The sequence below is a fragment of the Diospyros lotus genome, chromosome 4 (genome assembly GCF_014633365.1).
Source record: "Diospyros lotus cultivar Yz01 chromosome 4, ASM1463336v1, whole genome shotgun sequence".
NCBI lineage: Eukaryota > Viridiplantae > Streptophyta > Magnoliopsida > Ericales > Ebenaceae > Diospyros > Diospyros lotus.
Genome location: NC_068341.1, coordinates 40,068,545 through 40,130,306, shown reverse-complemented (window position 1 = coordinate 40,130,306; position 61,762 = coordinate 40,068,545). Strand labels below are relative to the sequence as shown.

The window sequence follows — 61,762 nt, the reverse complement described above, 5'->3', positions numbered from 1 at the left end:
CACACATATTTCTCTCTCTCTCTCTATGCGAAAGCATACACACACACACATGAAAAGCATGGCCGCGGCCATGACAGCAATCGAGGAACCCAAAGTATAAAAATTAATTCAATAAGATAAATTAATTAATTTTAAATTTTTTTAAGTATAAAAAATTTAACACTTAATTATGATGATTTAAAATTTAAAATTAGTTAAATTATAATTACTTAAAATGCAGATATTTAAAATTTATTTATTTGTATTATTTCTTAATTTTTTAATTTTATTTTATTATAATAAAAAAAATAAAAAAACGTATTCCCCGACAGCAGGTTTCCCCCGACTGCCAACAGTTGGGGAACCCATCATTCCCCGGCTTAGGCCAGTCGGGTTTCCTGGGTTTCCCGACTATTGCCATGGCTGTGGCCATACTTTTCGTGTATGTATGTGTATGCCTTCACATAGAAAGAGAGAGAGCGTGTGGGGGGGGGGGTTGGCCGCCATGGCTGACCCAGCAATGGGCTGGGTCGGCCATGGCGACCACATGTATGTGTGTGTGTGTATATATGTATGTGTTTGTGTGTGTATGTGTGTGTGCGAGAGAGAAAGAGAGTGGCGAGGCGGAGGCTGGCGATCAGGGGTAATCAGAGAAGAAAGTGGGCTGTGGAAGGGGTAAAATATAAATTTTAAAATTATTATGGAATTTGACAGGGTGTGAGCTGTGAAGAGCAAAAATACGTGCTGTAAATAGAATGTCCCCAATCTCAAATTCATCCAAAGCTTTATGTAAACATATGATTAAAATCAAAATAATATTAAATATAAACAACTTATAACATCTAATGTTGTGAAAATTATTTTGATTGTTTATAAATTTAATAACTTATTTATGAGTTAAAATATAAATGATTACCTACAAAATAATATGTATAATATATACATAAAGCTCAAGTTTGGATTTGTTATATGTATTTCCCGTATCACCCCACATGGGCCAGATTCGGTCTGATCAACTGGCCCAATCACCCGAAACCAATAAGGCCCAGACGACCTCGCCAAGGAAAGTCTAGCCACCATCGAAATTCGAAACTCATAAAGCGAATATCTGGCGAGCTCCCGATAAGCTCCCAACGAGCTCCCAGTAATCAACTAACGAGCTCCCAGAAATATCCCTCATATCGCTGGACCATCCAGGTCGCTGGCCTAAAACCTCCAGCTCGCATAAGTGACGAAGCTGCTGAGAAGTCAGAGGTAGGGTCCGTTCACTTTATCTGCAATAGCCCATACTCCTCGTAATGGAGATCCCACTCCCGGTTTTGTGTAAGCGATAAGGATTGTTTGTCCTCCATTATGTAGTCATTGTATTTCTATATATTATCTGTATTGTAAAGATCCCTCAGTATAAATAAGAATCGAAGATATCATGAGGGACAGGGAGAATAATCAGATACCGCCATTCTGAGAGAATAATCAAAGTGCAGTCGTGGAGTAGGCATCGTTCTAGCCGAATCACGTAAAAATTCCAGTGTTGACTCACGTTTGAAATTTTGGGTTCTTTTCTTCTTCTTGGTACTTTGGATTTATTCATCGCGGCCCAAAACGAATCACGATCGGCTGAAATCGAACGTTGACAGGATTCAAAACAAAAATATCATCTCTAACCTTACCCCAAATCTAATATTTACATTTGGGAAGCGTTTGGTACATGAAAAATTTTAAGATTTCTGAGAATGTTTGGTTGAGAATCTATATTCTCATATTTGGTATAACTTTTTTATAAAAATAATCATGAGAAATAGGGTTCCCGAGAATAATTTTTAAACAACTTTCCCATAAAAAGATTTACATAGGGGGTTGAGAATCCAAATTTCTCATGAACCGAGAATGTTTTTAACAAATAAAAAGGCTAAAACACCACTTACCTTTTTATAACTTCATACAAACATATTATATATATGTAATATATTTATATTATTTATTATAAAATATTATATATATATTAAAATAGATATTCATACAAACATATATATTATGTATATATATACATGCGCGCATATATATACATAATGTATAAAAAATAACATTTTTTTTACTTTCTAAAGATGTTATGGGTCCTAATATTTTATATAGTAGAATGAATTTATCATTTTTAAACAAAAAATCAAATAAGGGTAATTTTAGAAAAAGAACATGAATTTTCAAGAATGTTGTATTTAAACCAAATATAGGAATGTAAGATTCCTAGAAAAGAATACTCAACATTCCTAATAACATTTAAATCTAACCAAATATAAAATTGCACAAATCCTAAGAATTAAAGATTTCCAAGAGCATTTTCAAGAATTATGAGTTCCAGAAATTTAAAAATTTTTCCCGTACAAAACACCCTCTTGGGGTTTATAGACAAGAAATTTCTTATTAGTAGTATCCTCTTGCATGTACTTAGCCTTCAACATATCCCATAATGCATTTGTTGGTGTGACTGTATGGTAGATGTTGAATAATGAATATGCTATGGTGTTCAGGATATGGCCTTTGCACATCTCATCATCGATGTCCCATTTCTGCCTCCTCCTAGTCTGAGCCACAGTCTCATTTTCAGTGTCCTTAGGCCTTGGGATGTTCAGCACATATGCCACTTGAAGGGTAATCAATAGGAACTAAACTCATTTCTACCACGTCAGGAAATTGCCACCATCAAAACGCTCCAGCTTGATGATGTTGGTAATCAATCCCTCAACGAAGTCGTGTTGTTGTAATAGAATTTAACCTTATATCCACCCTAAAATTTAACATTATTTACCTATAAAAATACTTAAAAAATCAAAGATACTATCATTTTTCTTTCTTTGTCCAATATTAACACATGGAATACCATATATCAGTCAATGGTAGTTAAGAAAAATAAGGCAAACATAAAGGATGTTTGGTTTATCGGTTTAACCACTTGTAAGTTACTCATTTAGATAGCGTTTATTAAAATGAGTAAAATAAGGTTGCATTAAGATAATTTATTTGTAAAGTTCAATATAATTTATCCGAATGGGGAATAGATAAATTTATTTGAAAAATTCAAAATAAAAAGTCACGTGACTTATTTTTAGATAAATTTAACAAACATAATGAAAAACACTTTTGTCCGATATGCTTTTCATATCCCATTTTTTTTTCCAATCTATATATTGGTTAACAAAAACTACCTTAGGTTATAAGCTACATGATTTATTTTGGGGAAATTCTATTTGTAGCCCGTAAAATTATTTTTCACAGCCCACATTTTGCCAAATTCTTCATTAATTTTAAAATTCCTATTTTACCCCCACAGCCCACTATTTCCTTCGACCACCCCCGACCATCGCCTCACCTCTTTCTTTCTCTCCCCGCACCATATACACATATACACACAAAAACACATACATATATATATACACACGGGCGGCAGCCATGGCTGCAGACCCACAGCTATTAGCCGACCCCCACACATACACACACATTCTCACTCACTCTCTCTCTCTGTGCAATGGTCGCGAGGTGGGTCGGCATCACTTGTTGACCTACCGGGAGACCCCCGCATCGCGGGGTTTAGAGGTTTCTCAAACTCCCGAACCCTGCGATGTGGGGGTTTCTCAAACCCCCGAACCTCGCGATTCGGGGGTTTGAAGGATCCCCGAACCTCTCGATGCGAGGTCCTCCTGGTGGGTCAGCCATTACTGACCCACCTTAGCAATGGTAGTGGGTTGCCGACCTACTTTGCGACCGTTGCAGAGAGAGAGAATGGGTCGGCTGCCATGATCGACGCCCCCACACACAAACACACTTATATACACACACACACACACACCAAAGTTCCATGGCCGCTGTCATGGAACCCAGCAGTCGAGGAATGCTCCCGACTACGGCTGTAATGGCCGCAGAGTGTTCCCCGACTGTTGGGTTCCATGGCCACGGTCATGGAACTTTGGTGTGTGTGTGTGTGTATAGGTGTCTGTGAGTGTTATATATATATATATATGTGTGTGTGTGTGTGTGTGCACGCGCGCGCGTGCGTGCGTGCTAGGTTGCATGGCCGAGGCCATCCCGTGTATGTATATATATATATATTTATATAGGTGTGTGAGTGTATATATATATATATATGTGTGTGTGTGTGTGTGTAAGGGTCGACCATGGGCGTCCCAGCAAGCGTGTATATATATTTATATGTATGTCAGTATGTGTTTGTGTATATATGGTGCGGGAAAGAAAGAGAGATGCGAGGCGACGACCGATGATGAATCGGATGAGAGGGTTGGCTGTGGGGGTAAAATAGGTATCTTAAAATTATTTGAAAATTTGATGGGATGTGGGCTGTGAAGAGTAATTCTTCGGGCTGCGGATATAATTTCCCTTTATTTTGTTACGCATTTATTAAAGGGGTGTCTAGCTTACCAATTTGACCGCTTATGAGTTATTTAATTAGCTTATAAGCTATGTAACTTATTTTTTGATGTATTCGACAACATTTAAGAGCTTAAACGTTCTATAACTTATAAGTTCTTCCAACAACATATGAGAAAAGCTGCCATCAACTTTTCCATTTAAACTCCTAGGAGCTTTTTCCATTAACCAATAAAATATCTAATTTACTCTCAAATAAAATATATATTTCCAACCAAACACCCTTTATCCCTATACCTTATCTATCGCCACGACCACTAGTCCCATATTCGGCCACCGTGTCTAGCTAGACCCATCTTCGTTGCTTGTGCCATTGTCATCATCTGTCATCCTCCATCTACCTGCATCACGTCATCTTCCATCGCCATCGTCCATAGCCCTAACTTGTTGCCTATAGCCCATCGTCGTCGCTATTGCCCCTGCTGCCTCGTTCGTTCACTGTATATATATAACATATATATATATATATTAATGTATATCGAATTAATATATTTAATATTTTTATTAAAATTTAGTATTTTTATAAATTTTATTTACCTCATTCAACAACATGTATATTTTCATATTTTTATCAAGTTATGATAGTTTATTAGCTCTTTTAAGCCAAAGCACATAACTACTAATTGATAGTTTAAAAGTACATTTATCTAAACACGTTATCAGCTTAAATGCTCCTAGACTTTTAAGTTTTATACAACTTAAAAACTATTGAAAAAAACAATAAGCCAAACACGTCATAAACATTTAAGAGGTAAAACACTACTAAGATTATAAACTATTTTAGCAGCTTATTCAATAAGTTCCCCCAGCCTTTTCAAATAAACCCTTAGTAGTTTATTTCGTTGACCAAATAAATGACTAATTTGCCCTAAAATAGCTTCCTAATTTCCAACCTCAACCTATCTCATTTATCCATGAAGCTCCCCCGTCATCGCCTTCTTCCAACTCCTTTGTCGCCATTCCCACTTCCATCCAGCTTCGATCATTGCCGCCTCCACTTCCTCCATCGCATTTGACCGTCGCCTCTAAATCAATCCCCATCGACCGTTGCCTCTAGCCTCCATCGTTTTCTCCTTTGTGTCTGTCACCGTCTTTCGCCACCCACGACTCTATCGTCCACCGCTTCCTCCTCTATCAGACTGTTTTATTTGTATATATATATATATATATAACATATATATATATTGTATTAATATATTTTTTTTATAATTGTATATAATTTATCAACTTGTGATAGTAACAATTTTATCAGTTGGATATCAATTTATAAATTTTTTAATTAAAAATTAATATTTTATGAATTTTATTTATATTATTCAACAATATGTTTATTTTTAGTTTTTTTTTTGTTAAATTCTAATAACTTATCTATTTTTTTAAACTAAACACATAACTATATAAAATACATTTATTCAAATACATTATCAACTTAAATGCTATTCAATTTTTAAATTTTACACAACTTATAAATAGAAAAACTTATAAGGTAGAAAGAAAAAAAAAAAGTAAGCCAAACAGCCTCATAATCACTTACACTTATCTATAACTTAGATGTTAAAGGGTATTACTCTCTCAAGTCTTAATTGTTATAGATATCGTATTGTTATAAATGAAATATAATTTTTATTTTAATAATTTTATTAATAAAATAACATAATAAATTAATGGTATATCTAATATTTTACTTTTATATTTAGTTTTGATGATCAAAATCATCCAATGATTTTATACTCTAAATCAAAGTATATGATTTGGAAACAAAAATCAATTTCAAATACCAAATAATCTATAATTTTCTATAGATGGAGATTTGCACAAATAAGTATTAAAATTTTAAAAAATCTCCTAAATATTTTTTCAAATTAGTTTTAAATCATTGGATAAATGAAGTAAAATATTTCAAAGGCAAAAGGTCATGTTGTTGATCCCAAAAAATGTTTTTTCTCTAAGTCTAAAAGATTAGCACATTCTAAACAGACATATAAAAAAATATTTTCATTTTGAAAAACTATATCCGAATATTTTGATATCTAATATCCATTGTTGTTAAAATAATTTTTCAATAAATAAAATGTATGTATTTTGAGAGTGGTAAATTTGCTAAATCCCGAGTTTGTATTAAAACCAAAATTCTATTTTTTTATGGTTATGGATTTTGATTTTTTAAATATTTTTATTAAATTAAAATATGGTGTACTTTCTTATTTACATTTATGTATTAAAGTAAATGGAAGGTAAAATATAAATTAAAGAAAATGTGGACATTTACTTTAAAGAAATGTAAATATAAATTAAAAAAATATAAATATGTTGTAATGTATTCATGCTATGGATTGTAATTTTTCTTCATCTATCAATAAAACATCTTCAATCTGTCGATTAAACCTTCAAATTAGTCAACTAAGTGCTTCATTTGTCGACTATGTGCTATGAATTTGTCGACTATGCCTTGCATCTGTCGGATTACCAGTGTTCAAGAAATTGAATCTGTCAACAGAAAGCCTTGCTTCTATCAACTGACAGTGAGCAATATTGTTTGTTATTTTTTATTAGTCTCATTCTGTCGACTAAGGTATGAATGTTGTCGACTAACAATGTGTGTGCATTTATATGATGCTTCATTAGCCTCAATTTGTCGACTAAGCTTTCAATTTTGTCGACTAACAGATAAATTCATTTTGTCGACTAAGTGTATTAGTCTGTCGACTATGTATTGTTTTGTTACTTGATCATGTCGACTATTTATTTTATTCTATCAACTAACTTTTTTCGCATAAAACTTCAAACGGCTAATTTTTTAAATTCCAACGGTCACAAACGGTTAGTCTTGGGCAAAGTTCTTGGGATGTTTATAAATACAAGTCAATGATGATCTTGTAAAACTAATGGACTGGAATGAATTGATTTGAACTTACATTTATACTCGTTTGTATTTACATTGACTGTGCTTCATTTTTCTCTCTTCAAGGCTTTGATCTAAATTTGCATTAATTTATTCAAGCTTTGTTTTGTATTTTGAGAGATCTTATAACAAAGAGATTCATCTCTTATTGTTAAAATCTTGTATTTCATAGCTTGTTGTGTTAGAAGACTTGCTCTTTGAAGCAAAGGGTTGAAATACTTAATTAGGTGCCAGAGGACTTACTTGTATGAGCAAAATGTTTGTAATTTCCTAGTATTGGACTAGAGTGTCTACTTGGTTAAATAGGAAGTTTTAGTAGATTGGTTGAAAAATCCTTAGTAAGAAACTAAGGTAGTGGACTAGGCTTGGTGAAGCCGAACCACTATATATTTTTGTGTTATTTGATCTTTATTTTTTCAAGCATTTGTTTATTCCTTAGTTGATTCACATATTTATTTTTCTTGATTTACATTATCATTTTATATGTTTTATGTTTTAAATCATTAAAACTTCAATTTGTATCAAAAAGTTTTTCAAATTCTACAAACTTTTTAAATTATTCAATTCACCCCAAGACATGGGTGTATCACATAAGATTTCAAACCTATCAATATCCACTAATTTAATTTATACTCTTTTTATCAACTATTAAAGTGAAACATTGCATAATAGTTATTTTCGAGCTTAACAATATGTCTTCACACTATTAATAATATAATGTTATGAGTTAATGATACATCTACTAATTAATTTTATTACAAGGTCATATCTAGCTGTGGCCCAATTTGTGGATTAACATTTTCATTTTGATTAACTTATATTCATCACATATGTATTGTAATTTAATGATTATATTTAATTTGTATTTTAATATTATTTTGTGATTTAATTTTTAAAATTATAAATTAAAAGTAAAATAAATTTTTTATTTAAATCCATATTCTAATTTGTATCAAATAATCGCAGGGTTTATTTTAAAAATAAACGTAACCAACTTCTAGGGCGCCGTTTCACTCCTTCAAGCTTCGCCTTCAAATCTCACCATTTTCTTCTCATCGCAGCCTCCGCCGGCGCCGGCTGACGCTTTGGACTGCCGACCCGACGCACCTCTCTATTTAGTATTTATAATCTGGTATGCTGTTCCTATACTAGCTTCTATGATTTCTATCTTGTTCGATTGGAGGTTGAAATTAATGGTAAAATTCAGCGTGATTATACGGTTGTTGAGGTTGAGATCTGTGGTTGGTTGAGGTGCCGCTCTTCTTTCTGATGCAGACCAAAAAAGGTCGGTCTGCCGGGGTGCGTGGGTGTGGTGCGTTGTGAGAGGACTAACTCTGATTTTGTGTAAGGCTTACTCGTTGTGTTGAAAAAGGGCGCGCGGGTGCCGCACGGGGTTACTGCCATTTTGTTGGATTCCTTAAAGAGCTTCTGTCTTTTGCCATTTATGTTTCATTAGTAGTTTGTTGCTTATCGCCATCTGTTAAGGGTGGTGAGTTGAGTTCAGCATTGCCGGACTTCTGGTAACCATTTGACTAGTTTTGATTTCTGTTTTTGACATGTTTTGTTTTGGCACTGCAATTATTTGTGAAATTGCCTCTATAACGTCTATACGGGACGAACTTTGTTGCGCTGCCATTATGAAATTACCTCTGGTTATAGTGCTTATGTTTTAATCTTTTGCAATTTTCTAAAGTGTATATGACTTCATGGTATGATTTTGACGGGTCAATGTTGTACTATCTTTGATCATTCCCTTTTTTGTTGTAAGCAATTATTTATGGAGTGTCTAAATATTGTTGTCTAAATATGTTGGATGTAGAACATGAATGCTTGCTTGTTCCTTATGTTCTGTATTGTTATTTTGAATTTGGCTGGAGAATGTAATTGTCATTTTGAATTTGTAGTCCTTTTATTTGTTGAATTATTGACGATGAGTCATAGGTAAGAGGGAGTAATTGAGTAAGAAAAAATTCTTGCTGTTCCTGTGGCAAGCACAATGTATAATCCTTTTTTTTTTCCGGTTAAGTACAATCATAGTTGTCAAACAGCTCCGCGTGCCTCATCACCACTGAGGCCCTGTGCCATGCTTGAGGGCTGCCTAGGCACATGCCTCATGCAAGGTGTGAGGCTCAAGGCCCATGAGGCACACAAGGCACATTCCTTGTATATACAAGCGCATTAAAACTCAATTTCTTGTCTATTTGTCATCTTAGATCTTATTTCTTGTTGATTTGATTGCATATTCTTGTATGTTGGTGAGAGGCAAACCTAGCGATGTAAGCTAGAGGTCTGCCGAATCTTCCACTCGGCTGGATCCTTTGGCAGTGATATTCACTCGTTAGAACTACTCATGTCTGTGTTCTGCTTTATTTTTGTTTTTTTCTTCTAATTTTTTTTGCAATTTACAAAAAACTAGTTCTATGCTGTAATTGTATTTCGATGTGTGTTCTACTCTTAATTTTTTTTCTTTCTTCTAATTTCTGTTGCAATTTAGAAAAAACTAATTGTTCTTCTGTAACTTTTGTGCTGTGTGTTCTGTTATAATTTTTTTTTCTTTCCTTTATTTGCAAAAGAATTTAGAAGAAATTATTTGTTTTCCTGTAATGATTTTTTGTAGTGTGTTCTGCTATAATTTTTTATTTCCTCTAATATCTTTTGCAGTTAGAAGAAACTAATTGCAAAAGAAACTAATTATTTTTTTTGCAATAATATTAGTTGTTATTATAGAGTTGGTCAGTTGTCATTTATGATTTTATGAGTTTACATCTACCTCTTTATACATATTGAAAAGAATAGTATATAAGTATTTTATAAGCATTTTGAATAAATGTCCGCCTCATGTGCCTCAGGCTCGTGCTTCACCTCGCGCCTAGGCCACAATCACTAATTTGCACCCCAATGCACCTTTGTATTCAATTTTTCTCTTGTTTCATTACTGTAAAAAATTAATAGAAAAATATTTTGATCTATTTTTCAGAGAAACTGAGATACCTGACCCATCCGCATCAGGGGTGGGGTTGGGGGTCAATTTATAGGCCCACCAGGGTATGGGGCAGGGATGGGGTGGGGGTGGGGGGTCAGGGGTGGAGATGGCTTGCCTGTCCTGCTGCCATTCTTGGCAGGCCCTATGGTAAACTACCGACCTAACATTGGATATCACAATGTCACACCCCTGCTTGTATATCTCTTGTATGACAGGCTTAGGCCACCAAATCTACAGAGGATCAGATGTGTGGCATGTTTCTCAATTTTTCCTATTGTCTTCAACCTTCTCATCAATTATTTCTTGCAGCTTCTGACGGCAATTGCCTTCTCTGCTTCCTTCTTGCTTTATATTTCTTCTTCCTTCAAGTTTGCTGTCTTTTTGTCTTTGGTGAATCAGTTGTACAGCACATTCATTTGCAATTCAAGAATCGATCTTGCTTTCTATGCTGTTCAATCGCCTCTGAAGGCTTGGCTGCTGGAAGGGCACAGTAACTGCATCTCAATTGGGGTAATTTTGCTTAAATGCTCCATTTATAAGCTTGCTTTGAAGCTGTTCTGTGTGTGATTCTTTCCAAACTGTGCTGGTATTCCAGATTATCTCATGCAATGTCTATTAGGATTTATTGGGTGGGTTTCTTTGTGCTTGAATTAAAATCTAGCTTGTTCTATTTGGATTTATTATGCGAGTGATAGTACTGTCAGTTTGATTCTTTATTTTTAGCAAGACTGTAAATGTTAAATAGTTTTTCCCTTTTTGTATTGTGAGTTGACCTATGTTCTTTGCGCTGAGAGTTTGGAAATGACCCAGTTCAGTTATGTTCAAGCATGTTGAAATTTTTGGAAACTTAGCTTATGGACTACGGAAGATAAAAGATGTTTCTTTACTTAACAAATGCACAACCAACAAAGTGAACAAGGTTGAGGCCACGTCATGCTTTGATGTTTTTTGAATGGTGCCGTTATGCTGAACCAAACAAATACTTCTCAAATGGGCTAACTGAATCTTCATATGTGACTCCAATTTGGTGGATACACACTAGCTTGTCAACTTGCTGCTCATATATCAGGAAGAAGAAGGTTGGCATGGCTTTATTACAGCCAAGAATGTGTCGAATTCCTACACCATAAAACTAAAGAAATTTTGTCTCCAAGAAAGTTTTCCCTCTGCTACAAGGTCTTCCCTATATATAAATAAGAGAAACGAGGTTATGCTGTTATTTCAGTGAAAGAAATCAGGTTATTCTTTTAGTTAATTATGTTGATAAATGACTTGTTCAATTAGTTGCGTTTGAGGATTTCTGGGTTACCACACTGCACAACAAGACATTATTTTCTGAAATTATGTATCTAATTCTATTTGGACATTGTTGCCTATTTTCTTTGTTTCTTTCATACAGCAGATGAACAACTCCCCCAAATAAATAAATAAATAAATCTATATAATAAAATAAAACGGTTTTTGAAAGTGTCTAAAATACATTTTGATTCTTATGACTGAGATGAATTTTGATCTTTAATCAATGGTTGAGATGAAATACCAACATACCCACCCCCCAAACAAAAAATTACCCCATCGTCCCTCACTGCGTCTCTCTCCCTCTCTCTTTTTCTCTCACAGATCCAGCCACCCACTCCCAAGGCATGGCCCATGAGGCAAACCCTTAGGGTGCATGAAAAATTAACTATTTAGGGCCCAAACCTCCCTTTGTAAGGGCCCACTTCCCAGGCCCAGCCGCCCCTCCCCTCCTGCAAAGCTTCGCCCTGCCCTTCTCCCTCTCTCGCTTTCGCTGCTTCCCTTGCTCCGTCCGTCACTCCTGGCTTCGGCTTCGTTTGGCAAAGCGGTTTGACCGCTTATAAGCTGTATCAATAGCTTTTATGCTGTTAAGAAAAGCTGGTGAGGTGTTTGGATACACCTCACCAGCGTTTAAGCTAAATAGCTTAAACGCCATTGGTATAGCGTTTTGCAAAAGCTATTGGGAGATAGCTTTTGCAAAAAGCTGTTTATTTAAAAGCTGAGTTGACCAAGTAATTTACCATTTTACCCCATCTTTTCACTGATTTTCAGCCATACCCTTCATCTTCTACCTCTGCCTTCCGCCGCCTTCTTCTTCAGCACTTCTGGCTGCCATCGTCAGCCATTGCAGTCACCCCCACCCACTGCTTCCCGTCAACAGTCGCCCCATCGGCAACGAAAGCTGCCCTCGCCCCAACCGCTGCTCCTATCGTCGCAGGCCGTCCTTCGCCCCACCGCTGCTCCCATCGTCGCAGGCCACTGTCGGCCGTGGCAGGCCGTCCGTCTCTCCATCGGCCGCTACCCGTCGCCGTCCTGCTTCGCCTCCCCTCCTCCCCGTCCCCGTTGCTGTCTGTGCGATGTATATATATATGTATGTGTATATATGTATATATAATAGCAAACATTTATATATATAATGATATTATATATATATTATTGTTATATAATATGTATAATAATATTGTATTAATATAATTTTTAATAATTATATATAATTTATTAACATTTAATAATAAAATTTTACACCATTCAAATAACATGTCTATTTTTGTCTTTTTATCAAGTTATAATAGCTTATCAGCTATTTCAAACCAAACACGTAATTATTAATTGATAGCTTAAAAGCATATTTATCCAAACACATTATCAGCTTAAACGCTATCTAATTTAAACGCTATTACATGATTTAAACACTACCCAGCTTAAACGCTGTTAAGAAAAAGCCTAGCCAAACTAAGCCTTCGCGTTCGCCCTCGCCGTCGGTGGCTCTCCCTCGCTCTCGCCTCTCGCTGCGCCGTCGGACCGTTGCTCGCTGCCTCTCTCTCCTCTCGCTGCTCCGTCGCCGGTCGCCAGTCGCCCTTCGCTCTCTCGCTTGCCCTGGCCGGCTCGCCTCGCCCTCGTGGCCGGTGGTGGTGGCTCGCTCTCCGTTGCTCACTGCCTCTCTCTCGCCCTCGCCGGCTAGATCTGCATCTGCTTCAAGCCTTCAAATTTCAGATCTGCTTTAGCCTTCAAGTTCAAGCCTTCAAATTTCAGCGGTTAGCCCCAAAATCTCAGGTACGGCACTGCCCACTCCTTCACTCACTATCTCTCTTTCTCTCCCTCTCTCTTTCTCTCTCTCACAGACCCCACCCTTCTCAATCTCTTCTCCCTCACCTTTCCTTCAAGGTAATCATTTCTTGCTTCGATATCTCATCAGTATGTGTTTCTGGAAATCATTTTCTTGATCTTTGATGTTGTCAACGAGCTGTGTTTCGTTTGGATATGTGTTGTTGTGGATGATTTATGAATTGTAATAATCTTCTTGGCTGAATCGATTTATGTCCTTGGAGCTGAAGTGTTTTGATTTGCAATATTATATAATATGCTTGTTTATTTGAGTTTTGTAGAGCGTATAATATAAATAAAATTATTACAAGTTTTTCATAAATTTCAACATAATACATATAAATTGTAATTGTATTTTAATCTTAATATTATTTACACTGTGATTTTAGGCATAGGTATACGCTAGTAAATAAATAAAAGCCTTATGTGTTGGATAGGTCTAAACTTGACCTGCAGCTGATCCGCCCATGCCAAGCTAGTCCAGTCTAAAGGGAGCAGAAATGTGTTGATCATGCTAACTCACTACCTGTTTTCAACCTGCCCATCCAGGCCAGCCCTGCCTGTTCAAGCCTATTTTTATTGCACAAAATGAAGTCTGCTAAATCAGCAGTTACAGAATGACTTGTTTCTTCTCAGGACCGGGATCAACTATCAAAGGCTTCCAGCTGTGTTGTTGCTGTTACTTCTGCTGCTGTTATGTATTCCAACTCCCTTCAAACTCTGAATGTTTACTGGGGAGGCCACTGCCTGTCTTCTAGGAGCCTTAACAAAAGCCTTAAAAAGAACGCACCAAATTTTGTTTCTGCTTGTAAACGAGAATTGCATCAGGATCTTTCCGGTGCATCTTCTGAGGTACTGTTAAATATCTCCACTGAAATTATTGTTTTCTTGAGGTTTTTGTCATGCATCAATACACTGACTGTTCTTGGGAAGCATATGCCAATAGTTTTTGATATTTTGAATATAAATGGTGTCAAGTTTTTTTCTTTGCTGTACAGGGTTCACTGCCTTATGGTGGTTTCTTTTCATGTATACTCTTACTTATCAAATAAAAATAAGTAGGAAATAAATAGACTAATAAAACAAAGAATAAGAGATTCTAAGTTTTCTAATAGACAAAATTTTGGTCTATGGAATCCATTGCAAGCGTTGATTAATTTGATCAATAGACAGTGTGATTGGTAAATGTCAAATGCAATTTATAGATTTGAATTTATTCATAGGACGCAATCACAATTGCAGTTATCTATTACTGATAATGGGGTGCAATAGTCAATAAATCTAGTTTCTGACATTGGTAGGGGTTATACATGTGATTATCTCACCATAGAGATTTGGAGACCATGACTGCCAAAAGAACATGGTGATGTGTGGTTTCTAGTAAAAGAACCATGTACATCCATGCTCTATGTTTACCATTATCACGTACTTAGGCTATAAGGCTTCTACAATAAAAGGGAATTAGCATAGCTGATGGAGTGTTGTACTAGCTATAGCATTACAAGTTGTACTCGGAGATTGGTAACCGTTTTTGGCGCCAATCTTTTGCTGAGGTGATGTATAAAAAGAACTGACCCAGCCATTTCAAATCATTGAATGAATTGATGTGAACTGAATTCCCGCCTCCTATTCGCTCTCTCTCTCGATCCTTCCCCCTTAATTCTCAAATTCCCTAACCTTCGTCCCTTCACTTTCCCCGCCAAATTCCCTTCTAAAATAGCTGAGAATTCCCCCATTAGATCTAGGATCTGACAATCATGAATTGACTTTTGAACTAAAATGTTGCCAGCCTGCTGCTTGCTTATATTTAGATTGATGTCATCGATTAGTTTCCAGACTTCATGCATCCTGCTCACACTAAACTGATGTCTATGCCTGGATTTACAAATTATTCTGAGTAATCTAGACTCATATATATTGTATACTTTGGCTGAACGATTGTGGTATTGATGGAATTATGACCATGTGCACGAATGCAGAATCTTTTTCCCTGGGGCCAATTCATGTTGCTGGTTTATTTTTTTCTGAAAGCACCACCTGAACAAATGTGTATCGTGTTATTTTGAATTGGATGCTCAAAATCCCTTTTGATATGGGATTAAGCTATATATATGTTTTCTTTTTTATATATATATATAGCTGTATATATAATATTATTGTGGAATTAATAGAATATATATTTGTTTTCTTATATCACTTTTAAAAAATATGTATAATGTTAGGTTCTGGTTGATGGTCACATGATGATTTGTGGCTAGTTTTGCACTATTTTCATATTACACCAAACAGTGTGGAAATGCTGGCATTTATCATTTTTTCCATGATTCAATCTCCCTCTCATGGTATTGAATGAGTCAGTGTTGGGTCTTTGCCATGTACATTGGGGGAATTGTTGAATCTCTGTCAACTAAAGAAAAGAGATCAAAACAACTGAGCTCAGTTGGATATCTCGAGGATATCTCTTGAAGTGCCAATAATTGCTGATTAAGTTGGTTTAAATGATGACACGAGTTACATCTGGAGTTCACAAATATATATATCATGTTCTGTTATCAGACATTCAAAAGCAACAATTATTGTACTTTGGCTTAAACGAGTGATTTTATTTGTTTAATTCTCAGAAAAGGAAAATTTTCTATTAGTTTCAATGACTTTTACTTGTGTGTGAGTATTTTCTACCTTGGAAATAAATTTATGGTTTGAGTTTGCCCATTTATGGTGTTAATCTTCTTCTTGTTGTACTTGTTCCAATGGTGCTGCACAGCTTTGGCAGGATTGTGGTATTTCAATATCCAAGCATTGCCCACTTTGCAAAGAGGGCTGATTATATACATTATTGGAATCAAATTAACGCATTTATGCCCCATTGCTCTTATCACTTTCATTCTTTTGTATCCTGTCTTTTGTCCTTATTCCAAATGATGGAAGTATGTCTAACAAGTTATTCTAGGTTGATAATCTGCTAGACACCGTGAAATGGGATGACAAAGGTTTGGCAGTTGCAATAGCTCAAAATATTGACTCAGGAGCCATCTTAATGCAAGGGTTCGCAAATAGAGATGCACTGGAAAAAACCATTTCCTCTCGTAAAGCAACATTTTACAGCAGGTCACGGTCAACATTATGGACAAAGGGGGAGACCTCCAAGAATTTCATTAATGTTCATGACATTTTTCTTGATTGTGACCGGGACTCTGTAAGTTCTGATGACTTCCGCAACTGCCATTATGTATATATCCCATCTCGATTACTCCTTAATTGGACCCATTTGTCAGATAATATATCTTGGGATGCCTGATGGCCCTACTTGCCACACGGGAGCAGAAACTTGTTATTACACCTCAGCTTTTGATTTCCAGAAGAATTCGGAGGTCCATATTCTATAACTTAGCATCTTTTACTACCCCCCTGAACACGTCTAGCTATTTTTCAGGTTTGTCTTTACTGGATTTTGATAGTAGTTTGGTTATGATAGGCCAAGGAAAGCAGGTTGGCTTTGACAACTCTGTTCTCATTGGAATCTGTGATTTCCAAGCGGAAAGCAGAGCTTTCAGGACGAGAAAATGAGAAACCGTCGTGGACAGAACGGTTGTTGACTGACGACAAGTTATTGTGCTCGAAAATTCGGTAACATCTGTGATATGATATTGGACTTTGTTAGATCTTCTTCATATATTTTTAGGCTAAATACACATTTTTGCTCGTACACTTACCTTTTTTTTCATTTAGATACTTGAATTTTTCGTTATTTCAATTATATTTATGAACTATATAATTTCAAATTAATTTAATTTTTATATTTTGACTTTTTTTTTTTATGTAGATACTTAAATTTTTTATTGTTTTAATTACACATTTAAATTATGCATTTTCAAGTTAATATAACTTATTTTCAAAAGTAATATTTTGTATAATTGGTGTATCTAACATTTGTATTGATTAGACACACCGCAAAATACACAAATACAGAAGTGTTAAAATAAATGTCACTTCAAAGTATTCAAATAATATTTTTTTTAGAATTTTCTCTAATTTTTTATTGATATTTTAATGTTTTATTCTTTAATTATATTTGGAAAAATTAGTATTATATAATTATTTTTTTAATTTATAAGTTTGCAAAATATATTTAAAACAATGATTTATAAAAGAAATAATATTTGGACACTTTAAAGTAATATTTAATGTAACACTTTTGTATTTGTGTATTTTGCCGAGTGTTTAATCTGTGTAAGTGTTAGATGCACTAATTACACATAATATTACTCTTGAGAAATGGTTAAATTGAATCAAAAATGTATAATTTAAGAGTATAATTAAAATAACGAAAAGTTCGTGTGCCTATATGAAAAAATGTCAAAGCACAAGGGTTAAATTGATTTGAAATTGCATAGTTCAAGAGTGTAATTGAAATAACGAAAAGTTTAAATGTTTAAATGAAAAAAATATGTTAAGCACTTGGGCAAAAAATATATATTGGACCTAATTTTTTACATTTTGAACATGGTTTACGCCTATGTTTAGCCATCCTGGCTGCAAAAATTTAGAATTTCTTGTCATTTGCAGGGAAGAGGCAGACGAGTTATGCCGAACACTGGAGGAGGAGGAGGAGTCGTCACGGACAGCCTCAGAAATGGCGGACGTGCTTTATCATGCCATGGTTCTGCTGTCTCGCAGGGGTGTTAAAGCAGAGGAGGTCTTGCAAGTGCTTAGAAATCGATTTTCACAATCAGGCATTGAGGAGAAGAGAAGTCGGTAACCACCACAACAATAAGCATTGAGCAAATAGTTGTCACAAATTTGTCTCATTTTTGTAAGCATATGATATATATTCGTAATTTACAAAACTATTAATCGTCTGATTAGACATCTTATTTGTGGCACAAACCCGTAATAGTGATTCCATGGGGTTTTGTTCATCAAAAAATGTAGGCACAAGGCAGAAACGTACCCCTCGTGATGTAGGACAACAATAATTCTGCTCACATTCTCATCTCTCTTGGTCACATTTTCAACATTTTTACAATTGTCACTGCAGCTATATAACTAGTTGTGTTTTTAGGTGTGTTTTGTAACGTGTATTTAAGTTGTGTTTTTAGGTGTATTTTATAGAATTTTTTACATTTACAATTATCTAAACATTTGTCTAAAAAAGTTGCCATTGATGTGGTGAAACAAATAGAAAATAATTGATTTAGAGTTGAAACAATTCAAACAACTACGAAAACAAACCAAAGTTGAGTTGATACAATCTTTAACTCTTTAAAAAATATTAAATGTTAATAACACACAAGTAATAATTTTGATTGATAAAAAAATAGTTTAAACTACAACAATACAACTTTATATAGGATATTGGAGATAGGATAAATACAGCCTATCATAGGGTTATAACACAAGACAATAAAGTTTTCCCAGTTCGGTAGCCACCTTTGACAAAGGACGGGTAGGCAGTTGTAAATTAATACAGCTAGACAACCTTTTTAGACAAATATTTAGGCAGCAGTAAACACAACTGAAATATAACTAATTATATAGTTGGAGTAGCAATTTGTAAAAAAGTTGAAAATGTGACTAAAAGGGATGAAAATGTGAGCTAGATTAGTGTTGTGTTACATCACCTCAACTTGGGGCTTGTAACCGTTTGTGCCCCTGACTTGAATGGGAATCTATTATGCCTCTCAAGTTTTAATTTTAAATCGAACATGCACCTCTAGTTTAGTCAGCACCGTGCATGAGTTACACACGCACTTGAGGTGCGTGAAGGCAACACCCATCTTTTTCTCCTTCCTCATTCCCAACGTCGGTGACCTCTTGCTTTTCTCATCTCTCACTGTTGACGACTGCTTACATTCCTCATTGTTGTCAACCGCTCATATTCTTTGTCACCGCCGACTGACCCCTCACTTTCCTTTTCACCGACCGACCTCTGCCTTTCCCCTTCATCGATCGACCTCTCCCCTACCTTGTCGCCGCTGCTAACTTCTTGCCTTTCTCGTTGTCGTTGACTGACCCCTTACTTTCCTCTTCGTCCACTGGCTTATCTTTTACCTCGTTGCTAGCGTTAACCTCTTGCTTTCCTTACCATTGCCGACTAACCCCTCACATTCTCCTTCACCAACTGACTTCTCCCCAACCTCGTCCCAACCGCTACTACTGAATTGATGACGACTCAACCTAATCTGTGTTTATGAATCAACGATGGCATTGACCTCTGCAAGGCCAGGGTCAAGGTTGTGAGCTCTAACCTTCACCGTGTCGTTCGTCGTTAGCCCTATCTCTTTTCTTGTAGCATCAAAACATGTGACACCTTTTTATTGGCCTAGTCAATGTAGGACCCATGTTAGATCCAGCGTGTGTTTCAAATGCAATACTTGTTGGATCTAAATGTGATTATTATAAAATTAAAATTGTGGATCAGGGACATTTTTACACCTTCGTCAAAAATATATCACAAAATCTAAGATTTGACTTTTACTCGTAAAATCATTTGTAAATTCTATCGCAAAATTTACATTTTTGTCGGAAGGAAATTAGTGATGGGTCACAAAAATTTCTAGTGCTAATTTGCTTGCTATTCTCTTGTAGTGAGCCATAATTGGAATATGCAAGGTCTTATATTTATGTGCACCATTTAAAAAAAAAATATTCCAATCCTAATATTATAGAAAAATCATAATTTGATGATGTACGGGCATTTCAACTTGTGTATTGAATATCATAAGTTGTAGTGAAAAATTGGTTAAAATTCCAAATTAAAACAAACAAAAGCAATATAATTATATAAGACTAAAGGCATAAATATCTAAAATGTGTCTGAAGACGAAATGATAATAATTTATGATGGAAAAATAAATCTAAAAAGCAACTAAAACCTTCTAAATATATAACGTTTAAAACTCTTAAAGGTTTAAGCTGTCAACTAATCATTTAGTGAAAATTAAAAAAATAAAATTGCAAGTAATTTGAACTAATAATAATAATAATTTATATTTATTATAACAAAATTTAATAATGAGTAAATGCCCAATCTAAATTTAATTTGGCCAACACAATCAATTATAGATATTAATACTTAATGTTCCAAAATTCGAACCCTGGCCACAGTTGAAAAATTTTAATATAATATTATTATTTTTCCTTGACATGTAATGCATGTAAGTTTTACATGGCGCATATAATGTTAAAACAAAAACAAAACTTGATCAAACATAAATTGAATTAGATTAGATTGATTGGGCTTCTAAATTTAAAATTTTCAGACCCCATCATAACTAAATCTAAAATTCATATTCATATAAAAGAATCAAATTCAAACGAGAAAAACCCACCAAAAAAACACGAACAGGAACAGGAGCAGGGCAGAGATGTTTGAAGAGCAGTTGCCCCATCTCAGTAGTTATTATTAATCACTAATTAGTGTAGCAGCGTGGCAAAACCCAAACGTTTTTGTTTTGTTTTGTTTTTAGATGACATGTTCTCTTCTCCACCAGTCAAATCCCCCTCTCCACGTGTTCTCCCAGCCACCCGCCCATTCTACCTACCCATCTCGCTCTCTCTCATTTACTGCCTTCTACTACTACTATTACTCGCTCGCTTTGCCCACCAAACCACCTTCTCCTCTGCAAGTCTCTTTCTCTCTCTCTCTCTCTCTCTCTCTCTCTCTCTCTCTCTCTCTCTCTCTCTCTCTCTCTGTGTATATATATATACACACACACACGCCATGAGAGCTGCCAAACCTCAAGTACGTAGTCACACGCCTAGTTTCAGCTTCCCAGCTTCTGGTACTTCTTCTTCTTCAAGCTTAAGCTAATTTAGCTCTCAACGAGACAGGAATGGCGCCCAAGTCCGTGGAGGAGATCCGCAAGGCCCAGCGGGCTCAGGGCCCGGCCACCGTCTTGGCCATTGGCACGGCCACCCCCTCCAACTGCGTCTACCAGGCCGACTACCCCGACTACTACTTCCGGATCACCAACAGCGACCACAAGACCGAGCTCAAGGAGAAGTTTAAGCGAATGTGTACGCTTGCTTCATTTCTTCCATCCCTTTAATTGGTGCGTGATGTGATTAATTAATTATTTATGTTGATGATTTGCAGGCGAGAAATCGATGATCAAGAAGAGGTATATGCACCTGACGGAGGAACTTCTCAAGGAGAACCCTAATATCTGCGCCTACATGGCGCCGTCGCTCGACGCCCGTCAAGACATGGTCGTCGTGGAGGTGCCCAAGCTTGGCAAGGAAGCTGCAGCGAAGGCCATTAAGGAATGGGGCCAACCCAAATCCAAGATCACCCACCTCGTTTTCTGCACCACTTCCGGCGTGGACATGCCAGGCGCCGACTACCAGCTCACCAAGCTGCTCGGCCTCCGCCCCTCCGTCAAGCGCCTCATGATGTACCAGCAGGGCTGCTTCGCCGGCGGCACCGTCCTCCGCATCGCCAAGGATCTCGCCGAGAACAATGCCGGAGCCCGCGTCCTCGTTGTCTGCTCCGAGATCACCGCTGTCACTTTCCGTGGCCCGTCCGACACTCACCTGGACTCCCTGGTGGGGCAGGCGCTCTTCGGCGATGGCGCTGCAGCGGTGATCGTCGGCGCGGACCCTGACAGCTCCATCGAGCGCCCGCTCTTCGAGCTCGTCTCCGCCGCGCAGACGATCCTGCCGGACTCCGACGGCGCAATCGACGGCCACCTCCGGGAGGTAGGGCTGACGTTCCACTTGCTGAAGGACGTGCCCGGCCTGATCTCCAAGAACATCGAGAAATCCCTGGTGGAAGCCTTCACCCCCATCGGAATCAACGACTGGAACTCCATATTCTGGATCGCCCACCCCGGCGGGCCGGCGATTCTGGACCAGGTGGAGGCGAAGCTCGGCCTGAAAGAGGAGAAGCTCCGGGCGACAAGGCACATTCTGAGCGAGTACGGGAACATGTCGAGCGCCTGCGTGCTGTTCATTCTGGATGAAATGAGGAAGAAGTCGCTGGAAGAAGGCAAGGCCACCACCGGCGAGGGGCTGGAATGGGGCGTTCTTTTCGGGTTCGGGCCGGGCCTCACCGTCGAGACGGTGGTGCTCCACAGCGTCAGTGCCGCGAATTAAGTTGCCTCTGCCTGCCAGTCCGCCCGCCCGACTTTGCGGCGGCGATATTTTTATTGCACGTGTTTTACTTATATGTATTTAATTTTGGAATATCTTTGTCTTGAGTTTAATAATGTATTGTATTGCCTTGCAATCTCAAAGAAACATACAAATAATCTCACTATTGCCCCCTCATTTCATAAAACTCAGTACTGCCCCCTCCTGTAGCGGCAGCAGCTCATTTCGACCATGGCCCTCTTCCTCGGGCCATGGATCGATCAACGACAAGGACCTGTCGCTGTTTCCATAGCTTAGAGAAGCAGAACGATGATTAAGAGCTACCTTCACACGATTACGGTTCAAACTTTGTCCATACTCTGATGATGATGATTCACGAGGGGGAATTTCATTCGGCTTCGCGGTTGCATGGTCGCCGACCTGCTGGTCCTGATCCCGATCCAGGTAATGAAAAAATCAAACGAATTAAAAACCAGTAAGTTGACAAAGCAGAAAACCAAAGCCAAACGGGTGCAAAGCAAACCTCTGATAATGCAATGGTAGATTGATGTTTTTCTTCTCTATCGTTGATGTGCTCCACATGCGAGCTCCCGCATTCAACCTGACCATCTCACGAGGAGTTAACAAGTTGACATAACACTGGGATGAGAATACGTATTCATAGGGCCCTCTTATGTTGCCTGCGTCGGGCAACTCACGGCTTGCAGGGGTGGGGGTGGGTGTGTGGGTCCCACACCCCCATGGGGCCCAAACCCTCCTTTCATTTTGCCCGTGTCAAGCAATATAAGAGTTACCTGAACAAAATCCTGTATTCATAATAGCATCAGTACTTTAAAAGGTATATGTTGGGCTATTTCGAAATTTGGATTTTGTATGCTCCTGCCCCGAGAGGTAGGTAGGTACCTTGGGCGGACGCATACTTGTTGCTCCAGAGTCTGATGCTCTGTTCTTTCTCAGATCAGGTAGCATAACATGAGCGCAATCTTCCACCCCATCCTGATCACCCATTTTAGAAACCAGCAAATTAGCATTATGCAATCGACTGAGAATTGCTTAAGATACAAGGATCTGTTGAATAAGAAATAAGATCTGTTTCACCACCATGGACAGCCAAGTTCAACACAAACAGCAAAGAATAATGGGAGCAGAGTATCTGACCTCATTCAAAGAATTTAGTTTTTCTTCCATTTCTTGTTCCAGTAGTCGTGCTAATTGCCATTTCCTCAACTGCAACATCCTCCGGTTTGCACACGATAATGGAAGGTCTCTGGTTGCTAACTGCACCCTGCACAATTAACATCAAACATTGAGGGGCAGAAAGAGGCTGAAGAAAAACAGTACATCATTAACAACCAACCAATGTTGATGCAACTTCTTCCATTCTTCTTCCTGGAACATTTGGACATGAAAAGTGTCCAGGTTACCCAAGGCACGATTAAGAGACCTAGAGGGATTACTATTGCCAGACTCCTTCATACTACTCTTACCACGTTGATGCTGCTCCCTGCTAGCCTGAAATGCAATGAAAGCATACCATCATCCATAGACACCAAAAAATTGGATTTACTTGGCCTTGGCCCTCAGTAAAAGAGAAATTTGCAGGACATTATACATTGTTGTATTGGAAACAGATACGAACATTTCTAATGGTAAATATAGAATGCCAGCTAAATCAACTTGGAGAGGGAGGATTGAAACTTGGTAACAAAATCAACTAGGCCTTACATATAATTAGAGGAATTACTGGAGTGGAACGAGTAAATTCTGAAGACTGAAATTTATAACTTCTAATGGTACACATCCATTTTCATGAAATAATGCATAAATAGAAAAAAGAACAGTTGTAACCATCTCATGGTTATATAGTGTAGAAATCTATGTAGGTGAATCACCTTAATGTAAGGCATATATTTGAAACCATCATCACCATGGACATCTTGATTGTGCAGTTTTTCTCCTCTTCTAGGTATTGCTACCATCTTGAAGCCAGCTGACAATGTATCACAGTTGTCCTCCATAAAGCTTTTCCTGCAGATCACAACACTGCTGATGAGATTCCTTCACAACAGCTGCACCAAGCACAAATAAGTAAATACACATATAGTATACAACATATAAGCATTTGAATGAACTATATCATTACTAGACAAGCTGAAACATTTTCAACCAATTCCAATTGCGGGAGACAGAGAGAGAGAGAAGAAAGAGGAAGTGGTCAAAGGAGAATGAATTATTTGACAAAATCAGAAACTCATGAACGTACACAGTTGGACAACAGAAGATGCCAATGAAAATTTGAATTGGGTTTACAGAGGCGACATTCACAAGCCTACCCAAATAAATGAAAACAACATATATCTTAAGCAGCAAGTCAAAATAATTATTATACTGTAAGTGTATTAAACAGTCAATAAATCTGAGGCAGATAGGTCTTTTCTCCCCTTTGTTACAACAATTAAAAACTAGCTCAAAGCAGTCAAATTTCTAAATCTCGAGGATGCATGTCAAATTTCTAAATCTTGAGGATGCATGTAGAAGTTTATGGTAAGCGGAGCAAAATATACTCACATATATATATGATATGGTTATCCTTTGAGATAAACATATTGTTTAACAATTCATCTGCACTAAATTCTAAACTAGGTGAAGTTTCTTGCACGTAATAGAAGTAGATAATAAACACAAGAAGAAAAATGCCAAAGAGAAGAAATTAAGTAATCAGGCAAGAATATATTGAAGTATAAAAAACGTTTGAAAACAATGATAAGTATGGCTGCTTCCATCTCATCAAGGAAAAGAATTACATATATGTGTGTGTAAACATAAAATGATACTAGAAAGGTAACATAGCATGGTTAACTATGTGAATTGAAAAACATTTCCTCCTCCACAGATGTTGGGAGGGATAAAATTAACAATAGATGAGATCAAGCATATAGTCTGTCAAGCTTAACTATATTGAGTAGGTATTTGAAGACCCTGTATGTTATCCGCCTCTAAAAATGACCATGCTTAGACATAAATACATAAAAAGATAGATATGGCTATAGATGTGCATGTGAAGATCAATGGCATAATTGGTAATGGATAAAAATTTGTTCATATATTAAGTCAATATTCCAAGAGCTCACCATTTACTGATTTACAGAAGTCACGATCACTTGTATTTTAATAACCCAAAATAAAGTCATATTTGATATCTTTTACCTAAAGACATGGACAAATTCAAAGAAACCAAAATTAACAAGAATAGACACAGCTCATACACAGTAAAGAGCATAATTACCTTTTATATGGTTCTCTGTGGTTCCTTATTAAGTTCTGGTTATAACTATTATCTGCTTCCCCGTCAGCAGCCCAAGAACCAGACTCAGACAAGGTTTCAAGGTCCACCTCAGCATCATGAAATCTAGATTCATTTGCATCGGTAGAGAAACTTCAATCAGGTTGCTTTTGAGATGTCATAATATTTACTCTCCACCTTCCAGTGATCTTCAAAAAGTGCATCTCAAGGAAACAAACATTTTTTTTGTGAGGTACATGTTGAAGAAATGGTAACATGAGGCTACTGCTCATTTAATTAAAAAAATAACTCATAAATCCCCTCTAATCTAAAAACTGATTGAACAAAGATGCACCTCTGTAGAGAAGCATGAGGAGTCTACACTTAAGCCTAAACAACAGGCCTCTACAAGTGTGACAAGATAACCAACAAGTAACTAATGACCAATTCAAATTAAGTTCGTTTCTAACATTCAAGAGAAAAGAGAATAACCAATCAATACAGACATGAGTATTTCAAATATATCACTTAATTTATGATCCAATATATACATGAATAATTATCAAAATACACTAATAATATTGAATCATAAACTATGCATTGTTTCTCAAGTTTAATGGACCATACCACTACAAAATCAATATATGAAGTCTCCTCTTAGCAGTTAAAAAGGATTTCAAATGACATCATGATATACAGAAGTCACAGAGCCCTTCACATAGTTTTCCAGTCTCTAGTAAATTAGCAAATATATAATCCCATAGAAAGTATATAGATCATCCAATAAAAAGCACTATAGTCATCTGATTCAAAGGACTCGGAATGCATATATGTAAACCACACAAAAGACACACCAGTACCATGTTGATCCAATTGTCATTTACGCATTTTGGAGGCAGAAGATTCTGCATCAAACTCACAATTTTCTAAACAAAGGAAAATATCCAGAATATAAACCTCCATATCTTGTTCCCAACTTCCTTTGCAAAATCCTTGCAGCTGGCCCATCTTTCCTTTAACATCAGTAGACCAACAATCATGCTGACAGAGGGAGCACACAAATTTTTGACTATACAATTGAAAAAGAACAGAATTGAAGATGAATAATGTACAATACAATGCAGAAAAGAGGCAACTCCTGTACGGTACATACTCATTGTGGTACTTCTGTAACTCTGAGTAGTACGAGTTCTTACTTGCCTTGAAACATTGTTCCTGATGAAGAATAACATCAGGATGAAGATTACCAGAACAAAGAGAAGCACCCCTGCAAGCACATGGAGTTTCACCATAAAGCATCCTAGAAATTTCCAAAGATAACAGGCTCATACACATTTCAACAATTCTGCTTGCTGAATTAGGACTGCAGAAGTGCATAACTATTCATGAACAGATATGAGATTTAATGGTTGAACCCCTCATACTAATGATCTTGGAAGGCCCAAATATCAGCAATGACTAGGAGTATTATAGGACATTGTTTAGTAGTTTTTGTTAAATCTATTCTCAACTATCAAAGAAAAAAACTGAAAGCAACAAAAGAAACCCATCCAGTAAATTCTTTGGAAAATAGCTTCCAGATTTTCTTTTCCCTAGAAATCTCCTTTGAAGAATCAATTTTTTGAAACTAATTTTACATTTGAGTTTGAGTTTCTGGATATTTCAAGCTTAGAAAAAATGAAATGATCTCGAAATGATTCTCTTACCTTTTCTTCTTTTTTTCTTTTCCTAATAGGTATAGATTGAGGGCAAGCCTTATAAGCAACAGTTAGATTGCTCCTTTGTTACTGGAAGATAACAAATTTGAGTCATGTAAACTGTCTCCTTACGGATCAAGGGTAAGAACATGTACCCACGCCAAAATAGTTATTGCCATTTTGAAAAAAAATTAAGTCATGTAAATCACAAATATCAACACTTGCCATTTGAGAAGAGGATTCCCAAAATGAAAGTTATCCCCCGCAAGCAATTCTTTGACAACTTGATGTGTCTGAGCTCCTTCAGGAAGAAACTGTAAAAGATAGTTTCTCTCATTTTCAGATAGGTGAGTCTGCCATACCTTCAGTATTAAAAAAAGGAAAAATGTACAGAAAATTATGAGCAGAAGTAACCTTTTAGGAAACATATGTACCATGAAATTGGTGTTACCTCAAAAGAAAGAACCTCTTTCAAATTTTCCAAGTCAAAAATTTCGCTAGGAATGGCAAGAACATCAGTCAAGATATTGTGGGAATGAGGAACATAATCAACAAATGGAATCAGGTCTCTCCATGCTAATCCAATCTGTTCCCTCCTGGCAACAACACTCCTGTTCTTATCATCCCACTCAAGTGCAATATAAGACCTCTCATTTAAATCATGTTTAAGCAATCTCAGTTTCTTCTTTCTTGCCTTGCCTTGCTCCCAAGAACTATTAGTGCTGGCATTCTTAAATCGTTTCTGCCTCTTCTCAGCCGCCATTGCCACAAATTATAAAAAATAACCACACCATAGCATGATAGACATGTCAACCAAAAGATTCCACCTTATCACAATAACTTAACTTCCTTCCCTATGTACACTGGAAACATTATTGATAAACATGGTCACTGGCCACTCTAAATTATGATTCACTGAGAACATATCACAAGTTAATCGACAAATTATGCATCAAACAACAGGAAAGAGTTCAACTATAGAACAGGTATTGCCCAACCAAATATTGTCATATGATTAGGCAAAAAACAAAAAAAAAATCCATAATACAACTGATTACAACTGTGAGGATGTAATCAGTTGTTTGGACTTCTTAACAGGGAGTCACCAAAAGGAGGATTATACTTTGTTGCAGGAGTTCATTAGAATGGTTTTGGAAGTTAACCATAGAGTCTTTGCACTATGGTGCTGATTTCTGGTCCTAATAAAAACAAATGAAAAATTTTGGGTTCAGTGTTCAACAGAGCAGGCCACACACAAAATGAATCACTTGTTTAATATTTACCTTTTATTAAGAATAATACAAAATTCCAGTTCTGAACAACCAGATTAATTTTTATTGATAAAAGTATAAATAACTAAATACCCATTACAACTGTGAGGATGGTTTATCTACCATTATACATTGAAGCTGGTGAAAATACTCATCTTCTTGAACTATTCTTTTCTAACAATCAATTGGCAAACAATTCTTTTCTTCCAACAAACAGGGTTAAAAGCTTTTCAAGCTATTATTATTAACTTTCTTAACAAATCAACATCCAGTAAATACCCATTGGCATAATAGAAGAAGATATGAATAAAGAAACTACTTCATTTAGTAGAGAAAGCAAACAAAATTAAAGTCAGTCAGAAGTTCAGCCAAATGAGTGTTGTACTTTTTTACCCATCAACGCCCTCAAACTAAAAAGTCAAATAAAAATAACTTGTTTTGGAGGCAATCCAATTATCAAATGGAGGAAGAAACCACTCATGCAGAAGGTCATAATCCCCTGTTTACTAACTGATATGGATATATCGGCACTACAACAGTGTACATTAAGTAAAAGGAACGTGACACAGTACATGACCTCCTATATCAGTTTCACATAAGCAAGTCAAGGAATATATGTGGATCAAACGAAAGTTTCTAATGTATGCATATATATATTCCATGAAACAAATTTCCATAATTAATTTCGTGTTTTGGTGCATAATTGACTTCTAAAGGATCTCAGTAATTTAAAAACACACGCACGCACACCCATATTCAAGTGATACGTGATTCAAGGTCAGCCAATAAACTAAAATTATGCAGTTGTCATGGCAATTAATTTTGAAAAAATATGACCACCAACGCCAAGAGCCGAATCCCGTCTCTAATAGCATCTATTACAACATTAAAAAATAAAAAAGTAATCACATTAAAAACAAGAAAATACCAAAAGAAGAGAACTGAATCAAGGCCTCTGCTTTTCTTTTTCATTCTGTCCATGAAAACACAAGGCTCCAGCAGTTCACAAGCAAAAGAAGAAAATAATTTTTAAAAAAAATTAGAACACCATTGAAGACATAATCCGAAAACTCAAAACCAAAAAACGACCTACACTATAAAGACCCCTCATTCGTCGCAACGAGAGACAAAGCCCTAGAAAGTGAAGCACAACAGACAACAGACAATTACCCCTGACAAAGACAACGCCACAAAGAAGAGTTCTGCATCGCAGTAAAGCCGAGAGTTTAAACCTCCCCACACTAAATTCAAGATGAGATTTCGATGGGGAGAGAGAGGGAGACCACAGGTTTTCTTCTTCTCGGTAGCGAGGGAAGAGAAGTCAAAGGTTTCACTGTTGTCCGACGAGAGAGGAATAGGAGAGAGAGATATAGGAATAGGGGAAGGATGAGAATAGATAAGAAGAGAGACAGAGAGAGATATCAGACGAGGAGTGTGGCTCGTGGGAACCGTTATGTTTCACTCTTTTTGCTTCATTGAATCGGTTTGCCCCGCTCGTGTTCGCGCGCTCTTCCGGCTCGGCTCGGCTCTAGGGTTATGCTCCTTTAGTCGACGGCTCCGTTCCCTCAGAACTATTATTCTGCCCAATTTACTGAAGGGCAAAAATTTAACGCTCCATCAATCAAAGGAAAAGGACACTCTCTCTAGGCCCTCCTCATTAATTTTAACAATTTGATATATTAAAATTTAAAATTTAATATATGTTTGTTACAGTCTAACGCTTATGCATCATTATCCCATTAAAAGCCTGGTTTGGAGCACTCAATTATCAAATTATCAACAACTGAAATTGAACTTTGAGATTGTGGGTACCGATCAAACTTGCTAATATTTGAATGGGAAATGCTGTATTTCATGTAATTCAAATAATAAAAAATTTGAATGATTATATAAAAAAAAGAGAGAAAAATATGAATTTGACGAAATAATGCACTGTGAAGAAAGAAATCAAAACATCAGCTGGGTTTCAAACGAGGCTGCAACTGAAGGTATATAAATATTCACACCAAGCTCAAACTTCACAATGATATTAATAACAAATTAAATGATATGTTGCAACCATATTCTTCACATACTTAAAAGAACAAAATTAATACAGCTGTCCTTTATACAATTATCAAACAGCTGGCTGGCTGGCTGTAACTCTTCTTCTGGGGGGGGCGAGGGGGTATTTGGAAAAATAAAAAAATGAAATGAAATATCTCTCACCAAGAAAAGAACACACTATATATATATATATATGGACATATATATATATATAATATATGATGAAGGCAAAGAAGGAAGGAAAGAAAGGTGAATCATTTTGAGGCCGTAAAAAGTTGGCTTCCGAGGATGACAACCGGGGTTCCTTCTCCCATGATGGTCGTTAGGCTCATCTCTTTCTCCAGTATTCGGTCCAATTCCATCACCACGTAGCTCATGGCCGGCCGTCTCTCGCTCGACGGGTCCACGCACTGCACTATCAGATGGATGAACTCTTCCATCCCTTCCGCGGTGAAGCTGTTTCCCAGTCGCCGATCGATGATGTCAGATATCGTGCCAGAGTCCCGACAATTATGTACCTTCAATAAATATTCAAACACCCCAAAACAGCTTTTTTACATATAATGCAGATGGTGGGATCGATGTAATTAATTAAGAAGAGCAAAATGAGATGCATTTCTGAATCATCATCATCATCATCATCATCAAAACCTCCCCGCCATACCCATTCGACCAGGTTTTGGTTATAATCCGAAGACAGCAAGCCCATTGCTTCCCGCCCGCTTAGTAACTCCAGAAGGAATATCCCGAAACTGTATACATCGCTTTTCTCAGAAAATCTTCTGAATTCTCTAACCCTAAAATGGAGAAAAAAAGATAATTTGGTTATGAAAAGGAAACGTCGACATGAACATGAAACTGGACAGTGATACAGGTAAAATGAGTTTTGCAGAAAGGAGTAGTACTCTGGAGCAAGAAATATCTCATCTGCTGCCACTAGAGAAGATGGCCCCGCAATATCAACTCTCCCAAGGAAATTGCGGACACCCGCATCTGCAACCTTAGCTATGAAATTTTCGTCCACAAGAACATTTGCTGTCTTGAAATCCTTGTGCACCAAACGTGGGCTTAAAGAGTGGAGATAAGCCAAACCTGCGATAATGTAAATTAGGGGAATGATCAGGCAGCACAACTAGGGAGCACCGCCTTTATGAACTCCTAAACATAGACGAGTACAATCCTTCACACTTAGTAGTCTTACTGAGCTTGCAAAAGAACTTTGCCGGACCGAGATGAATATTTGGGTACTTTTAAGGAAGAAAAAACAATACCAGGAAAGCCACTAATGCTCCCTGATTTTGCAGAGGATCACCTTTAGCAGCACCTAGAGCTATAGAAAGCCTATGCTTAAATTCTAGCTTCTCCTGTGAGACCTGACCAGCACCTGCAAAGATTACGTCAAGCACATCACGAAGGATAAACACCTCAAAAGTGCATTTCCAAAAGTCGTCACATAGGGTGAGAAGGAAGAGAAATTTTGGTAACCCGTATATAATTCTACGACAACTTTAAAATTAGGCAACGAGATTTACACAAATACTTGGAATAAATGATACGACAGAGAACGATCATGAGAAGTATTTATGCTTGCAAAAGGAAAATTGAAGACTAGATAGGGCATTACCATACAAGTGAATGGAAACACTTCCATTAGGTATATACTCGTAAACAAGGATCTGTTGACCATTTTCCTGGCAGTAGCCTAAAAGCGTCACAAGATTCCGGTGTTGAATGGATGAGAGATATCGAACCTGGCAGGAGATTAGATCCAAATTTAATAAAATATGGAACATTTGATAAAATGACCAATAACAATTGAAAGGAAAACTAACAAACTGGAAATTATTTACAAGAAAATTGAACGTATCATTCCCGTATTGGTTCAAGAAATTTTACAGTGATCTTTTCAGTTTAGGTAGAGCTCTATCATGCTTGTGAATTTCATTAGTAACAGTTTTGGTGATTGGGTTTGTAAACTACTTCCTTAAACATGGAAACCACAAGAAGGAATAAATACTGAGAGAAAAATAGATTCTGCCGAATTCAAATAAGAAAAAACACAAATTAAAGGGGCACTCAGATTTCATCAATTGAAAACTAACTGGTGCTGGAAATCCCAAGAAGAAGTCTTGTTTTCAAACAACATGTAAAGCCTTAATCCCTTCCTATGTGGGGAGAAGAAGCCTTGTTTTCAGAAATTGAAAAAGAAAAAAAAAACAATAATAGCAAAGAAAGAAAGACAAGAAGCATTGGTGTGTTTAAAAGCAAATCCATTCAGTTCTGAAATTTGAGGGTAGCTCATGGATACTGCTAAACAAGTCACAAATCCCAAACAAAAACATGTAAATTCCTTCAAACAGCTTAAAATGATTATGATTTGATTACATCTAAACCATATGAAATCAAGGTGGTCATTACCTCTTCAATGAATTCCTGGCTTGGTGGAGCAGCACGCTTTTTTATGGCTACAAGCATCCCTTCATTTAGCAAGCCTTTGTATACCGCCCCAAATTTTCCTTCTCCAATCAAACTTTTATCACTGAAATTTTTTGTAGCCAAAGATAATTCTTCCAACTCAAAGCGCCTTGATTCTCGCATGGTCATCTCAATCGCAAGAGGTCTTCCTGCTGCAGGTTACCAGAATTAGTCATGGGGGCTTAATACATATTCAACTTGAGATGCTAAAATCTGAAATATGCAGGACTTACTCACCCTGGGATGGTTCAGAAGAGCCTGTCTCAGAAGTTCTTGAAAAACTTCTGCCACGAAATAGACAGAACCATATAACTATAATCACAATCACCACCAATGCCACGGCTCCTGCAGCTCCTCCCAGTATTGCTGCAAGAGTCGTTGACATTTGGTCCGGGCACCACTTCAGCTGCTGAGTTAAGAAAAACTTGGATGGTTGGACGTGAGTTATCACACATGGAACCTGACGTTATAGTTAATATAAACAGAATATAACAAGAAGAATCTCAGCTGGGACAAAGAAAGACTGCAAAAACAGCAAGCTGGAATCTCTCTTTTCTTGTCAACATAACAGCCAGTAAAAAATCCTTTATCATCTCTAAACTAAACAGGATGGAAAAGATATAAATCACCAGTTAAGAATATTCCATCATTTCATCATAAAGCAATGGAAATTTTTTAGAGAAAGCAGTATTGCAGACATAAAACCTCTTAGAATTTAATAGAAACCCACCCTGTGTGCTAAGCTGTTAAGCTTAAGCATCTGACAAGAGAGCAAAACTGCAACTGAGTGACATAAAAGGTCAATTTGGATATAGAAAGAAAGCTCAAATGAACATGTATTGATCTGCAGAACATGGACAGGGATCCAAATGCTAAACCTTAGGCAGTTGGCTTAATACCAGACTAATGCCAAACAAAGAAACACGAGACAAGAGATAAGGTGCTGCAGTTATGCAACTACTCTATGGCTAAAACGGAATGCAAGTATTCTTCGAAAAAGACAGGCTGTTACCTTTACACAACAGACAAACTATACAATTTTAGATTGACCGTAACTGCCCAAAGGATCCAATACTCGTTCGAACTAATTCTTGTCTGTTCCCTTTTCATTTTCTCAACTCGAAACCCTTTCCAACACATTCACATCTATAACATTTGAGCTTCATAAAACAAAATTTAACTATAGCATTTGAACTTCATAAAACAAAATTTAAACCTTTAGTCATAGATTGTGTGATGAAGAAATCACTTAATTTCTAATTGAAAACTTCATTAGTTTCCATTAAATGAGCTAGGAATAGACATAGCAATATTCATAGCAAATTAAGCACATGTAAACTAACAGACAGGCTAAAACATTCCATTGGAAGATTCAATTTATGGGGAAAACAATCCCATCCACTGAAGATGCACATTTTGAGGAGCAGGACATAAAGGAACCGATAATGTTATTCCCTTTAGAACAAGATAAACTTCAAACTTTATTCGACATGCACAGGGAAAGAGTGTCGAATTCCCAAACCTGTCGAGCATCATTTGCCAATGGCAATTCGGATAATTGCTGCAGCAGACGAGAGCTTCAGATCGAAATAGAACAGCATCGCCGAGTTGAAGATCCGCGATTCTGAGAAATAAAGAAATCGATACATTGTGAGCACGAAGAAGAAGAATCAAAATTCAGAGTCAGCGAAATCAGGACCCACCGAATAGACAAATGCAAGAGGAAATCAGGGGGGAATCGCCCAGCTGTCAGGCGAATTTCAAATGCTCGAAGCGGCGCCGCTTCCGCTGCGATTGCTACTTCCGGCAATCAATCGGATAATCGAACCCCTCAGAAGCAGAATCATCTGTCTATCTATCTGGGCTTTGTAGTTGGAGAGCGGCGGATTGGGAATTGAGAATAATTGTAATTGCAAATGGCTAACTGTGCGTCAGCATAACAGCAAAAATGCCGACAGAAAGTGACCCCGCACCGACGCACGATCAGGGTTTACTTCTACTACTATTTGTGCAACCACAACAACAACAACAACCACAACCCACTCAGACCAGCTCTCTGAACCAGTTATAAAAATTAAATTTGAAAAGGGTAAAACAACAGAAGTTAAAATAGAGCAAGAATCAATGGCGGTGGGTGAACAAGTTTCAGAGGGAGACAGAAGCCAGAATGGAAAACCAAACCAAGTAGAAGATGCTGTATATGATGACACCAGCAGTAGAGAAGATTTTCGGTGGCAAGATGTGGCCTTGAAGATGAGAGAGAGAGAGATAGAGAGATTAATATTTAGGGGGGTTGGGGTAGAGGGGAGGCTATTTTGGGTGGAGCTGTAAAGGCAGCGTGAAGGGTTGTCTGCTACCGCAACTTGGAGGGGTTGTATGCTGTTGCTCTGTCCAGAGCATCTTGGTTGTTACATATGCCATGTATTCACCACACACACATATATTATTTATATGCATCTACACTTACAGACGGACAGACAGAGAGAGAGAGAGAGAGAGACAGAGCAAGAGCAAGAGCATTACGCACACCTGAAGAGCACGGCCATGCCAGCTAAGCTGGACTCCATTTTTAACACCCCGAACTTGTACCAACAAATATATATATAACACATTTATATATATATATTTACATATATATGTTGCCAGTAATGTTAATTATTGCTTTAATGATTAAGGTTTAATAAGAGTATTTTGTAAGTGTATATTTATTATATATTATTTTTATTTTTTAAATAATTTAATTAATTAATTAATTATTTTAAAATATAATACATTTATTATCAACAAATATTTACCATAACGTCGACGTCACCTCCATTGCCCTTGAAATATAATTCTAAACAAAATTTCCAATATTCAAGCCATTATTGTATTATCATGTTATTATATTTATAAATTATAATAATTTATTTTGTTATTAGAATCCAAATATTTTAAAGAATGAATCTTTACAAAAGTTTTTGTAGGTTATTATAATTGTTCGATAAATTTGTCTAATGTGTGCTTGAAAAATAATACAGGTGACGATGATAAAAAAATATATATTAGGTGAGATGTGATTCAAATATTAACTTGTGAGAAAGTCTAAATCAATACTTCATTTTATAAAACTCTTTGATAGTACTAATTTTAATATTACGTTCAATTTTTTTTCAATTTTGAGTAATTAATTTAAGTAAATAAATGTTTACGTAACACTCTTTGATTATTTTTTTTCTTACAAAGTTTCGATGATCTGAGTATGAATTCCTTGATAATCAAATCTATAATGATAGCAAAAACAAAAATAAAAAACGATATTTATCGATATCTAAAACAAGTTTCGGATAATTTTTGGCATTAGAAAAAGGCAAAAGTTGTGGGGTTGCTATCACCCACCAGCCAGCTATGTTGACATTGCTCCTACTACTATATGACCAAAACTACATCTGATCTACAGTCACAAGGCCCAAATATTCCAACACTAAATTGGGATTATAAAAGCAGTAAAGTGGGCATCATATTATATATTAGGCAATCCTGTTAACGGCTACTTGTCTAGGCCTTTTGATTTAATTATTTCTCAGGTTGCTTAAGGCAAAGTCCAGATGGGAAGGCCTTGGATTCTAATGTCAGCCTTAAGCAACCAACAACACTGACACTCACATGTATGTATGTATGTTTTATTATTCTAATTAATATTTTGTATGACGTGGAATATGTAACAAAAATATTAAATAAAAGAGGGTCTAAACTCTAAAGCTGTCGCGCAGTCGAAGGATTTAATGGCAGTCGAAAAGGCCCTGCCCTGCCCTGACCTTGCGTTGATCAGCTACACATGTATGATTGATGGATACCAATCATTGCAAACGGATTCATAATGGACATGATCGATATCTATAATGCAACACATTAATTATTATTTTGGGAAAATCATACATTCCACAAATTTAAAGCATGACTTTAATAATTGAAAAATAGAATATTTAATTTATAATATATAAAATAATAAAATTGTATATTTCAATTCTTAAAAATTATTATGTTAAGTATTTATCTTAATAAAATATTAGTGCATATATAAATGCGCATATTTCTACCAATAACACATCAAATGAATGACTATTTAGTAGTATTAAATAACTTGACTAATTTGTTGCGCTCACTCAAAAATTAAAAAATATAGTATTTGATCTCTAATGCGTAAAATGTCAAGGTTTTATATTTGAACTATTAAAACATAGAGTTGTTATTTATGTGACGTGGGACATTTACGTAGAAAAGATAAATTTTTATATTATAAAAATGTCATGTCAATGAGAGACATTATATTAAAATTTACCTTAATATAGAAAACATTAAATTACTTCTAACTTAAAAAAAATTCTAAATCCCAAAAGCTTAAATATGTGAATCACTAATCCCAAAAAATGCTACATTATTATATTCTCAATTATAAAATATGATAGAAATAATATCTATTATTTATCTTTGTTGAACTAAGTTTCATCACTCTCTTGCTGATTTGTTTATATCATATAGGGGTGTGCAATTGGTTATAACTGAACTGCATATAATAATCGAACTGACTGACTAATCCCAACTAACCAAAACTTAAATCATGGTAACTGAAATGAATCGAAAATCAAAACTAACTGGAGAGTTACTGTTGTTGTCGACCACCTAGCTGGCAGATGATACCAATGATCGGAATCTATCATCGGATTCCCCCAACTGTGGTGGTTTATATATCCAAAAATGAATTTGATCTAATGGTTAATTTTTTTGTAGATCTATAAATTAATTTTATGTTAAAAAAAACACAAAACACATTTCTGAAAAAACGTTGACGCCCACCATTTACGGCAAATTCCAACAATCGGAATCCACCATCAAATTCACCTTGGCTTAGTAGCCCATATACCCAAAAATCAAAAGAATATAATGGTTGAATTTTAGTAAATTTAGCTTTTAAAGTAGAATATTTACCCACAATAAGTTGTCAAAAAACTTGCAAACGGATTCATAATTGACGAGTAAGCACGATAGTGCAAATCGAAGGGAGAGAAAGATGTTGGGTCGAGGTTGGAGGGAGACGAAGATGTCGGTGCAATGGTAGGCTAGCAGCAATGGTTGTTGAGGTGGGTTCGACTGGTGATGGTAGCCCAGTAGACGAAGATAGGTTTCGAATGATGAACATGTTAATGTCAATGTCTTCATCGAAGGGAACGATGGGTCGCTAAAGAGTTGGAGAATAGAGAGGAAGGGGAAGGGAAAGGGAAATGATTGAAGGCTAGGGGCGACGAAAGTAAAGGAATCACTCTCGCCTATCGGGTGTGGTGAGTGACTCTGACTCGAGCTATTGGGTGCCCATGGGGGTCAGGTGCTTATGGCACAGTGCACAATTCGGTTCGATTTTTTAGTTATTTATACCAAATAACATAACCAAATCGAATAATCGATTTTTAAGGGAAGAGGTAACCGAACTAAACCACTTCCTATAAAAAATCGAATTGAACCAATTGAACTTATCAGTTTGATTCAATTAGTTCGGTTTACCCGAACTCTTACTCATTCCTAATATCATCTTTTGTGTTTCAAGTTAAAAACTTAAAATAATAATTTGTAGTAGTTGACATAAAATTTTGACATTTTACACATCATGAACCAAACATCATTTATTTTAATTATTAAAAGAGCACAACAAACTAGTCAACATATTCAAATACTACCAACAAGTTATTCACATAATGTGTCACTCATGGAAACAGAGGCGTCCATACATGCATTAACGTTCTATCACGATAAGGATTTAAAGTAATAATTAGAATACGAAATTTTGATGTTTTGTAGATAAAAACTAAACGCCATATTTTATAGGCATAATAAACTAATATATCTTGAATTTATTATCATATTTCAATTTTATCTTGTTTTGACATTAGTTTCAATTTGGTCCACAAACGTTAACTTTTATTTCAATTTTATCTTCAATTAGTCAAGCGTGTGCCCTAATATATGTGGCGTTGATGTGGCTTACTGATGTATCTAATAGTGGATACATAAGCAAAACGATGTCATTTTGTTGTGATATTGTTGCAATGCACAAGGCAAAACGACATTGTTTTGCCATCTGCATTTTGAAACCCTAAGTAATGGGTCAAGTTGACGCTGAACCAGATCCAACCCAATAGGTTGACCTAACACTTAATAGGTCAAAACCCATATTCTTCTCCAAATCACCTAGGATTTTTGCTTTTCACCTTGTGTCGCTGCTGTTTTTGCCTTTACTACTATCAGTCATCTTTTTCTTCCTCACTTTTCATTGTCTGCGGCTCTAGCTGCTAGCTTGTTTCCATTAACGACGACTACAGAGCAAATCGATTAGAAAAATAATAGAAATGGGAGAAAACCAAAGGTCATCTGAATTAATGCACTGCGACATACGCGACCATCCACGATGGGAAAAAACAGTCATGGCGAGACCCATGTCGAGAAGACGACAAGGCTCATAGGTGGCTGATCTGTACGCTTCACCGATTATCAGCGTTGTGTATGATAGAGATTGATGAAAAATGATGGAAATTGGCCATAGCAATGGCTTAAACCATCAATTGGCCAAAACGAAGAAGACTGTCACCAATCAGTCATTGCTACTGCACCCCTTATTGGATGGCGACTAGAACAAACCTCCCACTAGCTGCAACGAACGTGGTCACCCATTCACATTGGCCATCAAAGATATGTGATCCACAACCGTGGCCATAGTAAAAAACAAGTGTCATGATCATGGTAGTCATCGAAGATAGGCAAGAAAGACCATGGCTGGTAGTAACCATCGGACACTATTGGTCACTGTTGCCCCACGAGCACCAAACCTACCGATCATTTTGCCTTGTACATTTTGTTGATGTGTCCATTATTGGACACATAACACGCTACCTCAACGCCACGTATGTTGAAGTACATGCTTGACCAATTGAGAATAAAATTGAAAGAAAAGTCAAGGTTTGTGGATTAAATTGAAACAAATGTCAAAATAAGATAATATTGAAATATGACCATAAGTTCAGGACAAATCAGTCTATTAGACCTATTTTATAATTGTTGAGAATGCATCATATGTATTAAGCCTTTCACAAATGTTTTATCAAAAGATCACAGGAGTAAATGATGTAAAGAATTACTATTAATAAATAATAAATTAAATTAATTGTGAAATATTTTAATAATTACAATATTTAAAATCATAATACAAAATTATTTTAAATTAAATTTAAAAGGATTCTTCAATGTTTCAATTAAATGAGATGGTATGACAAATGAAATCAAGCTATTTGTGAGAAAGAGGAATAATACAATGTTTAGAAAATTCAAAAGTTAGCAATAAATAACGGGAGGATAAAGTAAGGGTCAAGAAGGGTATTTGTTGGGATCACAATACAAGTCATTCTCTTACAAGATATTGTTTATTTTGACTTAAAAATGTGTATATATCGAATCGTATAATATATATCAACATATATGAAAATATACTTCCCGAAAATATATATCAACATATACATATATAAAGTACATATATACTTGCCTCCAAAATTTCGAGCTTATATAGCTTTTCCCTAATGTGATTTTCACTAAATCATTCTTTGTGATATGACCTATAAGCATGGTTTTGGTTGGTGTTTGATCAATACTTTTTAAATTATTCTAGAGCCAATACTCTCGTCAGCCAAAAAGAGAGAGTGCGACACAAGACAATTTGTTAAAAAGAACACATGTCACCTTGGTCATATTCCAAACTCAATTAACACTACAAGTTGTTTATTCTTTTGCTTTTGTATGAGTTTTTATGTGGATATGGTTGTATTTCTTAAAAAGATATATATATTACTCTTATACGGCTAATTATGAAAAAAATACAGTTTAACTACTCATCCATATAAAAATTATTTGATTTGATTTTCATTTCTATTAAAAAATCTTTAGTCCAGATCAATGGATAGAGTCCTAATTAATTAGAGTTTGGAAGAGATGTGTGATAAAATCACATAATATAGCTCTAACAGCCTGCCTTCTCGGGTGTGTTATGTCTTAGAAAATTTGGTCTATATTATTATTATTATTATTATTATTACATTATCTCGAAATTTCCTAAAACCGTATCTAGTGCTAGACGAGATATCTACACTAGAAAATAAATACAAAGCGGAAGTTAAATCGAACATGCTCATGGCAATAATAACTGGACATGGCTTTCATTACAAAGTTAATACATAAGCATTTGATGATAAATACAATGTACACAATTCTTAAACTATCCATATTACAACATAACATGGTACATTTACTCGCATCTTGACGTCTCGCGTCACTACTCATCACCAATCTCGGAATCATCTCTGCAAGTCCCAACTGTAACGTTAAATATTCCAGGGGCGAAGTTAGATGATGAATCATCTAAGTAAGGGTACATAATGCCATGTCATGTGTGTATGCAATGTCTTACCTCGTAGGTGTCAACTGCACCCTCCTGCTGCCTACCATTTTAGCAGCCACCCTTATCGAAGCCGGGATGTATGGGTGCACCCTTGGTAAGGCAGCGGTGCCAGTTCGTACTCCCTGCGGCCTCATCTGCAAGTGGTCAATGATATCAACGTGTATTTATGCAATTCATAGTCATGTCATGGATGCAATCTACGTGATGGGTACATTTCATAGTATGTCAATATGATGTAACCATTCTTAAAGATATAATCGTACTAATCTTGAACGGTACACTTACATTCTCAAACTTATCGGGCTACCTCGATATTCGTGCCTTGTCTCGATTTGCGTGCCAACCTCAAAATTTGCACGAGTTTCTTCAACTTCACCCTTAAAGTATCCTAATCACCATAATTATTTAAATAAACATTAAAACCTATTTTTTCATAATTTCTGGCATTTTCTATAATTTTCTCTCTATTTCTTCTTATTTTTTCCTCAATAAATCCAAACTAAATATTTCTAAAATATTTTCTCAAATATTTATCTACGAAAATTCATAAAATTATATTTCTGAATTTTTAGAATTTTCTAGGGAATTTTACTCACCTTAACTTAACATCTCTGACTTCCTCGATATGCGTGTCATATCCTCAAAAAGCGTGCCCAAATCATTTTCTCACCCAAAATCTTCGAAATAACCATAAAACTCTATTTGCTATTTTTCAGAATTTTTTCCACATTTTTTCTTTTTTTTTTCTTCTATTTTCTTTTTCTTTCCTTTCCTTTTTTTTTTTTTTCTCTTCTTCCCCACTTCATCTTCTTCGCGCCTCTGCTTCTTCTCCAGCAACCATGCCACCATTTTTTCTTTATTTCTTTATTTCTTATTCTTCTTCTTCATCATTTTCTTCTTTTTCTTCTTCTCTTTTCTTCTTCATTTTCTTCTTCTCCTTCCTGCGCAAGCAGCCCCTGCGCCATGCCCAGCCGTCGCCTCGTGCACCAGCGCCTCCCTCGACGCCGCAAGCCGCTACCTCGGCCAACATTTCCATCATCGGTCACCTTGGTCGCCACCGACCTCTCTCGCACTGCCCACGTCGTCGTCCCAGCCTCCCGCGAAACCCCCCATCGCGGCCTGCTGCTGCTACGAGCTGCCATGGGAGCTTCTCGCTTCGCCGGCTGCCTCCTTACGGCCTCCGCTGGTCTCGCCGATCGTCACTCCCGCCTCAGCCGAGCTCGCCTCCACCCACAATAGGCTGCCTCTGCTCTACTTGATCTTGCGGCCATGGCCGCTTGAAGCTTGCTTAAAGCTCGCGGCCATGGCTACCGCGAGTTGGTTGCTTCTAGCGCTCTCATGATCTCTCTCTCTCCTGATCATCTTGGAGCTCTGCTTCTTTCGGCCAAGACTGCTGCCAATTTATAGGCAGTGGCTTCACATAATTTTCACTGTTTGAATTGCTTACCCACCACGCACATCATTTAATATGAAAATCTCCACAAATCTTGTTGCGATATCCTTAAATCTCGTTGCCACAATCTCCCAATTTTCAGCCAAAAATCTCGGCCATTCACAGAAGCTGCCTCTGCCATTCACGCTCATATGCACGTGCATATATATATAATTATTTATTACACTTTAAATTAAGAGAAATTATATATTAAACCCCAATTTTATCATAATATCACTTAGGTAATTTTCTTATTGTAACCATGCCCTCAAACACTGATTAAACTTGCATTTTAATACCGAGAATTCACAATTAATAACTTAAATTTTACTCGATATAGATGATTTTTGCCCTAATGACCTTATCGGGCTGCTGATTCATCCCAAAATCACTAAAGGGTTGCTCATTACGCAAAGTCGAAGCCCCCTAGGGCTTCGTTAATTTTTCGGGAGCCTCCTACAACGATTTGGTTTTACAGCCTAATTAACAGCTGTATTTTAGCTGTACCAAAAATTATTCCTGATTTGATTTCTTTTGATACCATAAATCCTATCTCGATACGCTCGTCGAGTCCATATAATTTTCCTTAGATAATTTTATTCCGAGGCATTCCTTGCAGTCGATTCGGTACTAATAACTGCTATCAAACCAATTTTTCGGTATTCTAAACTCATCGAAATTATGTGACAACTTTATACGAACGTGGGGTATTACAATAGCAGTCTAATTAAAATTAGTTGTGTGATAATTTTAAATGACAAACATTTATGTTGGATTTATTTATTTATCAAATATTAGGGATAAGGGAATTTTCAAAAGCCTAAGGTCTCGTGTAGAGTGAAAAAGAAATGGTAAACTGAAATTGACCATTTTCATTATAGTTGTTCAAATGCACAGACATGGCTTAGGAGGACCAAAGAGTTAGAATTGTAGACTGTATTTTCTTTATTATTTTTAAGTTATTTTTAGTTTTTAATTTTCTAAAATAATGAAAACGCGTTCTATTTATTGTTTTTAAAAATGTATTTTTAAAAATAAAAAAAAAATTATAAAGAAAACTCAAAACAATAAAAAGTTATTTTGAGTGTTTTCATCCAAAACAAACTTAAAACTCAAAACACATTTATTTATTTATTTATTCATATTTTATTATTATAATGAAAAAAATATTATAAAATTCATTAACTTTAAAATGTATATATATTTTTAATAATATATTAACATTAAATATTTTTAATTTATTAAATAATCAAATTTATAGAATAAAATATAATTAACAAATTATTTTCAAAATTTCAAAGAGAACACGTTTTCTAATTTTTTGTTTTGAGAAATAGATTTTTAAAATGACAAAGAGAACGCGTTTTTAATTTTTTAAAAACAAATTACCAAAACGAAAAACTAAAAATGAATTCAAAACTCAAAATTAAAAAATAAAGAGAATGCAAGCTTAAGCTCCTAATTAGGGTGGGTTAATGGGTTCGCCATGTTAATAGTTAGGGCATGGTCTAAGTTAGAAAATGCGAGATATTATTATAATTTAGAGGATAACGGTTAGCTAGTTTACATAACTCATTGGAAAAGAAAAGTACATACTGGTGATCCCCATGGTCATTTGAGATATTTTAAATATCCAAACAAAAATACACTCTCACTCTCATTGCTACTCAAATCATTCATACTTTGCAACTAATTTAAGCATTTGAGGGTAGGTCTGGAGTTGCCCTAGGCAATTCATCATGCTTCATGCTTCATGCTTGCATGTCATTTCTAGAGGAAGAAACTCGAAATTCAGAAGTACTGAGGTGACGAGCTCCAATTCGACAAATTCTATTGGTATAAAAACTTTAATGGCATCAATCAGCACCCATCATGGGACTCTTATGAGCTTTAGCACTTGTAGTTTGTGATTCGATGTGTTAAACCAAGGAACAAGCCTTTTTCTTTGATTTTTTTTGCTAGAACTGAGTGATGTGAACAAAACTTTTGCTACATCAAATGAAAGCTCATTCTGTGCTTTTGTTTCGTAAGCACAGAATGATCAGAAAAAATATTTATTTAAATTTTTATGCTAAATTATTTAAATTTTTTCCCCATTATGCTAATTTTTTTAATAAAATAATTATTTTAATTATTTTAATTATTTATTTTTTATATTATTTAGATACAAAAAATCTTCGTCTCTAAATAATTTTTTATTTTTTAATATGTTTTAGAGACAAAAAATTTCATTGCTAAATTTTTAAAAAAATTACAGTATCAGCGGCGAAAATATTTTCGTCACCAAATTTTTAAAAAAATTCATTTAGCGAACAAAATATTTTCATCGTTAAATTGGCGATAGATCTGTCGCTACAAAAATTTAGTGACAGATATGTTCCGTCATTAATTCGCCGCTAAACTAATTTAGCGACAAAATTTTGGGCTTTAGCGACGGAAATATTCCTTCACTAAAACCCGAAATTCTTGTAGTGAATCAACAAGAAAGAAGAATAAGAGCGATGTAGAATAAAATTGATGAAATGCAATATGCACTAAAGATCCTTATGAGAACTCAATATAAGATTTTGACTAATATTAAGTTAAACAGAGGAAAATCAGTGATGGAAGAAGGAAGTGGTGTTCATCCAAACTTAGAAAAAGAATCACACAAATAGAAGGAAGAAAAAAATTGTAAAAGGGATTCTCATCAAGATCAACATGAGGAGTTCTTTCATCAAGATAATGATGATAGACGCAACAAACAACATAAAGATCATTATCGAGGCGATTGTACTCGTGGTCACAAAAAATATCTTAAGAATGATGACTAAGATGAAGATTATAAAAGAATTTACATCAAGGATCTTTCTCTTATACAAATGGTGAAAGGTTGCAACATCTTATGCGATTAATGGAAGATAAAACTCTGTGAGGATGAAGGTGCGCGGATATACTTTTGTCTATTTACCCTCAAATTCTTTTATTAAGAATATTTTTAAAGAGTAGTTTCCATCCCGTTTTAATGTCCCACAACTAGAGCAATATGATGGGACGAATGATCCAATGGCTCATATTACAGGATATATAGCTACTATGGATTGAAAAACTCCAATTGAGGTTTTGCTACATTGTGGTTTCCACAAACTCTCAGGAAAGTTGCTAAAGATTAGTTAATTTTTTTGGTACTTAATTTGAAGTATTGGGAGTTTTCAAGAATTAGCAAAAGATTTATAACAAGGTTTAATTGTCATTATAGAGTTAAGAAGTCTTGCATCAATTTACTATACATCAAATAGGAGAAATGAAAGATTCTGCATAAGTTTATAACTCGATTCCAAGAGGCTACTTTAGAAGTTGACAATTTAGATGAAAAGATAACTATTGTTGCATAAATTGAGGGAGTTTGGGAAATAAAGTTCTTCACAAGCCTCTTATAAAAGATGCCTATGGGCTTGATAGAGTTTTATTTTCATACTCAAGTGTTCATAAACTTGGAAGATCAAATACTAAGGAAGAAAACAGAGAAAGAGTTAAAAAGAAATATAAGCTCGAGGATATCAATATGAATACGACAAAAAAGCTTCCTAGAAATGAACGTGCTAAGCTATGGAGACTTGAGCAATATTGGAGCTTCAAACTATATCACGGGAATGTGCCACTCCCAAAATAACATGGTTGTTGAGGCAAGAGAAAGGTCCCAATAAGCCAAATATTATTTAATGGGAGCAAAGTGGGATTAAAATTTTACTTTTCTTAAACAATTTTGCCCCTCAAATAAATACAACATCTTTCCTTTCTCTCTTTTCCATTCCATCTATATCGAGCTCATTCTCCATGCCCGACACCAATCCTCCTTGTAACGGCCCGCCTCCCGGAGCCCCTACCGCAGATAGAGGATCCGTGAGAGGGTCATTATTAAAATGATATCGAACAATGACACAACTACAACACACCCACAATAACATAACCCTTATTTAAATCATAATCTCTTTTTATTATAACATCTCATAAACATCTTTACAAACCTTTCATCACTTGGGCCCACTTGGGCTTACATAATATGCCTCCATCTCACAAACATAAAGCATTACTTTCACCCAGACACACGACACCCAGGATCTAGGTTTGGGAGAGCTCTGCACTTGCTACCATGACATGTCAATCTGAACCCAACCTCGATGAACGTACCTGGAATGATGTTAAAAACAACGTGAGTCGCGAGACTCAGCAAGCTCTAGAAAAGAAAGGTTACGGGTTTAGGATAGGACTCTTCCCATGCCACCCCATGCAATTCATGTCAATGAAATCACGCCATGTCATGATCCACATGTACCTTACTTCTACATGCATAACATAAAGTTAACTGCACATAAGGAACCAGGGGCCCACATAAGTCAAACATTGGCACCCGGGTCCCACATACAAACCTGTTGTAGCCTAACATAGGCTACCATATCATCATTCTCTTAGACCAGCCTTTTCCTGACATGGTCGGCTTTTCCTGACATTCAACTTTTGTCTTTTCCTGATACTTGTTACATACTTTTCCTGATTCCCATCATATTCTCATGTGTTCATCATGTCATACATCACATAATCATATACTTCCGCGATCTTGGTCTTCCCTCGGGCCAACCCCGAGCTAATATCTAAGCCGAGCCGAAGCTCACATGAGTCGGTACTCCCGACACCTGGCACGGTACTCCCGTCCAGAATAACAGTAACATTAGAACCATGCGATGCAACACATAAGAAATGCAAGGGCTTCTGTAGCATAAACGTGATGACAAGGCCCCCATAAACCAAGCATCAGGCCCTGCTACGCCTCACATAGGAATACACACATGCGACATGCTCTAAATGCATATGCTCGCCTAGGATACCCAAATTGGCTCTTAGACCAACCGGGTCATGCAAATGCTCATACATCCCATCACATACAAAGCATGTCCCCACGTGAATGCAACCCAGCCCTTTGTAGCACACACATCATGAAATGCACAAACCAAGGCGGGAATCTGGAGTACCAGCTCTTCTGGCCGTCTAGCGCTTATCGTAACAACCGATGACTGGCGCCCATACATCCAGCCATCAACTGCCACGACCCACGGTCAACAGTCAGTGGCTTTGTATCCATACCCTTAGACACACTTAGTGACCCTATTAACTTTAGATTCTCTAAACTTAACATTACACAACATTTCTCCATAACTTTTCATGTACATAATCACATAGCATCATGACATCATTCTCATTCTTCCTCATTCATAGAAAACCATCTCAACATACATAATAAACTCTTTGACACATTTTCTTAATTCTGACCATAACCAATTTCTCTAAGAACCTAACCCCAATGGGTTCGGCATCATTCCCAAGGGAAGCGGAGCGATACGAAGCTCCATGACGGTTGAAATAAAAGACGCCATGACATCCTTACTGAACGTATCCCATTAACAATAAACTCATTAATAAAATAAAAGTCGTAAAATGGTTACTACGCAGATTATTATTATTTGTGCGTAGAACCGAGTCATGGTGAGGGAGGGTTTAGAGTACAAGAAACCTCAAGGACTTTCAAGGGAAATAAATAACGCGAAGAGGGGGTTAGGAGCTTGCCTGAAAATGGTTGATTTCAGCCTCTCTTGTGCTCCCGATGCGAATTAAAACGTTTCCTATCAAATAATACAACCGCGACTTAAATCGGTTAATTCTAACGCGTAAACTGTATAATCTAACCGTATAAAATCTATGATTTAAACATATAACACTTATATAAATTTTACCCACTTACCGAAATACTTTAAATACCGAATAACCTCGAAGACTCCTTAATTTTATCACTTCACTTCCATTTCGTAGCTACCGTGCGCTTCCCCAATTCTTTTCTCCTTCTTTTCCCTTTGCTGCTCGCGGTCTCCCTCTTCTCCAAGCTCTGCTCGCGAACTCCCTCTTTTCCAAGTTTTCTTTAGCAAATTTGTATCCCTATTTATACTCCTCAGAACACCTTCGCCACTAAGTTTTTCCCCAACCCCAATGGCCATCATTTAAACTATCAAATCTCATTTAATTCTCTCACAGCCTCTTGACTTTTGAACCAATTTCAGCCGCATTTAAGCCATTTTGATTGACCATTTTCCATGAAAATAAGGAAAACACAAATTGGGAAAAGAATTAAAGGCAGCACATGTTGCCAGCGCGCCACACGCCCCACACACACACACTATATTACATGTATACATATATATATATATATAATGTTATCTCAAACATTCCATACTTATATATATTATGTAATATAATATATTAACTTAAGATTATATTTTACTTCACATATAATTGCGTGCGTTTCCTTCCAAATTATTTCCATTCCTTTATTTAATTATTTTATTATTTTATATTATATGCAAATATATTAATTACTATAATATTTTATTTATCTTAATCACTTAATAATCTAAATCCTAAAATTCTACAAACTTCCGAACACTTCCCCATTTAAGAATACAATAAATTTAACATCCTCATTTAAATTTCTTTAACTCACAAGTATTCCATAAGTCACCAATCACTCTAAAACGTCGAAATTAGTACTTATTATTTACCTCTAAAATTTCGGATGCTACAATTCTCCCCTCCTTATTGGAATTTCGTCCTCGAAATTCGCGCTCATATCAACTCCTCAAGACACACTCGCAACTGTCATGAATTTACTCAACATCACTTCTGGGACATTCCATATCATCATTTTCCAATATCTCACTGGGCATCTTGCGTCACTAAATCATCCTCGAGGTCTCATTTTTTTTTGTACCGAGTCAACTATCAACCTCAATTTTCTTATAGCACTAATGACTTCCAAATCGTCTTATTACTCACTTCAACTATAAGGTTGACCCTAATTTGGCTAGCACCATTATACACCTTGCCCACCGAATTCCCATTTGGGAGTCCTTATTGTCCGCAAATTCCCTTAGGTGGGTTCTAATATCCAACTTTTGCTTATTGGCTCACATAACACTTCCTATTATAGCTTTCTACAGGCAATCACTTTTGCTACCATGAAACTACCCAAGCACATCCTTAACAATCTATAACCATTTATCATGCACCTAGCCTCTCACTTATATCCTATCTTCCATCAGGGCCGCAAGCTAACACTAATAGGGGCGCAAACGCCAAGATCAACCTAGACGTCGAGCACGTACCTTGAGCGGGGTCTACTCTTACCATGTACTCATGGCTAACCTTAACACCCACAGATCTTTAATCTCGCAACGGTGCCAACTGGGAATCTATTCCTTGTATTCCTAGCACCTCTAGCCCACAAGCCGGTAATTTTCTTTCCTTAATATTCACTTCCTTATATAGCAACCATATTCAGAAGTCCAAATTATAACTAATTGCACCTCGAATACCATTCTAGCCATACGACCCATGACACGCACCTAACTCTACTCAATCGTCCTATGTGTGCAGAGTCACCTCCCTTAACCCTTGACTTGCTCTGATACCAAACTGTAACGGCCCGCCTCCCGGAGCCCCTACCGCAGATAGAGGATCCGTGAGAGGGTCATTATTAAAATGATATCGAACAATGACACAACTACAACACACCCACAATAACATAACCCTTATTTAAATCATAATCTCTTTTTATTATAACATCTCATAAACATCTTTACAAACCTTTCATCACTTGGGCCCACTTGGGCTTACATAATATGCCTCCATCTCACAAACATAAAGCATTACTTTCACCCAGACACACGACACCCAGGATCTAGGTTTGGGAGAGCTCTGCACTTGCTACCATGACATGTCAATCTGAACCCAACCTCGATGAACGTACCTGGAATGATGTTAAAAACAACGTGAGTCGCGAGACTCAGCAAGCTCTAGAAAAGAAAGGTTACGGGTTTAGGATAGGACTCTTCCCATGCCACCCCATGCAATTCATGTCAATGAAATCACGCCATGTCATGATCCACATGTACCTTACTTCTACATGCATAACATAAAGTTAACTGCACATAAGGAACCAGGGGCCCACATAAGTCAAACATTGGCACCCGGGTCCCACATACAAACCTGTTGTAGCCTAACATAGGCTACCATATCATCATTCTCTTAGACCAGCCTTTTCCTGACATGGTCGGCTTTTCCTGACATTCAACTTTTGTCTTTTCCTGATACTTGTTACATACTTTTCCTGATTCCCATCATATTCTCATGTGTTCATCATGTCATACATCACATAATCATATACTTCCGCGATCTTGGTCTTCCCTCGGGCCAACCCCGAGCTAATATCTAAGCCGAGCCGAAGCTCACATGAGTCGGTACTCCCGACACCTGGCACGGTACTCCCGTCCAGAATAACAGTAACATTAGAACCATGCGATGCAACACATAAGAAATGCAAGGGCTTCTGTAGCATAAACGTGATGACAAGGCCCCCATAAACCAAGCATCAGGCCCTGCTACGCCTCACATAGGAATACACACATGCGACATGCTCTAAATGCATATGCTCGCCTAGGATACCCAAATTGGCTCTTAGACCAACCGGGTCATGCAAATGCTCATACATCCCATCACATACAAAGCATGTCCCCACGTGAATGCAACCCAGCCCTTTGTAGCACACACATCATGAAATGCACAAACCAAGGCGGGAATCTGGAGTACCAGCTCTTCTGGCCGTCTAGCGCTTATCGTAACAACCGATGACTGGCGCCCATACATCCAGCCATCAACTGCCACGACCCACGGTCAACAGTCAGTGGCTTTGTATCCATACCCTTAGACACACTTAGTGACCCTATTAACTTTAGATTCTCTAAACTTAACATTACACAACATTTCTCCATAACTTTTCATGTACATAATCACATAGCATCATGACATCATTCTCATTCTTCCTCATTCATAGAAAACCATCTCAACATACATAATAAACTCTTTGACACATTTTCTTAATTCTGACCATAACCAATTTCTCTAAGAACCTAACCCCAATGGGTTCGGCATCATTCCCAAGGGAAGCGGAGCGATACGAAGCTCCATGACGGTTGAAATAAAAGACGCCATGACATCCTTACTGAACGTATCCCATTAACAATAAACTCATTAATAAAATAAAAGTCGTAAAATGGTTACTACGCAGATTATTATTATTTGTGCGTAGAACCGAGTCATGGTGAGGGAGGGTTTAGAGTACAAGAAACCTCAAGGACTTTCAAGGGAAATAAATAACGCGAAGAGGGGGTTAGGAGCTTGCCTGAAAATGGTTGATTTCAGCCTCTCTTGTGCTCCCGATGCGAATTAAAACGTTTCATATCAAATAATACAACCGCGACTTAAATCGGTTAATTCTAACGCGTAAACTGTATAATCTAACCGTATAAAATCTATGATTTAAACATATAACACTTATATAAATTTTACCCACTTACCGAAATACTTTAAATACCGAATAACCTCGAAGACTCCTTAATTTTATCACTTCACTTCCATTTCGTAGCTACCGTGCGCTTCCCCAATTCTTTTCTCCTTCTTTTCCCTTTGCTGCTCGCGGTCTCCCTCTTCTCCAAGCTCTGCTCGCGAACTCCCTCTTTTCCAAGTTTTCTTTAGCAAATTTGTATCCCTATTTATACTCCTCAGAACACCTTCGCCACTAAGTTTTTCCCCAACCCCAATGGCCATCATTTAAACTATCAAATCTCATTTAATTCTCTCACAGCCTCTTGACTTTTGAACCAATTTCAGCCGCATTTAAGCCATTTTGATTGACCATTTTCCATGAAAATAAGGAAAACACAAATTGGGAAAAGAATTAAAGGCAGCACATGTTGCCAGCGCGCCACACGCCCCACACACACACACTATATTACATGTATACATATATATATATATATAATGTTATCTCAAACATTCCATACTTATATATATTATGTAATATAATATATTAACTTAAGATTATATTTTACTTCACATATAATTGCGTGCGTTTCCTTCCAAATTACTTCCATTCCTTTATTTAATTATTTTATTATTTTATATTATATGCAAATATATTAATTACTATAATATTTTATTTATCTTAATCACTTAATAATCTAAATCCTAAAATTCTACAAACTTCCGAACACTTCCCCATTTAAGAATACAATAAATTTAACATCCTCATTTAAATTTCTTTAACTCACAAGTATTCCATAAGTCACCAATCACTCTAAAACGTCGAAATTAGTACTTATTATTTACCTCTAAAATTTCGGATGCTACACTCCTCCTCATTCTTCTTGTTTTTCATATGTCCAATTTCTTTCATTGGTTTTTGTTATAGATCTGATTCTACCCGCCAATTTCTCTTCTAGATCTTGTTCTAACTTTCAAAGAGTTTTGTTAATCTTTCATACAACAATTGTCACATTTTCCATCTCTATATTTGGTTATGTTGATCCTCTTTCTCCATTTTCTTTTTTTCCTCTCTTTCCATTCTTTTTTTCTCTTTGTTTGTCAACGATGAGGTCTTGGAAGCTTTTGGCCACATTGGGTGGAGCTTGTATTCTTTTATGTATATATATATATATATGTGATTATATAAATGTGAATATGTAATTGTATATATATGAAATACAAACACCCATAAAATATATAATTATATATATGAAAATATAATTATAGGACAAATACCACTTAATGCTTTATTCACATTTTCATACACCAAATATGGTATAAATATAACTTCAAATAATACATTTTTTACAAAACGCAAGATAGTATTGCTATTTTATCCTATAGTTAACTTTATCATACTACTATTTAATTTGGAATCAAATGGACTGTAAAGAAAAAACAAAAATAAGATAAAAAAAATCAAAACTATACAAACGACAAAATCAAATAATTTATAGCAGGTAAGAGACCTATAAAGGGTATAACAAGATAAATGATCAACTATCGTGTTTGGGGTGAGGTAGATGTAAATTGAATACAAATGAATGAAATTAAAGAGGATTTTTAGTATTTAGGAAATATAAGGTTGCGTTCTTTTTGTTTTTTGAATTTTGAATTTTAAATTTATTTTCAGTTTCTTATTTTAATAATATATTTTTAAAAAACTGAAAATGTGTTCTTTATATTATTTAAAAAATTATTTCTTAAAATATAAAATTACAAAACACGTTTAATTTATAATTTTGAGAATAATTATTTTATAGTATTTTATTTAATGAATTTGATTATTATATGATAAAATTAACTATTTTTAATAATATTTTACTATTAAAATAAATGATAATTTATATTAAATATTATTATATATAATATTTGTAATATATTTAATAATATACTATATGTTATCTTATATTTTTAATTATAATATAGATATACTATATTTTTTAAATTTTAAATAAATATATAATTTTATTTTTAAACTTTAAGAATAAAATTTTCTTCATTTTTTTCCTTTTTTTTTTCTTTTTCAGATCCAAAACATAGAAAATTGATTATATTTTCCATGTTTTAGACTTAGAGATTGTTTTGATTGAAAACAACCTGTTGAGCCAACTTGCTCATATTAATTAAGTTTTGATGATTAACAAAATTATTTTTATGATATAAATATTTTTTCTTACTTATACAAAAAATAAATTTATTTTAAATTAAAAGAGAATTGCTTTTATACATTTTTTTTTAATTATTTATATTTCAAAAGCTTATAAAATTATTTTTAGAGATGTTTTCTCTTACTCATACCAAAAATAAATTTATTTTGAATTAAAATAAATTATTTTTAGACATATTTTCTTTTTTTAATCATTTATATATCAAAATCTTATATTTGAATTTTCAAATCTTGATTTCTCATGCAAAAAGTAAATTTATTTTGAATTAAAGGTGAGACATATTTTCTTATTATTTGAGAAAGTCTAAACATTTTTTGAATTTCAAACCTCATATTAACCCTTTTTTTAGTGGCTAAAATGCTTGTAAATACCCCTCAAACTTATTTTTTGAGCATCAAAGTACTTCCATTACATATTCAAAGCACCCGAAAGCTTTCAAACACTCTCAAACAAAATATCCAAACAATCCAAGCCTCTCAAAACATTATTGCACATCCACCGAAGAGCCACAAAGCAAGAGGAGAAAAATTCTTCAAGTCTTTTACGACAAATTCGAACTTCTCCATTTGAGCTTACAAATTTATTTATTTATTTAAATATTATTGACTTGTATAATTTGTTTTTAATTGCTTATTTGTTTTCAAGTATAGACAAATTATTTGTAAATATTTAAATTATTATTGAGAATTATATAGATTTTCTAGATCCGTCAAAATCTAGGTGAATCTAGTTTCCAATGTAAAGTAAGGAGAAAATCTTGGTGTAGTGGTTGCCTAAAATTTATTGTAATCTAGGTGTGTATCTAGTTTCTAATGTGAGCTGGTGTGGAAATTTTGGTGATTTTGATTTAGTGAAAACCTAAGGGTGGTTAGATATTGGGAGAGTGGATTAGGAGTGTGTGAAAACACCGAACCACTATAAATTATGTTGTACTTCATATTATTTATTTTTCTTATATCTTGTGACTTACATTTATTATTAATTTTAAACATAATTTATTATATTTATCAAATATATTTTATAATAAAATCTTTAATCAATAATATTTATTAAAATTAAGAAAAAATTTAATCACTCAATTCACCCTACTCTTGAGTAGCTATATCTTAAGGGACCAACACAACCAAAACACCATTTTGTTATTTTAGATTTCCTTTACAAAAATTTTTCTTGTTTTTAAAAGTACATTTAAAAAAATGACAAAGTAAATATATTTTTATTATTTTAAAAAATTAAAAATGACTTTAAAATAATAAAGAGAATCTTGCTTGTTTGTTTGTTTCAGAAAATATTATCTATTATACAAACAATTTTCTATTAAATGATTGAATCTCCAATTGAAAAATATAAAACTCAAAACTTATTTAGAAAATATTTTGAATTTTAATTTTTTATTAAATGGTCGAATCTCTAATTAGAATGGAAAAAACTAAACTTTCTATTTTCTCAACTCTAATTTTCTATTAACTAGTTAAACCATGGATCTTTAAATTGTAAATTTTAATTTTTTAACTTTATATATGAATTAAAAAATATTTTCTATACGTGAATAGATAAAATCCTTTGGATCAACATTTTATGATATAATATATATGATGACCATTTAATAATTAAAAAATATAGTGTTTGGTATCTAAAATACAAAACGTCAAAATTTAATATCTTAATTATTAAAAATTGTTAGTTTAAATTCTTACTGTAACTGAGAGTAAACAAATCGTTATTTACGTCACATAAGATGTCACGTTATGTAAAAAAAAAAACTATGTTAACGAAACATATTAGATTAGGATTAATACATGAATATGACATTTGGTCTCTCAATAATTAAAAAAAATGACATTTATTTTAATATGAAAAAATAAAAATTTAATAAAAAATTTAAAAATTTCATGAAAATACATAAAAATTTCATAAAAGGAATTAAAAATTTTCAAAATAAGACTTAAATTTCATAAAAAGATCTAAAAATTCATAAAAAAATACCTAAAAATAATAAAAAATACCTAAATTTCACAAAAAGACTTAAAAATAATAAAAGACCTAAGTTTCATAAAAAGGCATAAAAATAATAAAAAAGACTTAAATTTCATAAAAGACCTAAAAATTTTATAAAAAAGACCTAAAAAATTAAAAAAAGCTAAATTTCATAAAAACCTAAAAATTTGATAAAAAGACAAAAGTTTCATGAAAAGACATAAAAATATTCAAAAAAGATGTACATTTCATAAAAACACCTAAAACTTTCATAAATGACCTGAAAATAATAATAAAAAAACTAAATTTCATTTTATATGTTTTATTTTTAGGTATTTCTTATGAAATATTTAAGTCTTTTTATGAAATTTAGGTATTTTTTTATGAAAATTTTAAAATTTTTAAATGAAATTTAGGTTTGTTTGAATATTTTTATGTTTTTTTATGAAATTTAGGTAATTTTTTATTAAATTTGATTTTTTTTTCATACCAAAGATTAATATCAAATTTTTATTGAAGAATTAAATATCATATTTATATATTAAGACTAATTTAATGTATGTCATTAACATAATTTTTTTTATATGATTACATAGTATAAATAACGCTTTCGTTTATTTTTAGTTACGATAAAAATTTAAAATAATAAGTTTTAATAATTAAAATATTAAATTTTAACATTATATATTTTACAAATTAAATATTATATTTTTTAATTGTTCAATACAAGTCAATTTTTAATTTTTCACTGCACATGGCGGCAATTTCATAGTTCGTATCATCCAAATGCAGGGGCAAAATTGGTAACTTATTTTCCGGGGGCGCTTACCGCGATTGGATCATAAACGGGGGTCCTTTGCAATTAGGCACAATTCTTGTGGCGGTACAAAGCCGGTGGAGTGACTGTCGGCATGGAGGCAGGATCGGTTACATCGTCTGTGTTTGCCCAAATCAAAATCCACTGTGCGAACAAAATTAACTAAAACGCTCCTTGCTTCGGTTCCCCTCTGTCACGAATTGAATGCCGAAAAGCGACGTTTCTCTACACAGTACGAAGCTTCTCCTTGCCTCCTCTCCCAACGGAAACCCTCGCGCTTGTCTCTCGAATCTTTGGCGCTCGTATTTAAGGTTTTCCTAGCGAAAAGATTCGGTCGGAGAGGCAATGGAGAGCAAGAAAAAGATGAAAGAGGTAATTCGATTGGAGCGGGAGTCGGTAATTCCGGTTCTCAAGCCGAGGCTGATCATGACCTTGGCCAACCTCATTGGTACTTTCTTCCTTCCGCGCCTTCCTTTTCTGTGATTTCTTCGTTTGCGAATGATGAATGCATCTGGTGCGTATACGTAGATGAGTGTATATGCAATTGTCCTGGTCCTGGTTATGCTGAAATCGTGAAATTGCTTTTGTAATTTCTGCTATTCAGTATTGATTCAAGCTCTTTGTTCGTTTCCTTGTTTCAATTTCAAATTCCTTTCTTCCTGTTATGAGCGCATAGGACATGGCCTGAACTTGCACCATTGGTTTACTTGCTGTTTTAGCCTCCAAGTTTAAATTTGAATTGAAATTAAGATATATGGTTCAGGAGAAATTTGTCCAAATAAAATAGAAGCACCGCTTCAGAATCAGGATGATAAGATAAATAGTTTTAAATCATTGAAGATAGAGAATGCTTACTTCTTACGTTAGAGAACTGTTCTAGGATAATTATAGTATAAAAAATTATGATAGCTTTAGAGAAGTGAGGCATCAAAATGGTGTCTGCCTTTTTATATAATAATATTTTTATTATGCCTGTGGCTTTGAATTACTACTTTGCTGCCTGGAAATTCTACCACACTTTTGTAGTTTTCATAGTGGAGTTCCCGCTGTGGATCTTCTGTCCTTTTCTTCACCTGGTTAATGTATTTTAATATGAAATATCATTTTATTTGTGACACTGCATGCAGTGTGCTTCAATCACTGTTCGCTCATGCTAGTCTACTAACTGGTTTTCATGAGCTATGCAGTTTCTTCTGAGTTGTACTTGGTGATAAATGGATAGTATGATTCTGAGTATGATTCTACGCTTGATTGGATTGATACGTGCTAGGGAAGATCATTGAGCATTTAATATTCAGAGAGCAATAGGAATTGAAATTGGCAGTTCTAACATGCGCAATCATGCACAGGGATTTTATATGGATTCCACATGAATAATTGATTGGTAACCAGTGATATTTTCTACATCAACAATGTGTGTTTCAAGCATGCCTTCTGTCTTTCCCGGAGTTTAAAGGTTAAAAGTAAAATGAAAAATTTTAGCCACATTCCCCTGAACAATAAACTCCCCCCCCCCCCCCCCCCCCCCCTTCTTTCTTGTTTCATGCGTGAATGTTGAATTGCTCAATCCAATTAGATTTCAAACTAACTTCTGATGGACCTACTTGCTACAATTTTGTTATATCTGCAGAACATAGTTCTGACCGGCAAGAATTTTTAAAGCTTTGCAAGAGAATTGAGTACACAGTTCGTGCTTGGTATCTTCTACAGTTTGAGGATCTGATGGTATTTTCATGTCTCATTTTCTGTATCAAAACGAAATCTTCTCTTCTCCCAGCATGAATGATCTTATCATTTTGATGTGTTGGTTATTTGTTGTTTCAAATTTCCACTCACTGTTTACTGTGCTTCCAGCAATTGTACTCCCTCTTTGATCCTGTCCATGGGGCACAGAAATTGAAGCAGCAAGACCTATCTCCGGGAGAGATTGACAACCTTGAAGAAAAATTTTTGACGTACTTATTTCAGGTATTACGGCTGCTGCATCTTAATTCAACACATTTGATGACTTGTAATAATTTAGGGGAAGGTGTCTGGATTGTGCATTCAGTGCTATGTAAAAGACAACAGAGCTATGTAATTCCATGGGGTATATATAGCTTATCGTCAATGACTCAATGGTGAAATGGTAAGGTGTCTGGGAATAGTTGCTTGCTTTAAAATTTTTGGAATGTGGCCATTATTCTGCACCACGACATGCAATCTGCTCTTGCCCCCTCCTGAAATTAAATGAAAAATAAAGACTAACTATCTGAAGGAAGGATAAGAAGATATGGTCATGGGTAGAGATGGTTGGAAGTCTAGAATTCATGTAGCCAACCCCATCTAGTGGGATTAAGGCTTGTGATTGCTGTTATCATAACTAAATATGAATGGCACATAATATTTTTGCACACATTTTCTTTTTTGTCATACTATTGCAATCTAGTGCTTTAGGCTAGCAAAATGGCTTTGGTGGAATTTGTTGCTCGTTGGTGATTGCTGTTTTGTTTCCATGTTATTTTTCTATTGAGTTTGAAAAAAAATAAAATTTTCTTGCCTTGTGCATTTTCTACTAATATATTTTCCTGCAAGAATTTTTTATTAGAAAAAACATTTTTGGTGTTATTTTATTATTCTTGTGACATTTCTTTTCTTGTAAAAATACATGCTTAATATAAAAACCATACTTGAAATGGTCTAACAGTTAATGCCACCCCCTCCCCTCCCACACCAAAAAAAGGGGTTGGTTTTTTTTTGGGGGGGAGGGGGGTGTTGCATTCTTATTGAACTAGTGGGGGGACAAGTGCAATGTGCATGTACCTTAGGTTGGTCTAACATTAGTTACTCTTCACTTTCTCTCTTTATAATTAATTAGCTCTTTATTTCTCTTTTCAAAACTCACTTCCATGTGGTGAAACCTAATGCATATGGAGACCAAATTTTACCAAAATATGGCTGTTGTACCAACTCCAGGTTTGGCTTTATACAATAGAACCAAAATTTAATTAATGATCCATGGTTTTGTAGAGACCCTTAGTGAGTCTTTTTTGTTTATCACTTAACTCTTGCATTTTTTTTTTGGAGGCATTTGTCCATTAAATTTTTGTTTCCTTGAGATGCAACAAAGGTTAGAATCATCTAGATGTGCTAGCATTAAGTGAGCACACACCATTTCTATAATGATTGAATTAACTATTCCGAATCTTGGTAACAATAGTAAGGTTTCTACTTTGTGACTAGAAGGTTATGGGGTTGAGTTGTTGAAATAAAAGAAAAGGCAAGGGTAAGGTTGTGTACAAATACGACCCTTCGAGATCCTCACAAAGTAGAGAGCCTCATGCATTGAGGATGACCTTTAGTGTCTATGTGGTAGTTTTGATGTTAGGAAATAGTTTATACGAGGCCAAAACTTGTATTGGTGTCACGACCCCAAGGATTCCCAAGTATAGATTAGTAAATATAAAAGTAGTTAGCTTACATGCATTACTATATTGTACAATCTATTTTGAGGGTTTACGAGGGCAGTAATTGTAATTTTATTTTCTTTTCTGTTATAGATATTTGTCCTTGGTTATAGGCAGTTATGCTTATCGTTGTACTGCACATGGGTGCATGTGGGAGGTTGTTAGGCTATATATAAGCCACAACTAGAGGATTGAAAGACATGTTTTGGAATGATAATTGAATTCTCTCATTTCTCTCTCATCAATTCTCTCTCAATTTCCCTTTGATGTCTCTTTCCTGATCCCTCTAATTTCTCTCTAATCCATTCCTTTCTCTGTTCTGTCCATTATCTGCCCCTTTTTGTCTAATTCTCCCTCCAATCCTTTCTGTTCTTGGTCCTAATTCCCTCAGATTCTCCTAATTTCCAATCCAAACCCTAGGTACATGATAATTGGATGTTATAAAGAAAAGAAAAACAAACTAATATTAGATGTTATACATAGTTTTTATATGCAAATGTTTGTCCTCACATGCAGCGCTACCTTATCCTTTCTTAAGAAGACGCCTTGGTTCACCACAAACACCTCTTGAGACAACAAGGTCTTTTGCTTAGGAGGCAATAAGGTGTGAGGTGCCTCATGAGCCATTGATCATATTTCTTGAGCCCTCATTGAGTGTTTTGAGCCAACTTGGCTAAGATAGCACTTGGAAAGCCCGTCTTTGATGC

At 35.5% G+C, this 61,762-nt stretch overlaps 5 protein-coding genes across 14 annotated transcripts in view; 3 read left to right on the top strand and 2 right to left on the bottom strand.

The window, feature by feature from the left end:
- The first annotated feature begins 8,317 nt into the window (after window positions 1-8,317).
- Window positions 8,318-18,404, top strand: LOC127800703 (histidine biosynthesis bifunctional protein hisIE, chloroplastic-like). Of its 3 annotated transcripts, none has more exons than XM_052335474.1 (7): window positions 8,318-8,453; window positions 10,704-10,814; window positions 14,061-14,276; window positions 16,375-16,620; window positions 16,700-16,795; window positions 16,900-17,051; window positions 17,991-18,404. In XM_052335474.1, exons 3-7 carry the CDS (start codon window positions 14,121-14,123, stop codon window positions 18,181-18,183), a joined length of 843 nt encoding a protein of 280 aa, XP_052191434.1. In that variant the 5' UTR covers window positions 8,318-8,453; window positions 10,704-10,814; window positions 14,061-14,120; the 3' UTR covers window positions 18,184-18,404. The 3 variants fall into 3 exon arrangements, with proteins under 3 accessions (XP_052191434.1, XP_052191433.1, XP_052191432.1); XM_052335473.1 differs by having other exon boundaries at window positions 13,862-14,276; XM_052335472.1 differs by lacking the exon at window positions 8,318-8,453 and having other exon boundaries at window positions 10,447-10,814.
- A 2,657-nt stretch (window positions 18,405-21,061) lies between these two features.
- LOC127799557 (chalcone synthase-like) lies at window positions 21,062-22,520 on the top strand. Its single transcript, XM_052333693.1, has 2 exons — window positions 21,062-21,443; window positions 21,523-22,520. The coding sequence occupies exons 1-2, from the start codon at window positions 21,260-21,262 to the stop codon at window positions 22,518-22,520; spliced, it is 1,182 nt and encodes a 393-aa protein (XP_052189653.1). The 5' UTR covers window positions 21,062-21,259.
- Window positions 22,521-22,691: 171 nt separating this feature from the next.
- On the bottom strand, window positions 22,692-30,160 carry LOC127799556 (uncharacterized). 6 transcript variants are annotated; one of them, XM_052333687.1, is made up of 12 exons: window positions 29,939-30,160; window positions 27,949-28,360; window positions 27,723-27,859; window positions 26,954-27,067; window positions 26,721-26,813; window positions 25,804-25,926; window positions 24,410-24,545; window positions 23,875-24,029; window positions 23,676-23,802; window positions 23,421-23,513; window positions 23,041-23,118; window positions 22,692-22,946 (listed from the first exon to the last, which is right to left on the bottom strand). In XM_052333687.1, the coding sequence occupies exons 2-12, from the start codon at window positions 28,258-28,260 to the stop codon at window positions 22,692-22,694; spliced, it is 1,623 nt and encodes a 540-aa protein (XP_052189647.1). In that variant the 5' UTR covers window positions 28,261-28,360; window positions 29,939-30,160. The 6 variants fall into 6 exon arrangements, with proteins under 6 accessions (XP_052189647.1, XP_052189646.1, XP_052189648.1 ...); XM_052333686.1 differs by lacking the exon at window positions 29,939-30,160 and adding an exon at window positions 29,697-29,932; XM_052333688.1 differs by lacking the exon at window positions 29,939-30,160 and having other exon boundaries at window positions 26,758-26,841; window positions 27,949-29,608.
- Window positions 30,161-30,884: 724 nt separating this feature from the next.
- Window positions 30,885-35,835, bottom strand: LOC127798929 (putative serine/threonine-protein kinase). Of its 3 annotated transcripts, none has more exons than XM_052332583.1 (9): window positions 34,993-35,835; window positions 34,812-34,913; window positions 33,527-33,698; window positions 33,233-33,441; window positions 32,439-32,565; window positions 32,127-32,198; window positions 31,720-31,906; window positions 31,479-31,611; window positions 30,885-31,332 (listed from the first exon to the last, which is right to left on the bottom strand). In XM_052332583.1, exons 3-9 carry the CDS (start codon window positions 33,672-33,674, stop codon window positions 31,069-31,071), a joined length of 1,140 nt encoding a protein of 379 aa, XP_052188543.1. In that variant the 5' UTR covers window positions 33,675-33,698; window positions 34,812-34,913; window positions 34,993-35,835; the 3' UTR covers window positions 30,885-31,068. The 3 variants fall into 3 exon arrangements, with proteins under 3 accessions (XP_052188543.1, XP_052188542.1, XP_052188544.1); XM_052332582.1 differs by having other exon boundaries at window positions 30,886-31,332; window positions 33,527-33,749; XM_052332584.1 differs by having other exon boundaries at window positions 30,886-31,332; window positions 33,233-33,438; window positions 33,527-33,749.
- Window positions 35,836-57,681: 21,846 nt separating this feature from the next.
- LOC127798901 (uncharacterized) overlaps window positions 57,682-61,762 on the top strand; it is a 22,803-nt gene continuing 18,722 nt past the window's right edge. The window contains exons 1-3 of the mRNA XM_052332543.1: window positions 57,682-58,057; window positions 59,240-59,334; window positions 59,464-59,577. Coding sequence (XP_052188503.1) covers window positions 57,955-58,057; window positions 59,240-59,334; window positions 59,464-59,577 — 312 coding nt within the window. The 5' untranslated portion in view covers window positions 57,682-57,954. The remainder of the gene's footprint in view (window positions 58,058-59,239; window positions 59,335-59,463; window positions 59,578-61,762) is intronic.

Excerpts from the sequence above, each read along its gene's own strand:
- LOC127800703 (XM_052335472.1), top strand. The coding sequence starts at position 10,449 with ATGGTAAACTACCGACCTAACATTGGATATCACAATGTCACACCCCTG. Across the intron at positions 10,815-14,060 it reads GTAACTGCATCTCAATTGGG|GACCGGGATCAACTATCAAA; the intron begins GTAATTTTGCTT and ends GTTTCTTCTCAG. Across the intron at positions 14,277-16,374 it reads TTTCCGGTGCATCTTCTGAG|GTTGATAATCTGCTAGACAC; the intron begins GTACTGTTAAAT and ends AAGTTATTCTAG.
- LOC127799557 (XM_052333693.1), top strand. The coding sequence starts at position 21,260 with ATGGCGCCCAAGTCCGTGGAGGAGATCCGCAAGGCCCAGCGGGCTCAG. Across the intron at positions 21,444-21,522 it reads GGAGAAGTTTAAGCGAATGT|GCGAGAAATCGATGATCAAG; the intron begins GTACGCTTGCTT and ends GATGATTTGCAG.
- LOC127799556 (XM_052333687.1), bottom strand. The coding sequence starts at position 28,260 with ATGGCGGCTGAGAAGAGGCAGAAACGATTTAAGAATGCCAGCACTAAT. Across the intron at positions 24,030-24,409 it reads AATATATGCCTTACATTAAG|GCTAGCAGGGAGCAGCATCA; the intron begins GTGATTCACCTA and ends ATTGCATTTCAG. Across the intron at positions 23,803-23,874 it reads AAGAAGTTGCATCAACATTG|GGTGCAGTTAGCAACCAGAG; the intron begins GTTGGTTGTTAA and ends TTAATTGTGCAG.
- LOC127798929 (XM_052332583.1), bottom strand. The coding sequence starts at position 33,674 with ATGTCAACGACTCTTGCAGCAATACTGGGAGGAGCTGCAGGAGCCGTG. Across the intron at positions 32,566-33,232 it reads GCCAGGAATTCATTGAAGAG|GTTCGATATCTCTCATCCAT; the intron begins GTAATGACCACC and ends ATCTCCTGCCAG. Across the intron at positions 32,199-32,438 it reads TGTTTCCATTCACTTGTATG|GTGCTGGTCAGGTCTCACAG; the intron begins GTAATGCCCTAT and ends TAATCTTTGCAG.